Source organism: Pseudoliparis swirei, chromosome 15, assembly GCF_029220125.1.
Source record: "Pseudoliparis swirei isolate HS2019 ecotype Mariana Trench chromosome 15, NWPU_hadal_v1, whole genome shotgun sequence".
NCBI classification, from domain to species: Eukaryota; Metazoa; Chordata; class Actinopteri; order Perciformes; family Liparidae; genus Pseudoliparis; species Pseudoliparis swirei.
The window spans coordinates 10,098,287-10,170,375 of NC_079402.1; the positions used below are offsets into that span (position 1 = coordinate 10,098,287).

At 42.0% G+C, this 72,089-nt stretch overlaps 1 protein-coding gene across 2 annotated transcripts; it reads right to left on the minus strand.

Moving 5' to 3' along the window:
• Positions 1-395: 395 nt before the first annotated feature.
• sfswap (splicing factor SWAP) lies at positions 396-53,246 on the minus strand. Of its 2 annotated transcripts, none has more exons than XM_056432144.1 (19): positions 52,911-53,246; positions 51,183-51,346; positions 48,971-49,102; positions 46,742-46,818; positions 45,441-45,666; positions 45,155-45,255; positions 43,299-43,437; positions 38,866-39,112; positions 38,324-38,476; positions 38,058-38,151; positions 33,776-33,845; positions 29,415-29,518; positions 29,181-29,310; positions 23,949-24,145; positions 18,221-18,720; positions 16,951-17,082; positions 16,413-16,553; positions 6,064-6,136; positions 396-1,021 (listed from the first exon to the last, which is right to left on the minus strand). In XM_056432144.1, the coding sequence occupies exons 1-19, from the start codon at positions 53,105-53,107 to the stop codon at positions 956-958; spliced, it is 2,943 nt and encodes a 980-aa protein (XP_056288119.1). In that variant the 5' UTR covers positions 53,108-53,246; the 3' UTR covers positions 396-955. The 2 variants fall into 2 exon arrangements, with proteins under 2 accessions (XP_056288119.1, XP_056288120.1); XM_056432145.1 differs by having other exon boundaries at positions 51,769-53,003.
• Positions 53,247-72,089: the final 18,843 nt, after the last annotated feature.

Here is a 72,089-nt window from a genome sequence, read left to right on the forward strand (position 1 = left end):
GTGAAGGATAAGACGACTTGGACGTACCGACACTCAGGACGAGGTGGTGGTCCAGGTGCCATGATGAGAAAACTGGGGACGACGAAGGTCACGCAAACTATTTCTGTCCCTGTTTTAACAGCCATGTCGGCTGAAGGATATCAGCGGTCAACAGTTGTGTGTTTGTGGTTTATCAGCAGCGCTGCTGTGACACGAAAGTCAGTACAGTCGATGGAGGTGGAGGTTTGGGGGTGGGACACATCTCTTTAATCTTATCAGTGCATCTCAAATTAAGGACGGTGAAGAGGAGGATTGAAGGACGCCGATGCTTTTGCTTTTAATAGTTTCAGCTGGTAAAAAAAAAAAAGACTTTAAAAAAAAGTAAAATACATTGAAAAAAAGAAGAGAAACAGCCATTAATAAATCATAATTGAAAGTTTATTAACAGTTTGGATTACAAAGTTGTTCTGCATTAAATTCCATCACAGTACAAACCAGGAACTGAAGTCAAAGGCCACGCAGCGGAGCGACAGGGGAGAGAATTAAAAAAGGGCTTCTCAAGCAGACGCGTGAGGTGCTGGAGAGCAAAGACAGCTGGGGGCGGAAATAAAAGGCAAAACAACGGCAGAGAATAGTAGATGAGGGAGGAGAGAATTGAGCTCATCAGAACAACACAGCCCTTCATAGAAGGAGAGAAAACAGACCTTCGGCAGCTTCGCATAACGCTGCAAAGAATAGCTGTCAGTAGAGTTTTAAAACAGGATGCAAAACTACAAATGGATTATTTCCACATTTGCAGTGAGTCTAACCGGCTGCTGCCGGGATGAGGGGCCGAGCTGCGGGCCTCAGGTCAGGACGAGGACATCAAAGAATCAAACTGAATCCGCCAACGCCCAAATCAAGATCAACGAACGAAACTCCAGGCAATCGGAGAATGCGGCTCGCTGATTGGCCGATGTTGTCGGCGCGGCTCTCATTAGGTCGTGGGAGGCTGGAAGGCTTTGGAGGTGGCGAGCATGGCTCGCACTTTGGCCATCAGCTCCTGAAAACAGAGGAGACCAGAAAGAGAGCGATGAGTTTGACGTACATCTCCACACATCGGATAACGGAGTCTTCACACCTCCATGTCGGTGTGAATATCGGGTTTGAGTCGCTCCCTGCTGGTCATGCTGTGGCCGCCGAGTCAACTGCCCATCGTTTAGTTTGATCGCCACTCAAGTGGAAAGGTTAATATGCTGTGGTGGAATAAAAGTAATGTCCATGTGTTTCTTCCCTCCCTCCAGCCATCAGGAATTCTAGAATACCGCTTAAAACATATTTTAAGTGCGGGGGCAGCCTGAACAAATATATGGCGGGTACGACTGGTGGGGTTACACTGAATAAACATAAAGCCCATCGCGAAGAAGAATTCATATAAAGAATGTATAAGATGTTGACCTAAATATTCCTTATATCATCCAACAGTTTATGAAACATAAACACAAGTTTATACTCGAAAACTATTTAATAATATAATATAATATCGCTGAGAAACAACCCAGTCCACACTGGTGTTGTTTTAAAATGCAAAATAGTATTAAAAAAATGAAGAAAAACATGTCGCACAGAAGACAATTCACAGATGTTTTATAATTGCATCATAAAAACTGCGAGCCCAAACTAACGGAACACCTCGCGTTCCCTCTTCGTCTCTCAAGCCGGCCTGGGAGACGTTCTCCACCTCTTTCCTTTGTATCCTTCAACACGCTCGAAGACGACCTCGATGAGATCTCAAAGTAAAAGAAGACGACCTCGGGCAGGTGTCAAAGTCAGTGTGAAACAAAGCATCCGTCAGGTGAGTAAAGAACCGAGAGGAGACGGAGGCAGAAAGACCACGAGGAGGCGGGTGAGAGAGCGGCCGGGCGCCCTGGGGAAGAGGAGGCCATGAGGCAGATGAGGATGAGCTGAATTATTCAACATGTGTTTGTAAAACCCCACAGATGGGGCCCGAGCAGTGAGTGCTTGTGGATGTGTGCATGTTGCAGCAGCATGTTGTCATGAGAGCTCGCGTCTGCCGGATCCGTTGAGATGAAGGAGAACACGGACGTCTCCGCCCGTCGCTCTCCTCGCCTGCTGCTGAAACATCGATCCTCGCCTTCGTCACCTCCAGAGTTGTTGATGCAACGGTTTTCTTTATGGCACATCATCCAAAATAAACTCCAGTATCTCCAGAACTCTGCTGCTCTGCTGCTCACCCCAGGATCACATCGCCCCTGTTCTTCAGAACCGTCACCGGCTCCCCGTCTCATAACGGATCCACCACAAAATCCTTCTCCTCACTCACAAAGCCCTCCACAATCAGGCCCCGCCTCCCTCACCGGCCTGCTCCGCCACCACACTCCATCCCGCCGGCTCCGCTCCTCTGATGCCAACCTCCTGTCCAGCCCTCAGAGGACGGTCACCGGACATGGGGGGGACGGAGCCTTCTCCATTTCTACCCCTCCCTCCGGACCTCTCTCCCCAAACTCATCCGAGACTGCACCGACCTTGCGTTCTCCAAATCACAGATCAAAACCCACCTGTTCACAGCTGCTTTAATGTGTGATCGTGTGCTCTACGTTCTTATTTGATTGTATTACCTTCGCATTGAAAATGCGGAAGGTAATGTTTTGATCGCCGTGTATTTGTATGCGTGCGTGTTATTCGCATAAGTCAAAAAGTATTAAACCGAATCGCATGACATTTGGTGGGATGATTGGTTATTATCCGGGGACCATTTGATTAGATTTTGGGATCGATCGGGTCAAAGGTCAAGGTCATGAAAAGGTCAAAATCTTATTTTTTATCTTCAATTTGTATCCAATTGGCATGCAACTAATGCCAACATGTTCATAACTCAATGCCCAATCTTGTGATATGCAAAGGTATGCGCTCTACCGAGTGCCCGTTCTAGTTGTAATTGGAGTTATTTCTATTGTATAGCTCATAGGATGTTTCAATGATGCGATGTAAAGAGTCTTTGAGTACCTCGAAGAGCAAAGGAAAGAGATGAAGTTCAATGTGTCGTTTTATGCATCGAGACCTGTGAGTGGCGTGCGGGTTTGTTTCCGTGGTTAACGCCGGAGAGTCGCTCTGAGATTCTCCCACACACACACTGGCTCACGGCCAGAGGAGAGAACACGTTCCAAGTGTTGTGTTTTTACACCACTGTTTCCTCTCCATTCACTCTATTGACCTCCAGTCCCAATGCTGCTGGCATCTGGCCTTGACTGCAACACACACACACACGCACACCAGTGGAAATTAGTAACATCTCAGGGTTATGAATCAAAGGTGGCGATCTAACCTGGCATCATTATGTCGGATAGAGTTTAGGTTGTGAGGCGGCTGCCGACATCTCTTTCATCTTGGAATTGATTCACGGCTTTGGACCAATCAAAGTGATGCATTTTGAAATGTGTCTGGAGGAATGTTTCCCCACCTTTCAACAGCAGCCCAAATCAAGCAATTGAAGAGAGCCGTCGTGACTATTTCTCCTAATGAGAACTGATTGAAGTCAAAATTGTCTTGACAACACTTTGGAGCCTTTTTCTTTTTTTTCATTGGACAAAAAAGTGACAGACGTCATACGAGGAAACAAAAATAACTCAAATACGTATTTGATTAAATGAATCTTGTGTACTCTCCTTACCCGCCTGTCATCTGTTCAGCGAGCAGCTTCATGCACATCGTGTTTATGACAAAGAGTCATTGTTATTTTAAACAAGGTGGGCTCAGAATATAAAAGTGCGATGTTACATCTCTGAGTAATACATCTGTACCGCTGTTCCTTTTATCGCGTGCTCCTAACTCCCAAACGAGGAGCTCGATGCTCCACGGATGAGCCGAACACAGAGCCGCCCCGTTCGATGCGGCGCACGCTGTGGGCAACGGGCTGCGTGCGGAGCGCGGAGTGTGATTGCTGCACTTTTAAGGATGGAAGTGTCGATGCCGTCTTTAACTCTCAGCGGGGGGCCGAGGCTTCTGGGAGCCGTTGACGAGCGGCAATACCACATCGCAGGGCTCCCGCGCTCTCAAACACAGGGACCCGGCGTGGCGTGCGACACGGATCACGGCTAATTAGGGTGGACGCCCCGTGGCGTGAGCTTGAACTCCACGAGGGGCCGTGTGGCCTGATTTTAATCGAGTGCCGTTAATGACATTAGCCGGCACAGCTGACGCTTTGCTCCGCGTTACTTTTGGTGCTCGTTTGCCGCTGCTCGTGCACTCGTGGTTGCATCTGTAGGACACAGACACACACACACACACACAGCAGATGTACAATAATTATCTTTTTTGACTAACTAACAGAGTAAAAAAACACCCATGTCTATGTTCCCGACCAAACATGACATCACCACTTTGTACGTTCTTAAACCTGCATAGCGTGAGTTGTTGGCCAATCGGGAGGCAGCGGAATCACCGACATCGTTAGCCTTTAAGTTGATCCGGTGAACATGGGAGCAGAAAGTTGCTTATTCACACATCCAGCAGTTCCAATATTCACGACCCTTTGGCCCCCGCTGTGCTCAGCAGCTCGTTGCTAACTGTGTCTGCGGAGAAAACGGCAACACAGACTCACTTGAAGCCGTCTGAAGCTGCATGTTGAAGTAATCATTCTCTGTAGGAGCAGAAGTGCGAGCGACCTCCTCCAGTTTTGATATTATTTTATTATATAACTGGAACGGGCACTCGGTAGAGCGCATACCTTCGCATATCACAAGATTGGGCATTGCATTATGAACATGTTGGCATTAGTTGCATGCCAATTGGATAAAAATTGACCGTGCTATGGTAAAAAGATGTTGACCTTTTCATGACCTTGACCTTTGACCCGATCGATCCCAAAATCTAATCAAATGGTCCCCGGATAATAACCAATCATCCCACCAAATTTCATGCGATTCGGTTTAATCCTTTTTGAGTTATGCGAGTAACACGCATACAAATAAATAAATACACGACTATCAAAACATAACCTTCCGCATTTTCAATGCGAAGGTAAAAATAGGTGATGGCCGCTTGACAGTCAAATTATTAAAAAACTGAACAGTCTACAGGAGGCAAAACAAATAACTCTTTCTCACAACAATCAAAGGAGGTTGAGGTCGACAAATTCATAGATTTTGGGAGGTGCAGTGCATTTAACTTCACCTCCAGCACCTCAGCAGAAGTGGTAACTCGCTCTTTTTTTTCTCCTGAATTTACAAGCGCTGGAATACGGAGCATTAGTTCGGCCCCCTTCCTCCACAGAGGTGAGCCCCCTCTTCCAAAGAGACCGTGTTGGGGGCCGGTTGGCCACGGTCTCTGCGTTCACACGTCACTCCGCTGGCTACCACTCCTCCCAAGGGCTTGGCTACGCTCCCAGAAGTAGTGAAGAGGGCGGAGGTGCCATTTCAGACGAACTGCTACAGTTGTGCGTCAGAATGTTGAAATGGTGGCGTGTGTGTGATGATGCCAATGTTACTCTGTTAGAGGTAGACAAAATATCGGAAACACCATTCAACCCCGGAAACTACTGTTTGAGAAACCTCCAGCTGATGAGACGGTGAGCTGCACAGAGACTTGAACTCAACTCTAAATTCACTGGATTGATAGAAAATGACTTCAGGTACCAGAAGAGCTAATCTACGAGATGCAGGGGGAGAAATGTGGACCGCGGGACAAAAAACCCACAAAGATTAAACAAACTAGGCTTATAAAAAAATAATTATACACATTTTTTAAAAGTCCCCACTGTGGGACGAATAAAGGAATATCATATCTGTGTATTATATATTTTTTTAAAGCCTAGATTGTTTAATCTTTGTATTTTTTTAATTTGTCCCGCGGTACACATTTCTCCATATGTTGTATACACATTCAGGAGATATAGTAGAATATGTAGATGGTATAAAAAGTGAATTTGAGTAACATTTCCCCTCAAGAAGATCTGAGAGAAAAACAAGGGAGCACTTCCTGCTTTTCCTCTCTGCATGATGGAGAGACGTAACAGCACTCGACTGCTGGTGGGTAGGATGTGAAGTTCAGGAGAGGACAAACTGGGTGGAAAACAAAGAACAATACCTGAGTTATTTTGGACTGAACGGAGGAGACAATGGATGAGGCCACCGTCTTGTCCTTCTCCAGAGAACCACCCCTGTAGGGAGAGAGAGAGAGAGAGAGAGACGGATTGATGGATAGAGATGGGGAGAGAGACAAGAGGGCGAGATGGATAGATAGAGGGAGAGAGAGAGAGAGAGAGAGAGAGATGGATTGATGGATAGATAGAGAGAGAGATGGATAGATAGAGAGAGGGGGAGAGAGAGATGGAGAGAGAGAGAGAAGAGAGAAATGGATAGAGAGAGAGAGAGAGACAAGAGACAGAGATGGATAGATAGAGGGGGAGAGAGAGAGAAGAGAGCGAGAGAGGAGAGACAAAAATCAATCGTGTTACCAGGAGAGATTATACAAAATTCATAATATCTTCTGACATTTCCAAAGTTGGACAGACATCAAGAGCTGCAGAAGGGAGAGGAGAGGGAGAACAACAGAGAGGAGTGACGAGTGATCTGTAAAAATAAACTTTAAAAATCCACCCAGAGCCAACACTACCACAACAATGTTAAACGCAGAGACGTTGATAATGATGCGGACGAGAAGGACACAGTGCCACAATCGCAGGCCTCAGATTCTACGTCTTGGGTCTAAAAGCTCCAAAGTGCCAACGCTTTGAATCTTTCTTTATCTCCTCCACGTTGTCTATGGATGAGATGCAACCAGTGCCAGTGAAACAGCAACTGTAGTCTCTTTAGGAGACACGGTAATGCTGCGTTTTAATATTTCATGGTAATGAGAGTTAGAAAGTTCCTATAGTAACCAGATCAATTACGACTGAGGGCCAAGCTGCTGAGAGGATACTGGAGATATTTACATATTTAGGAATGATTTCAGACACCAACTTGCATCTTAATGAACACTCAAGGGGTACCTCTTTAGAAAGGCAATAATGATTGTTTCTTTAAGAGATCTTAAATAGCTTTGATGTGGAGGAGGGTTTAGTCACTCTAGTGGAAAGTATAAATTCCTAGTATGTCAAATTAGAGAGAAAGAAAAAAAGCTCACAAAAATAGTTCCCACTGCCATTAATAATATCCAGAACCCTGAGAGACAGTCCAGTACCGAGGAGGAAAGCAATATGAATAGTGCAGGACCCTTCACGTCCTTCGTTTATTGAATTAGTAAATCTCCCTTCAGGAAGACGATAACCACAGCAATGGTCCATACGCGGTAATCTTACCAAATACATGACTTTACTAATGCAGTTGTTGTTTTCTATCACGACTAATCACTCTAATAATTGTGCTCTCACAAAAGACAGAAATTGTCTTCAAAATTTAAAACTAACATTTCAAAAAGGCCTTCTGGCCTGAACAAAGTGCATCATGTGGGGATGTTGTCAGAAACAAAGCTTTTTTAAAAGCCTGAAATTAAGGTTTATGAAAAACCGTAGCGCAAACTCTCCTTGCACCAAAACAATCTTTTATGTTTGTAAAAGCAAAAGATATTTCCAGCGTCATGATTCATACATTTTTTGAGGGAAAACAAGTATGGGTTCCACACATCAAATATGTGCACTGCTCAGAAGTAGCTCCAAATCTAACAGCTTGTATTTGGAAACTTTTGGGGGAGACATCTTTCATAACATCCAAAAGCTTCCTTGCAGCTTCTTTAACATTCATATCTCACTCTTACAGAGAAATAAGTTAACCTTGGAGATTTGTTCACCATCATATTGCTTTTGATTTGGCCTCCGAGCATTTCTGTTTTTCGGTCGGTCAGTGTGTGGAAGTGATTTACAAACGCTGAAGCGTGATCACGCTTTTAATACGGTGATAAAGATTTGGATTTAGAATGATTTACTTCACAATGACCCGACAGATGACCTCAATAAAGAGGTCAACAATTTTATTTTATAGCGCTTTCAACATAGGCTGTTCCTTTGCATACAAGATCCAATCTGTTAAGCGTTTTATGGCTTTTCTAAAATACATAAATCTCCAATATTGGGGATTTATTGAACCTCTGTCCCAATGTGATGGTTATTTGTTCAGAATTTGTTTTCTTTTCGGTGTGACACAACAGATATTTAGAAAAAAGCGAAATAATTTCCCTTTCTTTGATGTTCACTTTGTACACTCGTATCATCAACAACACCTTTCACCTAATCTTTACAAACACTTGACCGATTATTATTCCCAAGGATTTGACACTGAACACGACTGAGATTATGCACATGAACTTCTTCAAAGTATTCAAGCGAACATTTCTTGCAGTCACGACACAGTCCCCTCATGTCCTTGCTTTGTTATGGGTTTATGGGAAGAACACATTATTTTGAACCCTGCAAATACATTCTTCTCTAAAATAGCTTGAAGAGATGTTCTGATAAGCTGGAGAGGCAGCACTTAAGAGTTGCATCATTTTATTTTTTATATAATACTTGAATGCCGCAACTGATTATTTGCGTTGCATTGTAGAATACAACATAGAAGGTATTAGCGTTTAAAAAATGTGTAATAATAATAATGGCAGACTTTAAACCACCATCCTTTGAAGCACCAAGCAGCACAAGCGTGCTTCACACAGTGGACAGGAATAAACCGTATTCAACATATCCCAATTATACAATTTTCAAACTGTAATGAGGCTGAAGATGAAGATGCATCAAGGTTAGGGGGTACCCTATTAGAGGGGTATTCAATAAATATTCACATATATATATATATATAATACATAGTATTTATAATCTAATAATAAATACTTGTTCTTCTCTCGTTTCAAGGAAGAAAAAAAATGGATGTATTCAAGAATAAATGACATCACAGAAAGCTGAAATAGAAATTTTAAAATAAAGCACTTATTTTTCCCAAAAAATTATTTAACTGAATTTTCTTTGCCCTGCAGCTTTAAATTCAGTTATTTTAGGTGTGAAGTGATGCCACATAAAAAAATCCACAATATTATATTCATCTAATAAGATACATGTGCAGGGACTCAATGTTTCAGCTCTATTCTATTCAAATTTGTAATTTGTGAAAATGGGCTATACAAGTAAACTGAATTGAATTGAATATTCTCTGTCTACAGCATTGGTGGGCAGTGAATTCATGTGTTGGGATTCTAATCATATTGAGTTCTTAAATCATTTCTATTTTGTGCCGTCACTTTGTATGTGAGAGGGTACGTTTGCCCAAAAGAGTTGTGCTTGCTCTCGTCGTGGAGCTTCACATTGGCGCATGTAATAATCGTCACAGGGGAAGAATCGACATTTCAGAGTCTGTTAAAAGCTCTGCTCTCGCTGTCCAACTTTCTCTTTTTGGAGGTCTCTTAATTGTCATTTTCCTCGCATGGACCGCAAGTTGTTCTTCGACACCATATTGACGGCCGTCCCAAACATTTATTTCTGCACTGAGGAGCGAGGAGGGATCTCTGAGGAGCCACGAGCGAGGATGAAGGTCTGAGACATGAAACACTTTTTACATGCGAGGCTGATCTTTTCATTTTCCCCGAAACATTGAGCCTAATACATTTAGTCCAGTGTTCAAGAGAAAACTAATACTTATTCTGGGTTATTTAATAATGACGTCACAATCAGAATTGATTTAATAAATAAGAGAAATGCATTCCGCCGGTAGAGATCGGTCCTGCGCTTATAAGCAGGAAACAAAACGCAGTATAAATACCACACACTGGATATGAATACACAATGCAGTTTGTTTAACAGGAAACTACAGAGAGAAAACATCTCTCATGTGTCAGTGATGATGACTGTCTTTATTAGTACACGGATCATGTGTGCAGACACAAACTCCTTCAGAAGTCTCTCCAGCTGTTAAATGAGAATCCGCCGTCTCGCTTCAGAGCTAAAGGACGTCTCATTTCTCTCAAAACATATTTCCTAGGAAATATGTTTCCTCTCTCCTCACATTGTTTACTTGCTACTTCCCATGCACCCCTGGTGGGAGGGACTAAGACAGCAAGGAAAAGATGCAAGTGAAGGGAAACAGGAATGCAATCAAGAGACCTGGGATGCACCTTGAGTTGGGAAGTTTATCGTGATACACACATTTGATGGCCGAGTAGCATCACGTTGTGGAATTGACAACGCATGTCGTTAGTCGGTGTGTTTTCCGGAACTCTGAACGAGTGCCGGAAAGGCTAGAAAAGCTGCGCCGGGTAAAATAGAAGCGCTCCGTCAAAATGTAATAATTGTCCATTATCTAGTGGAACAGGACGGTGCGGAGAAGGGCTGCAACTAATGAATATTTTAATAATCGATTAATCTGTCGGTTCTTTTTTCGATTGAACGATGAATCGTATACAAAATAAAATAATTTTCAAACCTTTATTCAAAAATAGAACGGATAACGCTTTACTCGTGTGAGTTTACGACTATTCGCACCTGAGAGAGGGCGGGGCTTATCTCTGTTGCTTTGCTCCGTGGAAACGATTGTCATTCCCGCCATCCACCACGGAAGAACTAACCACTAGTTCTGCTTTATACTTGTTGTGGACATCCCATCAACATCGGAATATCTAACGCCCTCGTGTTGGGGTTCATAACATCACCCGTAGGCGCACACAGCTCGGTGACTTTCACCGACTACGTCTGGATGACTTCCGCTTCCAGCGCTACGTGAGCAGCAGCACAACGCCAGTGTTGACGGGCGGAGCGTCTCAACGCTGATTGGCTTTCGCAAAAGCAGTAATCTGGTCCTTTCTCTACCTCCGCTCCACGCTCAATTGTTTTATTTGTCTACTTAAACACCTCCGCGACTTATTGAGTGGCGTAATAATCACACGACACAACGACTCAATAATGACATTCTTGGCCAACTATTCTAATAATCGTTTTTTATCGATTCGTTGTAGCAGCCCTGGTACAGAGGACACAGCTGTTAGGGCAGTGAGGCAATCACAGGCAGAGTCAGGTCCGCAGGGCTTTTAATCAAACAAACACAAATGGAACTGAAGACGTAGCTCAGTCTCGAGCTCTATCAATTTCCTACACACACCGTCTCAGCCGGGCCGCGAGACAACTTACCGGCTTAACCTTCTTCAGGCAGAAGTTAAGTCGTCTTTTCCCCCTGTGCTCCACTTCCCTCCTTGCCCTTTGTTGGCCTCCCTGACGAGGAGATCACGATCAGGTGCGTCTCTTCTCACACCTGATCCACATGCTTTCCTGATTGAACGAGTGGGTGGAGCCTTCTGGCTGGAATGTAGACTCCAGCCACCACCCTTCCCCTCAGCCTCTTACTATTGTTTTAAGTCCAGGTCCAGATAGAACAACGCCTGGGTTGGGATCGCGGCCCGCCTATTAGTGACCCCTGCCCTACTACATATACAGAGCCAGCTTATCAGAGAGAAATGAGCACAGACATTCCCTTTCGGAAACATTTTTTTTTCACTATTTACAATCTAGCATCTGTGCAGATAAAACCAACAACACTTAAACATTGGCTCTTCCAAGCAGCGCTATCCGCCTATGAGGGGTGTATTTCCAAATCTCTACTGACTTTATCCTCGTCCACTTGGATATCATTTGCCCCTGCCAGCTTTTATGGGTCTGGTCACTGCTCGAACTCTGCTGATGCAAAAGGGGCTTATGCACTCACGCACGGGGGAAGAAACTCAAAGTCCCGACATTATAAGCTCAACGTTATCTATACACTCAGATGTCCACGCAGACCGGTTCTATGTCAGCCAAACCAAACGAGCCCTAAAACTTAGGATTGCAGAATATGAGACTGCTAATCGCGTTCAGAATCGTGAGCACGCAAATGGCATAAAGTGAACAGGTCCGGCCTGAAATTCTGCGGTGGTGAACATATTTCCGTAACCCCAACAGGAGGGGACACCGAAAAATAAACTGTTGTGGATTCGGACACGGAAGCACATGGATTAAACGAGGAAATTAAAGTATCTAGTTTCTATGGATGGTCTGAGACTCGACCCCCTAATACATGGCATATTTCATTTCAATAATATACTTTTCCAATGTGACATCTGACACTGATGCTTTGGAGACCCCAACGGCTTCAGCTCGTTGAGCGCTGCATGATTTAACATGTGAGGTGCTGCGACCCTACGCGACGTGGAGGGCAGCATTTCTGTGTCCGCTAACAAGCAGCTTTCTTCTGCTCTGCGCTAGATTGATGGCGAACACGACCTCATCGCGCTAATCATCACCTCTGATTAACGACCCAAAACTCTGTGCACACGGCTCCATTCTTGGAAGTGTGCTGCTGGATTACGTGCAAATTTGAATAAAAAAGAAAGAATTACACCTAATATTCAGTAACATGTGGTGCCGTTTCACCTGTAAAGTTTGAACGCGGACCTCTGAATCTGTATTTATTGGTGCTCCGCTTGCCTCACCTCAGCCATACGTTTTGTTTGGGAAGGTGGGGAGTGATGTAGCCTCATGTTCATTTTGCAGCGCATAGAGCACAACATCTTTCCCTCTAATATTCCTAAGTTAATGTATGCAGCTTTAATTGTCTCTTTGTTGGAAATATTATAACTAGCAAAGCAATAACCCCGAGACCTCAGAGGGGAATGCGTACGCTGCCGTGAATACCTGTGTGCCTTGCGACCTTGAAGTTGAAAGATGTTGGCTCTCAGCCATTGTCTCACCGGCTTGTTAAGATGTAATGCATAGTTCTATACTGGATATAGAATTCCTTGGACAAACTTCGTTTTACCCACGAGATTTTCATATTTTCAAAGCCAGTATACTTCAGACCGGCAAAATATGTCATCCAACAGGGCTCTGATCACAACGCCACTTTTAGGGAGGGGGAAAACCATCCCACTTCCGTTTAGAGGAAGCTAAAATATGTCTCCAAAGTTCTACTTTCAACAGAATGGTATGAATTTATAACACTTTGATGTGGAGTGTGTCGTTGGTTTCAGCAAGAATACTTCCAAAGACGATGATCTTCAATTTGTTCCCCTGCCATTTCCTTCAAAAGATATAGTAGAAGGGCTTTATGGCTCCAGACCATATGGACCAGACCAGAATTGCATCATCCACAAGACCACGCTCCCTCTTGGGTGACAGAAATATGTATCGATGCCTGTAAAGGCAATATCCGGCCTTGGTGTTCAACTGGCGTGGCATGCCGGCGATAAGCATTTATTTATATATTTTAAGATCCTGGGTTTTGTATTCCCTAAAAAGGGGTGTGATGTCTTGTGAGGTACCCATATATGTGGTCTGATGTATTCAACACATCTTTTGGGATAATGGTGCCGTCTAATGATGGTCCAATACATAGAGATGAAAATTACATATATTGATCATTGTGAAGCAAAATGATGAACATTGCACTCTGCAATAAAGTGTTCAATGGAGGCAGATCTACCACTCAACCCCCCCCCTCCTCTGACGCTAATCAATCTAATATTTTAAAAGCTCCTGATACTCTGGCTTACTTATTTTTTACACTTGTCACTTGTTTTAAAACAAGAATATTTTAAAATGGTCCTAACTATAATGGCTACGTACTTCATGTCATGCTAAAATGTTGAATATAACATAACGTTTGGCTGTTTAGTTAACTCGAGGACAAGCAAGACCGAGGTTACATTTAGGCTTTATTGTTTTTAACCCTTGTGTTGCCTTCGGGTCAATTTGACCCGATTCAATGTTTCACCCTCCTGTCGCCTTCGGGTCAATATGACCCGATTCAATGTTTAACCCTCCTGTTACCTTTATATTTACTAACATATTTTACCCTTGAGGTCAATATGACCCCAGCTATTAAAATCTCCAGAAAATTATTAGAATTTATATTGTTTTCCAAGTTTAAGTGTGAGGTACTTTATGTTTGTTTGTTGACTCCCGAAAGAACACCGACATTAAACATTGAATCGGGTCAAATTGACACGAAGGCGACAGGAGGGTTACATATTGAATCGGGTCAAAATGACCCGAAGGCAACACAAGGGTTAAACATGTTTCACTAGAATGGTTTTAAAGTGAGAACTGTGTGTTTGATGAACATAATGCGATATAGGGGAACAAAGTTTGGCTGCGGTTGCTCGAGCGTAAAATTCCCAAATCTCTTTTTCTCTCTGCGATCGCACAAAATTGTCCTCGGAAGTCAAATTGGGTGAGTTTACTACCACAATAGCCCTTGCACCGCTTCACTTTATATACACTGTATACACTTTGTTTTTTGTTTTAATTACAGTGCATCCGGAAAGTATTCACAGCGCTTCACTTTTTCCACATTTTGTTATGTTACAGCCTTATTCCAAAATGGATTAAATTCATTATTTTCCTCAACATTCTACACACAAAAACCCATAATGACAAAGTGAAAACTGTTTTTTGCTAATTTTTGCAAATCTGTTAAAAATAAAGAACGAAAACATAACATGTACATAAGTATTCACAGCCTTTGCCGTGACACTCAAAATTTAGCTCAGGTGCATCCTGTTTCCACTGATCATCCTTGAGATGTTTGATTGGAGTCCACCTGTGCTAAATTCAGTTGATTGAGAAAGGCACACACCTGTCTATATAAGGTATCACAGTTGTCAGTGCATATCAGAGCATAAACCAAGCCATGAAGTTCAAGGAATTATCTATAGACCTCTGAGACAGAATTGTATCGAGGCACAGATCTGGCGAAGGGTACAGAAAGATTTCTGCAGCATTGAAAGTCCCAATGAGCACAGTGGCCTCCATCATCCGGAAATGGAAGAAGTTTGGAACCACCAGGACTCTTCCTAGAGTTGGCCGCCCAGCCAGACTGAGCGATCGGGGGAGAAGGGCCTTAGTCAGGGAGGTGACCAGGAACCCGATGGTCACTCTGACAGAGCTCCAGCGTTGTTCTATGAAGAGAGGAGAACCTTCCAGAAGGACAACCATCTCTGCAGCACTCCACAAATCAGGCCTGTTTGGTAGAGTGGCCAGACGGAAGCCACTCCTCAGTAAAAAGCACATGACAGCCCGCCTAGAGTTTGCAAAAAAGCACCTGAAGGACTCTCAGACCATGAGAAACTAAATTCTCTGGTCTGATGAAACAAAGATTGAAGTCTTTGGCCTGAATGCCAAGCGTCATGTCTGGAGGGAACCAGGCACTGCTCATCACCTGGCCAATACCATCCCTACAGTGAAGCATGGTGGTGGCAGCATCATGCTGTCTGGATGTTTTTCAGCGGGAGGAACTGGGAGACTAGTCAGGATTGAGGGAAAGATGAATGCAGCAATGTACAGAGACATCCTGGATGAAAACATGCTCCAAAGCGCTCTGGACCTCAGACTGGGGCGACGGTTCATCTTCCAACAGGACAACGACCCGAAGCACACAGCCAAGATAACAAAGGAGTGGCTTCGGGACGACTCTGTGAATGTCCTGGAGTGGCCCAGCCAGAGCCCTGACTTGAACCCCATTGAACATCTCTGGAGAGATCTGAAAATGGCTGTGCACCGACGCTCCCCATCCAACCTGTTGGAACTTGAGAGGTTCTGCAAAGAAGAATGGGAGGAACTGCCCAGAAATAGGTGTGCCACGCTTGTGGAATCATACCCAAGAAGACTTGAGGCTGTAATTGCTGCCAAAGACGCTTCAACAAAGTATTGAGCAAAGGCTGTGAATACTTAAGTACATGTTATGTTTTCGTTCTTTATTTTTAATGAATGTGCAAACATTTGCAAAAAACAGTTTTCACTTTGTCATTATGGGTTTTTGTGTGTAGAATGTTCAGGAAAATAATTAATTTAATCCATTTTGGAATAAGGCTGTAACATAACAACATGTGGAAAAAATGAAGCGCTGTGAATACTTTCCGGATGCACTGTAGAATTAGTTTTTCTCCATTTCCTTTCTTATTTAAACTCTTAATGAAATATGCCCTGCTATTTAATTTAATTTTACTGTAGAAATTGTAAACATGCTTGCTGCTGCAACAAATACATTTCCCTCTGGGGATGAATAAAGAATACCTAATCTAATTTAGCACGGTTGCTTGCAGTTTAAATTAGAGGAAAGAAACAGTTTAATCCATTACTTACACTTTTGCTGTTTTTCTTGTTTTTTAAAGGATAAATGAAAATCCACCACCCTCCAAAGTCTTAGAGCATCGCTCTTACGACAGCCCCAGGGACATGCTCATCATTGTTCATTTCACAACAATAACAGTGAAACCGTGTTTTTAGGAACGAGTAAATGTTCGTCATCATGCTCAGTTAGCCCGTTGACAGGGTGCGTCAGCACCGTTCTGACAGTTTGCTGTCACAACCAACGGCTGCGTTCGGCTCGTTTCACGAGACGGAAGATCCAAGGACTTTAAAAGCAAAATGTAAGTCCTCCCAGAAAGAAAAGAAAGCAGTTGATTGACAGGCGTGTGCAGCGGGTTACCTGAAGGTAGCCCGCTCGGAGGCGGGGCTAGCTGATGGGGACAATACTCTGCCGGGTGAAGAATATGGGGAGAGAGAGGAACCCACAATTTTCATCTGTCCTGAAGCTGACAAGAAGCTCCTTCGTTTCTCATGAGGGGACCTTGGAGACAAACGTGAGAAGCAACTGAAACATTGCAGATTCAAGCAGTGACATCATACGGTACACAATTCATCAAGGGCGTGGAACGCTGTCTGAAAACGGTGCTCGTGTATTCAGCAAAGCTTCGCTTTAAATTCATGCGAGGACAATCTGTCCATCGCAGTTTCCATCTGCGGTCATTTGGGGATTAAGTAACAGACACAATTTACAACATTACTCAATGTAAAACACACACACTCACACACACATTACTGTATCGTTGGAGAGTCATAGCATCTCTCTGCCTTGACAGCTGTGATAATCAATGCTTTCAGTGATGAAGTCAACACAGCTCGATGTGAGAGAGCCATGATTGCCTCTCTCAATGCAGACTCATGACATCGGCTGTTCGGTTTACCTGGATCTCGAGTGTCCCCGGGGCTGTCTGGCGCTGCTGCTGGGATGATAGCGCTCCCGCTCTCTCTCGTCACGTCTCTTCTCGGGTGAGGGGCCCCTCCTGTCCTTTCTCCCCGGGGAGTGCGAGCGGGATCTGGCCAGACAGGAGGACAAAGCGAGTATAAGAGGAGGACAAGCCGTTCAGTTACACAAGACAGAGCCTTTGGCGGACGGGCTGATGCCTTCGAAATGAAGAACACGGATAGATGAGTGTGAAAAGAAGGCAATAAGACAATGACAGAGGTAATGCACAGGAGGAAGGAATAAAGAAAGCTATGTTTTCTTTAAAGGAACTTAAAACCAGGAATAGCCAGAGGATGGTTTGCAGTGATTCCATTAGACGACTGGCCGAGGTGGATGGGGCACAATTCACATTCAGGCAATACCGCCTCTGTGCAGTGCAACTGGGCCCCAGGACAAAAACACATATCACAATTCTGTAAATTACTTTCATATACATCATGGACTAAATATGCAAATAGAGTTTCTCTAAACTAGTCCGAAAAGAAAACAGTATTCAATATTTATGGACTTTATATGAGATTCATGCTCAGATTTCTTTGAAATAGATTAAAGTTCTCCACTGGCTCTTGTGTAGAGACGCAACGGAGGAGGAAATTATACCCCTCAGAACAGCAGGGTTACTGTCAGCTGGGTCGTCAATATTGGCCCATTTGACAGATAAATGGGACACACAAAGCCCAATCTATACCTTTTGATCACCTGACATCAGTCTTCAGTTCATTCCCAATTCTCATGTTCTGTGTGGTCCATGCTGCTCTGTTCACCATGCCTCTGAACAATGGGTGTTCAATCACTTGTTTCTCAGTCTGTCACATTAAATCTCGTATACAGCAGTTGCACCAATCACAGACCTGCTTCTCTAGGTAGGTTTCTATCCAAACAACTCAGTTTTTTTTTTACTCATCCCTGTAATTTGCATACACCGAGAGGTTTAAATCTTTACTGTCCAACACATTCTTTCTGCAGCAAAGCAGCATAAACTAAACCAATAATACAATAACATAATAAAAGTCCTCCCACCGAGGGGCTTGGACTGTAGCGACCAGCAGCGGAGGCAAATGAAGAGCTGGACTGCTACACTGAGCAGACTTTTGGCCAAAAAGACTCATTTATCCTGCTAAATTTAGAAAAGTGACAGTGGTTTGAGTTTTAGAGATTCCCAGCCCCCCCCCCCCCCCCCCCCACTGACAGTTTTGAAGGAGTCTTACCGGGACCTGCGGGATCGCCTGTAGGCACTGGGAAGGGTGTGTTTGCTCTTCGACTTTGACCTTGACCTCGACCTCCTCTTGTGTTTCTTCTTCTTTTTGTCTTTGTCCCTCCCTTTGTGCCTGTCTCGATCTCTAACCCTGTCTCTTTCTCTCTCTTTCTCTTTCTCTCTCTCTCTTTCTCTGTCTCTTTCTCTTTCCCTCTCTCTCTCTCGATCCCGCTCTCGGTCTCTCTCGCGCTCTCTGTCTCTCTCTCGCTCTCTGTCTCGCTCTCGATCTCTCTCTCGCTCTCTCTCTCGCTCTCTGTCTCGGTCTCTGTCTTTGTCTCGATCTCGATCCCGTGCTGCTCCTCTGGAGGTCGAGTGGGAGGAGGAGGAGGACGCAGGCTCCCTGCTGCGATGCGCTCGTCTGTTCTCCGCGGCCGGTCTTTGATCCGGAGGATACGCAGCTGGTGCAGACGACGCTTGAGGAGGGTCAGACAGGATGGAGAGGGCCTCTTGCAGCTAGAAACAAAATGTACGAAGAAGAGGTATTGATTATATTAAACAGCCAGCCTCTCTCTTTATCAATCGGGAAATTGTGTGCCTTCCCAAATGCTTGATCTCTCTATTGAGCAGTATTGATGTAGCTACAACAAAAGAAGGTGGTGGTATAATGTAATAATAAGGATATACACAAAAATGTAATGCATGCACTATAAGGGGCATGAATGGGATCAGAACCAGCTGGCTGAGGCAAAGTCATAGTTCCTTTCTCGCTTAGAAATTATTGCATTCAAAAAAAATAAAACCTTACTCAGCTGATTAAAATGTGTGAGTAACACAACCCAGTGCAGCCCTCTGGCTACACGCTACGTTACAACTGTCAGCTGCAAAGTGCCTCTAATTACTCCAACGTGGGTCTGTCTGCTCGTATGAGATTGACCTGCTGCTGGATTCCCACTGAAAACACGGCTTCAGGCCATCAGTGGATTAAACACGAGACTAAATCCTTCAAGGTCAGATTTTATCTTCCAGGGTTTGGTCTTAAATTTCTCCTGGGGTTACCCATGTTACATATGTATGATCTCATGGTACCTAAAGGCCAATTAGATCGAGAACAAGATCAAATGGCACATTTTATGTGTTAACATTCACATTGGGAGGGACTGCCCAAGTGATAAGTGAGGAATAAGCGTCTTTGAGTTCTATGAAAAGCGCTATAGAAATTGTATGTATTATTATTATTAATATGGAAGACAGCAAGGAAATGTATCTAGGCTCTTTCCAATTAAATCACCCCACCTCTTACCCATCTGCTAAAATTGGTAAGAAATGGGTGGAGCATGGCAAGAGAGACAGGGAGAGACAGAAGGAAGTAGAGAGGGAAATGATGATGATGAAAGAAGATGAAAGTAGGAAGCCAATGTGGTCAAGAGGTACAGGCAGGAAAAAAAGAGAGCGTGCTCACAACAGACGATCAATACGTCCCTATAAACTGGCAAGGAAGAGGAAGAATATGTATTACACATTTCTATTTGCCCACTATCTGGTGCATGGGCTAACGGAGAGATAATGAAATGACGGGAAGCGAAGTTTGGTTTAAAATTAGGGCCGACATATTGGGAAGCTTATCCCAACTCCAGAAGGAGAACACGTCTGCCCTCTCACGAGTCACGACCGCTCTGGCAAGATACGGAAGTCTGCACGGTGAAGGGAGTGACGACACAAAGGCTTCAGTCCATGAAGGGGAGAGGAGAGGAGATGAGGAGACGAAAGGAGGAACACAGGGGGCGGCAATTCATCAATATATAATAAGAATAATATTGACTATTGATAGAATTATAATAATTGCTTTTAATACACTACTAATAAAAATTATATATAAATAAATATTATATAATAAAACAATAACTAGAGCTACAATTTAATAGCCAAGTGACTTGTATGTAGAGTCAGGTTGGCGAGGTGGGACTCGGCTATGTTTCGTATTATTTCAACACAGCACAGGTCTGAATTGAATGCCAGAAGATGAATAAAGAAACTACCCCAGCACAAGCTAAACAATTCACAGAGAGAGTTTAACTTACATTCAAACCACAGTACTACGTATATCACTTAACTATTATCTCCCAGGCTGAGAGAAACTAAAATCCATTTAATGAAAGTGTGCAACACTTTGAAAGATACCCTTCTTTACATGAAGGAAAATCCTCTCAAGTTGAATTAGTCTGTGCACACAAAAACAGCTCAGAGCAGCACTGCCTCTCTTTATTTCATAAACGGCACACACCTCTTTGTTATTCTACGCTTGTGCAGTGTCTGACATGATGACATTAAGAATCGGCTCGGCAACAGAACATCCAACTAATTAATAAGTAAATTGAGGGGAAACATGTGAGCACAACTAGAAGTCATGGCTCATGACCTAAAGCCATTGTGATCTCCTTTAACAGTCGTTCTTTAAAGTGCTTCTTTGGATTAACACATCATTACACATCCTTGCACCATCTGATAGAATAAAAGGCGTAAAAAAAGAAGAAAAGTACTCAAAGTAATTGCTTCAATCTTGTAACGTCAGTGCCCGTGTTGCTTTACCCAGCACAGAATGCCCTCCAATCTCTTTTTAATGCATCCAATGCGAACCAGTCACCAACGGTGATCACCGTAGATAGAACCCCCAAAATACAACAACAACAACAACCTATGAAGACCTTTAAGACATATCGCACTTTGTAGACTGACCACCAACCAACACAAGCTCACACTCTCCAGCTGCCCATACGTGCATCTATACGATCCACGTGTTCTTTAGTAGGCCACGTCCTGGAGGCTAGGAGTTCCTTCAGGGTACACCAGCTCGGATGGACACGCTGCAGACGTCAGAGAACATCTGGAAAAGAGTCACAGAGCTGGCGCAACATTGGCAGCAGCCTGCCAACTGGACCAGCCGGCGACAGGCCAGTTCACAGGAGGAGCTGAAGGGAGCATCCATCAGGTGGACAGGCCATCTACACATCAAATGACCACCGAGTCGTAGTAACGCGAGAGAATTCTTGCCTTTCTTTGTCTGTGTTTAATATAACACAGGTCTTCTACAATATGCATTTGCTATTGCATGCACTTTAAGACAATATGGACATATAATTATTTTGGTTGAACCCTAGTTATATCACATCAAAACAAAATATAACTAGAATGGGCACTCGGTATCACAAGATTGGGCATTGGATTATGAAGATTTTGGCATTAGTTGCATGCCAATTGGATACAAATTGACCGTGGGAAAAAGAAGGTTTTGACCTTTTCATGACCTTGACCTTTGACCCGATTGATCCCAAAATCTAATCAAATGGTCCCCGGATAATATCCAATCATCCGACCAAATTTCATGCGATTCAAGAAGATTTTGACCTTTTCATGACCTTGACCTTTGACCCGATCGATCCCAAAATCTAATCAAATGCTCCCCGGATAATAACCAATCATCCCACCAAATTTCATGCGATTCGGTTTGAAACTTTTTTTGTTATGCGAGGAACACGCATACAAATAAATAAATAAATACACGGCGATCAAAACATAACCTTCTGCATTTTCAATGTGAAGGTAAAAATAATGGTCACTTCACTTGTCACATACAATTTAAAGTCCTCTACCTTCTGTATTGATACATGTTAAGTTTACCAGCTTTCGTACGTGCCCACCCCACAAGAGTGTTGTGCATACAAGTACAACCATACAACAGTAAGGCGTTAAGAAAACGTACACAAACACACTGATTCATATGGGATGAAATCATCAGAAAAAGTAAAGGCATGGCTCCAACGAAGAAGACTAAACAAGCTCACTAGATCCTGGGAAAGTTTCAACCCTCTGCATCAGAGTCAATCTTTTATTTAAAACAGGAAATTATGAGCCAAGGAGGAAAATAAACTCGGCTTCTTTTTGAGAGCCAACAGCTGCGTGGTGATTAATTTATTCAGCATACCAATCCAAACTTTTTGATTGATTGTAATTGCTGTCACAGTCCGGGCTTGAAGCGGCTCCTTCTTTGGAAGCAGTCGGAGCGGAGCTCAGATTCAGCTCGATAACAATACGTGATGCACTTCATCTCCTGTAGAAATGTGACCTTTCAAAGTATGCCGTTTAACAATATATGTGACTGATGAACAGGAACATAATCCCTCAACAACCAGACATTCATCCCATCATTTTTTTGTGTGTGTGTGCAAACTGCCATCAATAGAGCCATACACAGCTCCTCACAGCTGTAGGTTCCTGCAACTTCATTTGTATATAATCAATAATGAACCATCATAGAAAAGAAAACACAATATGCCATCTGGTATCAACAGGCATACACACCGAGGCGGTTTTAGAATGGGTCGAGCACTAAGCTAGCTGGACTAAATGTCATTTTCTATTTACTCAACCTCTTCTATGACCAAAGACTTGACTGCAGTTACAAAAATAAGAGGCTGAAAAGAAAAAGCAGAGCCAGCTCAAAGCCGCTGACCTCAGGTTGTTTATGTCGAGCCAGCGCTGTGGACTTTAACAGTTTGATGAGGCAGGCTCCATTTTACTGACAAATGTCTGCTTCTTTATCCACTGCCACTGGGCCATTAGTGGGTTTCGTGTTGATACCTTGAGTTAGGAAACACCACATATAACAAGCCTAATCTTCGCAAAAAGTTAAGTTGTTTATAATCAAGGTTTTTAGAACAAACTTTGGTTGGAAATAAACAGCTCAGAGTGGCAGGTATTGCACAAATGTGCAGATAGATTATGTTAAGGACCGCGAAGTTTGTGTGCATGTCGGTTCAAAATGTTTGCTCCGACTGGTATGCGCTGTGCTGACATTTTTATGATATTCACATGCTTCTGCATGTTGGAGTGGGCCTGCCAACCTTGACACATACAACTGAATCACCAATGCTGGCTGAAGCGGCAGTTTGAATATGAATGCAAATATGCAATTAATGGACACGGTACTTTTATTTTCTTCTATTTTAATTCTGACGGCAACTTGTTGCAGTTCTCCACTCAAGTGATCTCAGATGGACAGGTGTGACGCCCGGCAGGCATGCACCTCCCTTGACATGACCTTTGGGATTTTAGAGGCCCACAATGATTTAACCCTCGACACTATGTCCCAAACTGCAATCAAACATGAAGCACGTTGCTATTTTCTCAGCATCACATACAGTAGTGCTCTTAAATTGTACTAATGGAAGAATTTTTTTTTTGTTACAACACGTTGCATTGGCCAGGTGTACAACAACTCTTTAAAATACAGAGAAGTGTATACGTATGTCACTCGTTGCATCAGGGGCCAAGACATGTGTATGAAGCCACGCCCTCCCAAGGCTGTGATTCATCAGTTTAAATGGAGTCATCCATGTTATCAACACCTGAATATTGCATCTCGCCTACAGATGAGGTGAGTTTGAAATGATTGCAGGCATGAGGGATTAATAGGGAGCTACAGTCATTGGAATGTCATTAAATGCATGTATTCTCCACAGCACTACGTTGTTTATACTGTGGTAGCTCTGAAGGTGATGCAATATGACACCATGTGCCTGCTTCAACATGTGACGTGGAATGACACTAGGGACTTTCGAAACCAACCACTCGGGGTTGTGCCATAATTTGAGTGAAAATGAGATGATTAAGCTTCTAGTTTCAAAATGATTGGCGCATAAAGCCCGTGGCAAAATGCTGTCAAAGGTCATAAGCCGTTCACCCACCTCAAGCTGTGCAGCAGAGTCCAGCCCAGCCCGCTTGGCCTCAGCCTCCCCGGCGAAAGGGCTGCGAAGGGTCTGGAGGAAGAGCGCTGCCTTCCTCTTCCTCTCCGCCTGCAGCTGTTTCTCCTTGGACTCCTTAGACGCCTGGGCCAGCTTCTCCCGGGCTGCAGCGGCCAGACGGTCCTCCAGTTTCTGCTTGGCTAAAGGGGGGGAGGGGGGTACAAGCAGGTGAGAGATGGTCCTTGTCGGTTTCTACCGCAGTCAGATACTACGATCGTCTGATGAGGGAGGAGAAAATGATTGAGAAGACAGAGAGGCGGTGAAGAGTGATTATGCTCCGGTCCTTCTGACCCCACGTAAATGGTCTTTGGAAGGCAAATAACTCAAACAGAGAGCGAAGAGGGAGGAAAGACAGGGCGAGAGAGAGGAACACATGGATTTTAAGAGCGGAAGAAACAAGAAAATATAGAGACGGGTAGAAAAGTGAACGGCAATAAAGAAAGGATGTTAAAAGTAACCGCACTAAGATGATGTCATTGTCAATGCACAGCAGATGGAAACTCCCTCAAGAGAAAAATGAAAGAGTTCCTGCTTTAAATGTTACGGCCTCTCACTATGTGGCGGGTATTTTCGTGCAATATAAGTTTTATGCCAGAAAAGCAAAGGAGGGAAGGTGTGGCTGGGGAGGAGGAGACAGACATCCGAGTCAAATTGGGGGGCGGAAGAAATTGCATGGTTTTGAAAGATGAGGAAAAGGAGATGAAGTGACACAGGCGAGTGGGGGATAGATAGAAGTGAAGAGAGCGCAAGAATGAGATGAGTCACAGCGAGCAAAAGGATGAGTGAGACACGGAAAAAAAAATGATTGCGGAAAACAAGTTGTTGAAGTTATGCATTCGCCGGGTCTCCTGCCACCTCTTCATGGTTAAACAGAGTAGCTGCCGAGGCCAATCATATTTGAGTAGAGTGGAAATAACAGCCAAGTGGAGCCTAATCGCCCCCGTACGCCAGGCAGTGACACACCTTACCGGCTGGCCAGGCTGAGTCTGACTACTCCATCTATAGACTAATCTCACTCGGTTTATTGTGGAGGGAAATATTTCTTTTTTTTCTCCAGTACACTGCGGAAGAGATTTAGTGATGAACTGATAAAACAAGAAATTAATTAACTCCGATAACGGATTGATCATTCAAGTGAATTATCAAGTAAAATACCCAACATTATCTGGTTCCAGCTTCTCGTTTGTGGAAATTTGCAGGTTTTTGGAATATTGCATAATAACGACAACAAATTAACAAGTTCAGTCAGGAAGCCCATACCCCTCATGGCGACCATGTATCCCTCATATGTCTGCGAATCATTTCTCACACATGCTCTCTCATCATTTACTCGCTGTCGTCGCTCGGCGCCGTCAATCATGACACCAGCTGCGCAGATCAGCTGGTCCACTCCAGCACGGGGAAACGATGACATGGCGAGCCAATCATCTGCTGTCTCTTTCAAATATGACTGTCTCTCTACTGTCAGTTAATTTATGTTGCTGTAACGCATCTCTCCACCTCCCCATCTCCACCCAGTCATTACGGATCCATCAGCTTCATCATTCCATCGGCTCATCAGCACCACCAGGTCTGGACTCCACGGGGGGATCTATCTCGATGCTGATCGGGGAAGTCGGCCCCCAATTACAAATCTCCCCGGAGAGTCCAAGCGCCAAAGACACTGAGACTTCACCATTTCATATCATCTGTTAACAATAAACATGACCCTTTCTTCATCTAACTGGCCTCTCCCTGATTAAAATAAGCAATGGTTCCAAAAGGCAATCGATACATTGACGATTAAACATCCTTAGTTAAAACAGCAATTTAGCAAAAGGAAGGCAGCAAACCCAAATTGTTCATGGTGTTTCAGCCATTCTGGTCTCAACCGACTCCTGAGGTACATATCTGGCTCCCTAGCTCCTAAACACTCCATGTGGCATCCAATGAGAGTCGCTGTGAACCCCTCAATGATCACAGAGACTATTATCACCACTGTAAATATCTATAACCACAGCATATCAAACAACAACCCCGAACACGTCCTCACACTGGTTTAAGATGCACTGGTATTTTCTGTCTTCCCTCACCACTAAGACATATATACACGTGTGCAGCAACTTGAACGATTCATGTACTTCTCCACGGAAACCGCCTTTGTTGTGTGGCTGCTTTCCAGACCATCACTACAGATTAGCGTTCTGCTGTCTGCCACTGATTCTCCTGCTCTGTGATGAGGCGCGGCCCGCTGAGTGACGGCCACTTTGCCACGCAGCACAGCCAATTCAGTCGGCTATTTACTAGGCTTCGCCAGCCTCTCTCTCTGGCCGTCCGTCAGCTCACGGAGTGAACATTACTCTGGGAGATTGTTCTACCGAAACCAAACGGGACCCGTCGGCATGCTTGGGGAGTAACGGAACACATGATCCAGCGGGTAGGACACGAAAACAAGCAACCGCATTCTGTTACAGAAAATACCAAAACATTTAGTCACTAGAACGGGCACTCAGTAGAGCGCATACCTTCGCCGCAGCCACATGTTGGCATTAGTTGCATGCCAATTGGATACAAATTGACCGTGCTATGGTAAAAAGAAGATTTTGACCTTTTCATGACCTTGACCTTTGACCCGATCGATCCCAATATCTAATCAAATGGTGCCCGGATAATAACCAATCATCCCACCAAATTGCATGCGATTCAAAGAAGATTGTGACCTTTTGATGACCTTGACCTTGACCTTTGACCCAATCGATCCAAAAATCTAATCAAATGGTCCCCGGATAATAACCAATCATCCCACCAAATTCCATGCGATTCAGTTTAATACTTTTTGAGTTATGCGAGTAACACGCATACAAATAAATAAATACACGGCGATCAAAACATAACCTTCCGCATTTTCAATACGAAGGTAAAAATAAGGTGTTATTATGCTCTCAGGGAGATTCTATCTATACCCTTTTTCTCCATCCTTCGTGATCGGATGAAACGCTGAAATCTGCATTCTTAAAGACCGACTTAAGAGAGGCCCGCCACCTCAACACGTGTCTCTGCATGAATAAGCAAACCTCAGTACCTAAGTATTGGAAGAAATAGCGATACCTCAAGTACAAAAAACATAAATACAAAAATGGTATATGTATAAATAAACAAAAAATGTCTAACTTTGGCAGAAAACAACATTAAGTAGGACCCCATCACTTATAGCATGTACAACAGGACTGTGGACATTTATTTTCAGGTCCTTTAAGATGCATACAGTACCTACATTACGTTAATCTATTTCACAATAAAGCATTAGTATGCTTAACACAGAGAAAAATACTAAATTCACAAAGATAATATTGGTCATGTAAAGGTCAACCTCAATGTTTTAATAAGAGATCCTCAGAAATCTCTGGCAAAAGATATCCACTCTCGGGAATTCCTTTTTTGTTTTGTTTATTAAGGTATTTCATCTTTCATGGAGGCTGTGAGAGGCGGACATCTCGGCTCCTGCTCAGTGATCCCCTCACACCTTTAGTTTAGAAGGCTCGTGCGACTGATTAACTACAGTCAAATGGATTATTGATAATCATAATTGCAACAGCAGGTTGTCAGTTCTTGTTTCACACGGATGTGTTTTGGAAAATAATTTGATGTTTTAGACGAAGGCGTCCAATTTTATAAATGCTAAAAATGGTGCAATTGCATATTTTGAGGTGTACACAACTTCAACTAGAACGGGCACTCGGTAGAGCGCATACCTTCGCATATCACAAGAGTGGGCATTGAATTATGAACATTTTGGCGTTAGTTGCATGACAATTGGATAAAAATTGACCGTGATATGGTAAAAAGAAGATGTTGACCTTTTCATGACCTTGACCTTTGACCCGATTGATCCCAAAATCTAAGCAAATGGTCCCCGGATAATAACCAATCATCCCACCGAATTTCATGCGATTCGGTTTAATACTTTTTGTGTTATGCGAATAACACGCATACAAATAAATAAATAAATAAATAAATACACGGCGATCAAAACATAACATTCCGCATTTTCAATGCGAAGGTAACAAGATGAAACTAATCAACTTCAAGAGCATCAGCTTCCAGTAAAACAGCCCATTAGTTGTAATTAATAGCCGGTGATACATTGCAATGCATGAATATTTTAGAGATGTGACTCTAAACTTGAAAATAAAAATTGGCAACATGCACGTGACAATGACTATTTTAGATTTTCTCCTCAGTCCCTTATGCAGCAGCTCTCTGTAAAGAAGAAAAAAAGCACGCTGACCAACCAAGCGTGGTCCCAATAGATGAGCCGAGTTAGATGCCATAGGTCCTATAAAAATACCGATCAGAGCCTCTCGCAGGACACAGAATGCTTTTTGTGAGTGAACGCATTCTGACGTAGACGAATGCTTCAAGTGTTTCTGAGTGCAAAGTCACCGATGCATTACTTTAGTTAAGGAAAGACTGAGCAGAGCGAGTGTGCAATACGGTACAGCCACGAGTGAACAAAGGAGAGAGACATAAATAGTGAGAATACATCTCCATTAGACCTCTGGAGAGATATATGCTGTTGTTTTTTGTGCCACACTGCTCATGTCTGACTGCAGGGTACACCCTGTTGAGAGAATATATAATTCAGACTCAACGGATTTATTCATCTCCGCTCTTCTTTTTGTTTTTTCACTCAAATTCCATCCAACCCTCTCAGAAAGTAACAGCATGCCAATGGTGTCACAGAGATGTCTTAGACCTGCGCCGAGTCTATGCTGACACACAGAATTTTAATTCTAGCACGCCCACATTGAATAGCTGAAGGAAACGCAGGAAGAACGACGCCGACGGTTGTCAGGATGCACAAACTGACAGAAGCAGGAAACAGTAAAGATCTAGTTGGATTAAATGTATAACATGTTTAACAAAGTGATTATCACACTCACAATTACATTTGTAGCGACCTAAACTGATTAATAGGAAAGTATAGGTATATTTCATTCTTTTTATTTTTTATATTAAATATATATATATATATATTATTAATTTAATTTTTTTAAATCTCTTTTCTTAGAAAATGAAATTTTATTTGTTTACTATATTTGTGTTTAGAGAGGTACAGTGGCTAAACAGTGAAGGTTCAACATTGTTTTTACTATAATGCTTCTCAATTTCCCAACAGTCTACTAACATTGGTACCTTGTTTTGCCTCCATCTCCTCCAAGCTGAGGGGGGGTCTCTTGTCTTCTGGCGCACTGACTGCAGAAGGATCCTTATCAACCACGTCGGCTCCACCCATCAGTGCCTCCAGCCCCTGCTCCTCCAGCAACTTCAGGCAAAAATGTATGAGAACTTCTTGTTAATGCCAGTTTTCTCACCACACCAAATCAACCCTTGATCGACGCGCGTCGTACAGAGCGAGCTGAAGCAGACCTTGTCCTCGTCAGAGTCGTCGTCCAATCGAAATCTGTTCTTCTCCAGCGGCAGCATATCATTCTCCTTCGCTTTGATGGCAAAACAGATGGGGGCAAAAGAGGCTGTATGGGCACAAAGAGACAGGAGGAGGAGTCAGAAGTGTAGAACTGGTAGACAAGAACATTCTGGAAATCTTTTTGTTTAAAAAAAAATCCATTTAATTAAGAAATTAGTCTTCTTTTTGTCAAAGACAAATTCATGAAACATTCACAAGAACAGGATGGAGAAAGGATAAATGAAGGGAAGGGCAGAGTGAACAAAATGATGGAAATGAAGCAGAAACGAGGAGACAAAGAATATGTTGGGAGTGAAAGTGTTACACAAAACAGACGTACAGAGAGACGGGCAAAACAAATGGGACAAGAGGCATAACACAAGAAAGAAAGACAAACAGACAGACAAACAAACAGACGCTTCGATGGCGTCACATTGGTTTCTACTGTGTGATCAAGTGTAGGCAGTACAGAGGCCACACTGAGCCTCATTCCCTGAAGAGAGAACTTTCAGACTCTTCCGTATCGTCGAAGGCTGGATCATTTACTTGTGTACTGCTCTGTGCAGTTATTCGTTTTCTCCGGCCTGCTCCGTGACCCGTCGCCCCCCGGGAGCCTTAACCCTCCCGTTACCTTCACATTTACTAACATATTTTACCCTCGGGGTCAATTTGACCCCAGCAATTAAAATCTCCAGAAAATTATTAGAATTAATATTGTTTCTCAAGTTTAAGTGTGAGGTACTTTATGTTTGTTTGTTGACGACCTAAATAGCCCTTTAAATATATAAAAAAGTTGATATTTCTTATATGTTTGACACAGTGAAAAACAGCCTGGGGTCAAATTGACCCCAAGGAACACCGACATTAAACATTGAATGGGGTCAAATTGACCCTAAAGGTAACAGGAGGGTTAATGTGCATATATGTGCATGTTTATATGTTTATGTCATTGTGCTAAGCAGACGTTTTCATGGAGGGATTTTCATGGAGGGATTTTCTCAATTATTTAATAATTATTTTCAGCGGTTCTACTTTGTTCTACGGACCGTCTGCTCTTGGACCATCACCCAGACTGCTTAAAGTTTGCCTGCCGCTATTTGGCTTTAATAATATCTATGTGTCTCATGTGTCTCTGCTAGGCCCAAGGTCCTTCACTCCTCACCTCTGGCTTCCTACTAAACCCTGAAGAAGCCCAGAGGTGATCAAGAGGTCTGGACTAGATCTCTAACCTCCCTCCTCCCTCTCTCCTCTAAGGTCTTGAGAAAGTAGTGCATCATCAGTTCGACTTTCTTCTACATCATAATAGTTGATTGAAATTTCAATCAGAATTTGAGACAAAACACGCAAGGAGAGAAAACAAATGAAATTACCTTGGCAACAGATAAATAATGGCAGCAGATAAACTCTCTCTTAGACTGTGTTAGACTTGCACCAGCATGTGACACATCCTTGTGACATTATGCATTCTGTTGCGATGAGAGACAGGAGCAATGATGTTCTGGAGCATTTTTAAATCCTAAAATCAGATGTATTTATCAGATCGATCTCGCTATTGATTTGTAAGATGAAACCGAGAACTCCCAACGTTAATCACGAGGTTCCGCAACGTTGTGCTTGGACCAATTTTATTTTCATTGCTTTGGGCAATTTTATTTGTCTTAAACACTCCATTAACTTGCATATTGTTATGCAGATGACACTATATATATTTATAAAAAACCAGAGAGACAAACTCTAAATTGAGCAAAAAACTCTGCAAAAAACATGGATGACCATAACTTCTTGATACAACATACTCAACCGCACTTTTTAATCGCCCTGAGCAAAAAAGCTCAGACCCATTTAGGAAATTCTATCTATCGATGAGATCTGGCATCTGTCTATTTGTCAGCACCTTCAGGCATGATCAAATTTGTCTGAATGTTGAACTTGAGTTCCTCTTCATTCAAAAGATCTTTCAGGACTCTAATCTTTCGTATATCAGCACATTTCATCAATCAAGAAAACAACTTATTGCAAAAAATATCAAAAAAATTCGTTAAAATTTTTCCATTTCGCTGCAGCTCTATTACTCTCACTTCCACTAAGAAAAGCTATTAAATCCTCCAGTCTCTCTCAGAATCGCCACCTCTGATAAGAGATCATATCACTTTAAACTAAGCACTAGAAACTCAATCCTTCAAACTCCAAAGCTGCTCTGCACTTCCCCATAAATCACAAATCACTTTTAAAATTGTTCCTTAAGCTACAGCCTGCATGCACTACATGTCTTCATCTAGTAAGCCTTGAGCCTACCAAACTAAACTCACTGTTACTGGAGCTTGTCTTAAACTAAGGGTTTTGTAAAGAGTTGGAATCAGCAAAAACAGCTGGAACTCAGGCCTTTAGTTATCAGTCCCTCCTTTTTGGAACAAGCCTTAGTTGGGGCTGAGTCAGGCACTACCTCCTGAGCCTAAATTAGAACTTATAGGCTTATTGTTATCAGAGCTTAAGGATATGCTGCTTCAGGTTTGCCCTGGTCCTTGACTTTAGTTGCTGCTGGTCTCTTTCCTTCCTCCTTGCACTTCTCCTGCTTCTCTCTTTCTCTCTTATTTGCTCTCATTAGATCTCAATTCATCTTCATTTTACATTTTCATAATGTTACATTCATTGACTTGTTACATTACGCTACTATTCATTCCAGCCACAGGTTTTGGGTAAGACACACACAGTACTGTTCTCATCATTGTGTCTTGCGACTATTGAAAGAAAACACCGGCGGTACCAACTCAACCCCTGATTGAGTCCTTTGACCCGTATACGCCCAGCCTTTCCCTCTATCTGCTTTCATTACTCGTCTCTGGGGTCATCGACGCCTGTGATGAATTCCAAACTCTGCCGCCTGATGGGCGTCTGGGTCGATGGAAATCCCTGCTCATGACATCTGCCTGACGGATGCCGAGGCCCATCCTCCCCCTCCCCTACTATCGCCCCCGATGTAGGCTCTCCTCTCCACGCCGTTATGCCTGATGGGCCGTGGAATTGCTGCTCGATCGCGCTGACTGAACTCGCTCTCCCTGAATAGTGAGTCACCAAACAAGGAGGGAGATGTCACCCTGGAGCCGCAGGTGGTACACAATCATCACCATACTCAAGTCACTGATCCAAAGCTGTGGTACTGAGGAGGGGTAACATCAAGTGGGGTACCACCCACTGGGGATTGGTGGGACTGCATGGAGACTGGGAGAAATAGGTACCCCACAACCTAGGATCACCAGATGGTCTGAGGAAGGCAGCAGACAAAGACAAAGCTCTCAGTCAGCGACTTCAGGATGAGAGAGAGTCCACTGCTGAAGATCAACGAGGAGAAGCAGGCAGCCCTTGGCCAGGAGCTGAAGGCAGGCAGAGAGGAGAGGAAGGTGAGCAGCTGCTCTTGAACTGGCGTCTCACCGCAGGCCTTGCCAGCTGCTCAGACCAGGACGCAGGAGTAACACCATCCAGGTGGCAGAAGGACCATCGGAAGGACAACAGACGGACAGGAGCACTGCGACACAGGACAGCCTCAATGACAGGCAGGATCATGAAAGAGACACCACACCAGACAGAACAGTTCACTCCGAGGATTGTGAGGACCCCTGATACGACTCACATAGCTCTTGCAGGCACCCCACAGAGGCACACACACACAGGCACACACAGCACAACTTACTCACAGCCACACACCTGTGCCAGGTGTAACCCACACAACAGCCCTGTACACAGACACACACACACACACACACTCACTTACCTGTGTGTAGTGTGTTGTTTTGTTGCTGTAAACATCTTGAATCTTGATGCTTATTTCATTCACTTCCAGAATCATGTACTCGTTTAAATGCACATATGACTGTGTAATCATCTTGAATCCATTCTCTGCACACATCATCTATTGTTGCCTCCTGTCTCTTATTTTAACTCTAAATCTCTATTGCTGTTGTCCATCCTTCTATAGGATCCTCCTCTGTTGCGTCTATGTGCCTTTTTTAAGTTGCCTCCAGTGTACCTGTTATTTTCCTTTTTGCCCAGTGAATAAACTGAATTGAATTGAATTGAATCTTTGCATAGACATTTCCGGCCTGATAATCACCAAATAAAAATTGCCCACATAAATACCAACAGACTCACAGGCAGCTGTGCTTAATCACCAACATATGAAAGATCCACACACTCACGCGAATCAATATGTCCACGTGTACTCGCATAAACACATATTTATCCAAAGGAATTGCGACTAGTTTACTGAACGAGTGAAATAAAGTGGAGGAAGTGAAAGTAGTACGTATGTCCTGAGCGTTTTTCTGACCTTTTGTCAGCATGGAATCCTGGACCGACGTGTCGGATCGAAGCGCGTCGTCGTCACCATCGTCGACGTACTGGATGAACACGAAGAAAGAAGAGAAAGAGAATTAATGACTGTCCATGTATCTGTATCAGTTTCCTCGTTATATACACCGTTAACGAGTAACAGTGAGCCCACAATTTAGACACACCCTCTAAAGCATTCTGCCGTATCTCCACCAGTAGGATTTTAGCAAGAGAAGATGAGAGTGAGATTCCATAGAAACCTGCTGTTCCTAATGTTAATGTGATGCACTTCCATGCAGCGGTAAAATGTGCACGTTGGTGTTCGGGATGTTTTCAAAAGACACATCCTTGTTATTTTGTTCCTCCCCAAAAAAAAGTGTTTTGGTGTGAATGCTTGTTTGTTGTACATCAGCGGTGGATGCATCTGAAATGTTCGGATGAGTCACTCCTCTGCATCGATTTCAAATTAAACTAAAATGGTTGCCGCGTCTCAGTGATGTAATCACTCGTCTCCCAAATTTCATCCAACATTAAGGTTTGCATCCCTGAAGTTGGCTCCCTGTTGCCGTGCAGGAGAAGCCGACAGCAACAGTGGGGGAAACAAACCTCCTGGTCTGTGGCCTCGTGGACATCGTTAAGCACATCGCTATAGCGCAACGGAGCGGAAGAGAAGAGGTCAGAACACCAGTGACACGAGCAAATGACTCTTCAGAGTCGAGCCAATCTTCTAGGATTAAAGAATTGATTTCATACCATCAATGGAGAGTAATGGAAAATCAGAAAAGAAGCAGACAATGAAAATGATTAACTTGTGAACAGCAGCAGTCTCTAAAGAAAGGTCCACATGTGGCCTTTCTTCATTCTTCTTTCAGGTTGGACCCAAAGATCTCTCCTTCACTCACACGTCAACATGAAAAGCACACCACTTGCTGCACCGCCATTGGTCTTTCACAAACTGTGAACTTTTTGGCCACATCGCTTTCAACACCTCGCACTGGCTCTCTAAAATCCCACCGTATAGTCTTTCAAAAATATTTGCACAAGAGCTACATTGAGTGGACGGGTTATAGAACCGCAAACCCTCCGTGGCGACGTCTGACCGAGTTCCACCGAGCATAGAGGTTAAAGTGGTGATGAAGCCACGGCCTCATGAGGTACGTCTTACCCCGTTTGAAGGATGCTTCAAAGGCAACTTTCTAAGCGCAGATGTTACGCAACAGAGCTTTCAAAAGTCAGAGCACTTTTCCAAGACCCCAGAGAATAGAAGTGCTAAAAAAAACAACTCAAAAGTAAACACTAAATCAAAGTTCACAGGAGAAGAAGCAGCAAGAAAGTCACTCTGAACCGTTCTAGAGAAACCTCGCCAGCTGGAGTCAGCAGGAATGTTCTTGTGCTCACATACATATCCAAAACAATTAGTGGGAAGCTTAATAGAAAATAGATTAAATAATAATGTGTCATTGTTAGTTTGTTCATACAGAATAAGTAAATTCCTTGCAAAAGTAAAGCTTTCACATTATGGTCCGACAAAAGTGGAACATTCTATATACATTGTGTGTTAAATTGACTTATAATCGGACATGATGGGATGAAAACTGCTCCGCTGTGGCCAAATTAAATTGCCCCGTTGAGACTTCATTTGAAAGCCTCGAGTAACCAAACCCGTCTCTCTTTGAGTTCACGTTAACTTCATTATTTATCTTTAAATTGGCTGGAACACCATCCCATTTTGAAGCTTCCACATTGGCCACAAACGCACTCAAACCCACGTAGGTTCTGCTGAATGCTCAGCAAACAAAAAGACGAGGCGCTCCCGGAACATCAAAGACTTTCTCTGCAGACGTCTGAGCCGATCTCTCCAAACGGGAAGCAAACACATCTTCTGGTGATTTGGACCATTTACAAAATGCTTCTTTTTAGATATTTTTATATTTCGCCATTACAAAAGTGCCCTACATCGAAGATTGTGAAGATTATATTGACAGCAGCAGCAGCAGCAGCAGCAGGAGGAGGTGCTGCTGCTGCTGCTGCTTTACGCTTCGACTGACTTTAGCTCTTTCTCCCTTTTTCATTAACTATGAAAATATAAATAATAGCGCAGACAGAGCAGCGATATCTGCATCCCATTACCCACGGGGCATATCACAACACGCCGGGCAGGTTTCCTGATAGAAAAGCTGAGCAGCTGCTGGTTCGGGGCAGCCTGAGCTGTGTCATAAGGGCCACACTCGCCTGCAATCTAAGAAAAGCTAATGGATTCCATTCATCAGAAGACAAATTGCTCCTTACAAAACATTTTCACTTTCCACCTCTCTCACTCTCACACAAAGCACTAGACTAGAGACACATTGAATGTATGAGAGTATACAGTACATAAGGTATTTGTAGATATGTGGGATACATCTGTTAATTCATCGAGCCACCTAGTTATAGGCCACAATCATTTATAATTAAACAATAATTGTCAGAGAGGGATGAGGGCTTGATGTGGCTCACTGTCTGATTCTTGTTAGGAAAAGGTTTGCCCTCAGAAAGTTAACTGCAAATGATTCAAAGGAGAGGTTTTCTTAAATGATATGCAACAGCCATAATTGTATAACTATGAATCACTATTTATTTTGGGTGTATAATAAGATGTAGAAAAGCCTTGAAACCGCTCGGATAGCCGCTGAATGCACGACACTAGCCATGGTCCATTCATCTCCAACAGTGTCATGACATCAGATTCTTAAAGGGACCGTGACAGAAAAGCAGACGGTGCTTTGGAGGACTCGAGATCATTTTTCCTCTCATTTTGTGAAGGAGTTTTCATCGCTTATCAATATATATATAAAATGTATGACTTGTCCTTGCATCTGTCTACGCAAGTTACATTAGTGGAATCTGTTTTTTTAATATAAAACCAGTCAAGCCATTATTTAGTGAAGCTTACATCATTTGAGGCTTTATCATATTAGCAGACTGAGTCAAATCAAGTGGATATCATCCAGAGTACTTTTATAATAAAAAGCCCTCTTTGTGTTGCTATTCTTCTATCACTCACCATTAAAAAAAACAACTTAGATCTATAGTTCAAGAAGCTGGCAGGCATGTGTGATATCCTCTATTAGAGAAATTACTAGTATATAAATTAACAATCGTCTCACGGCTAAATATTTAATAAATTCCAAAAAAGGTGCTGAAATCCACCAGAAGGGGAGAGGAAAAACCACAACGCACGATTTCAGAGAGAAAACCATATTTCAGCTCATGCCAGGATGATGAACAGCATGAACATGAACTCTGGGGCAGCTTAAAGCTGAGGGGAATGCACCAATCATCCCTGGCCTGACTACAGGGGATTTGTTGGAAATAAGGACTAGTTATATTGCATATAAAGTGTGTGCCACTGGGGAGCTAGGCTGACCAGCAGAGCCAGTGAGAGGGCTGCGTGTCACACTGTCATTTAGGTTCTGCTGCCCCGCGAGGTGTCCACGCAGCAATCGACTGCAGCTCTGGACAAATGAAGCAACAACAAGTCAAATGTCTAATCAGTTCAAAACAAATTGGTTTCGATAGTGGTGCAGCAATCTGCTTTGTTTCAAGTTGGACTAATTGGAATTACTTCACTGGCAGAATGTTGAGCTATAAAAGTCGTGATGGTAGAAAGAGGGACCGTAAGGGGGGGGGGCAATTAATCTCTTCAATATTTTAGCTCAGGATAGCGCTAACTTCAGCATAGCAGTGCCTCTCTAATTTCAAGGTTGACTGTCAGTGCGGTGAATGCTGAGACAACCTTTTCTCACGTCGGCAAATGCTGTTAAACTTAATTACATACAGGTGTGTGGAGAACAGTGAGCTCGCTGACAGGAGACAAATGGGAGAACAGTGTTCCTCCTTGGCGTGAAGGTCATCCGTGGGTTTGCGTCTGCTCATACCGAGCATCGACGGAGCAACAGAATGTCATGAAGAAATGAGTAGGACAAAAAATAGGATGAAAAAGACGAAATATTATGTCGGGTCAGGAATAAAGATATGAAGAATATATCTCTCTCGGAAAGTGAGGGTATCCTTAATTGTGCATAAACTATTCGGGTTACATTCTTTACTCGACGTTTTACAACCCAGCTCGAAATCCTACTGATTTCATACATGCTTGTTGGTCCTCCAACTATTTTGGAATCTGATTCTACAACACAGATATCATTTAATGTCATCATCTCTTCATGCACATGTTTACTTGCTTGATTGATAGAAGACTTGTTACACACATATATATATATAAATATGGCTTATATTACCTCTGAAAAGCTTCTTCCTTCCTTCTGCAAGAAGTAATTCTTCTTAAACTCATAATAGGTGTTGTACTGATTCCAAGTCTGCAGAAAGTCAAACCTACAGGAGACAGAGGGAAGAACACACACTGTATAAGATAAACACTCGTAAAAGATAAGCCAGAGGATGATGAAGAGGCTCTGCAATATCTGAAAAGAAAGTTACTGATAAGGGTCCCTAAAGACCAGGATGTGACCGGAGCAACAGATGTATTTCTGGTAAGGACACTCACCGCGGATCGTTCTTGGCTCGGACACTGGCCTCAAACTTAAAACCGTTCCTCGCGACGTACTCGGCCAGCTTGTCTATGACTGGCTGGGTGTCAGGCGGTGGGGGGATGATGGCTGCTGATGCCGGTGTGGAAACTTGAGCTTCGGGTTTCGAGCTGTTTTGGGGGGAAATTCAAGATGTTTCAGCCATTAACACAGGTGTAATCTGTATGTGTGTATTTACTCTATTACATTACAGTGTTTCATTCTAGTGAGATCTCTTACCTTGTGTTTTGAGCACATAATGCAAATTAGTTTTTTTCAGTCAAATATATTGACTAAGATCATTGGAAACTAGTTTTCTGTCTTGATCAGATTATTCAATAAAATTATTGTTTTGATACACAGTATGTTTAAAAAAAAAAAAAAAAATGTAATGGTAATTGATTTTTGACCAAGCAAAATACCAGGAACCCTACCAATTCAATGACATCTACAACTGTCAGAAGAGATAGTATCATCCATGTGAGATTGGCATCACACAAGGAAGTCCATTAGTTCCTACCTGGTTTCTGGTACAACAGCAGGAGCAGCAGGAGGGGCAGCGCTGGCGACCTGAGAGGGGGCCGCCGCTGCCGGTGCCATGGCAATAGTATCATTAGGCAAGGAATCAGAAGACGTAGGGGGAGCCATGACAGCTGCGGGCATACTGTTATAGTAGGAGCTGGCATCGATCCCTGGGGGAGGCGGAGCCAAGCAGAACGTTCCATCAGGAAGCATGTAGTACCCGTAGGAAATTGCAGCTGCATTTGCTGTAAAGACACGAGGGGGACAGCATTACATGAATGTCCTTCCAGAAATGCTTTAATTGTGCCTGACGCACAAAGCATGAAAGGGATTGTGTGTGCACGGTTGTATGGGTGGGGGTGATGATTTACTAATTCATTCCGGAGGATGGTTATGGCAATCTTTTTATTCATTTGTAGCCATTTCAACCTCAGTGAAGAAGATCAACAGGTCATGGTAAAGTAAAAATAAGAACATGTGGCGTGTTGTCGCTGTGTTGACAGTACATTCCACGGCAAAGATATCGCCCTCCATGATGGAGCCAGGAGATATAAGGTTGAGCTCACACCATGGTTTCTCTCTCCTTACTGTAAATATAAAAGTGAGCTATGCGTGGTGTTTAGTGTACACTGGGACACAACCTGCAAATGTGACATGAAACTAAATGACACAAATGTATCAAACTAAGCCGATTAGCACACGTTCTACTGCAGGAGCTTGCTTTAAGATTGCATATTCCAAAGAGGGGAGGCAACATGTGAGCAGCTTCAAATTTGCCAGAGGACTGCAGCCCATCTGTGTGGTTAGGTATGTGGTAGGAGTGTGTTACGCAACGTTGATGGTCTGTCTGTTGCTATGCATACGTTGTTATGTTGTGTTTAATCCGTCTGTCGCAGTCATTAATGTATATCAGCGGTGGGCCGAGACCATAAATCAAGATGTGACCTAAAGGTTCATCTGGCCTATCAGTGGGTTTGTGTTACAAAGTTTCACCATTGAAAAGCGGAGGAGGAAGAGGAGCGGTGAAATACAGGGTCAAGGACAACAACAAAAAATAGTCGGCGTCAAAATGGAGAAAGAAAATAGTGTGATATTAACCCTCCTGTTACCTTAGGGTCAATTTGACCCCATTCAATGTTTAACCCTCCTGTTACCTTTATATTTGCTGACATATTTTACCCTCGGGGTCAATTTGACCCCAGCAATTAAAACCTCCAGAAAATTATTAGAATTAATATTGCTTTCCAAGTTTAAGTGTGAGGTACTTAAACAGGAGGGTTAAGACTTCAATGACACATCCAATTTTCTCTTGTAATGAAAATAGAAAACCACAGCAGGAGCTTGACTTGTTACAGTTGAGATAAAAGGGCATTTAGTTGAATGGTTTGTCAGACGGATCGATGGACGATCAAATCGCTAGATGTATGTCATCGATTGACTTTATTGCTGAAGTTAGTTAGTTTCTTTGAAGCTGCTTTTATTAGGATCAGAGTGAGTAATTACATACAGTAAATTAAGAAAGAATATCCAGTGCAAAAAAGATAATGGAGTAACTTCATTAACATCATAAGTGGCAAGACCAAATTGCTCAAAGGACAAGAGAAAGCTTTCTCATCGGACCAACACACCGACGTGGTTGGGCACATTAGCTGACCCCATTTGAGCAACAATGCATAATAATGGCATTAAGCAGCGAGGTCATCTACAACCAATCTACTAATATCAACAGCAAAGAGCAGGTTAAAGCTCAAAGGATATCCAGACAACCGTCTCAGGGATGAATACATTCAGTAATGGACAAGTTGAAACTCACGGGCCAGCAGGGGCCAATGGCCAGAGGTACAATTAAGCAACCATTTTGGGGGAGGATGGAGTTCTAAGTGAAATAAGTACTTAAGCATAAGTGTGATGAATAATGTGGAGTGTGTGTGTGTGTGTGTGTGTGTGTGAAGGGGGGGATGTGAGTCATCATGGATGCGTACGCGTATGACTTTCAATACAGCATGTCCACGAGCCAGGCAGTCTTTTGAATTTAAGAGAAGTGCTATTTTCTACAGGAGTTTAAAATGATGCAATTCAACAAGTTCTGCGTCATCGCGGCTCACTATTGCCATGCGCAGGTAGTTGTGGTGCTAGTGCTTATAACTTACGCTGTGACGTTCAGGAACATGTTAAACTAGAACGGGCACTCGGTAGAGCGCATACCTTCGCATATCACAAGATTGGGCATTGAATTATGAACATTTTGGCATTAGCTGCATGCCAATTGGATACAAATTGACCGCACTATGGTAAAAAGAAGATGTTGACCTTTTCATGACCTTGACCATGACCTTTGACCCGATCGATCCCAAAATCTAATCAAATGGTCCCCAGATAATAACCAATCATCCCACCAAATTTCACGCGATTCGGTTTAATACTTTTTTACTTTTGCGAGTAACACGCATACAAATAAATAAATCAATAAATAAATACACGGCGATCAAAACATAACCTTCCGCATTTTCAATGCGAAGGTAATAAGGCCAAGAGAACATTGAGGGCATCAAAAAGACCTGCTTTGTGATTTTGAATAGACATTTAAAACCAATCACTGTATTTAGTGAGTTCAAGAAGTGACTCTTAGACTTAAGCATTTTGGATTGGATTGGATTCAATGTATTGTCATTGCACAGAGGACAGAGGCAACGCCATGTATTCTCTGCATTTAACCCATCCTTTAGTCCTTCAGGAGCAGTGGGCTGCAGTGAGGCACGTATTCAGGATTCAGAGTGCAGATTGTATTTGCTGCAAGATTTAGCCTTTCTGGGCCCAGGTAATGATTGAATAAAATCCCACATTAACGCCCCAATACCTTTAGGAAAGACATAGAAACCCCCTTATTGTCAATATACAGAGGGAAGCCATACATCCTCTGCATGCCCTTGATCTCTAGTTTGTGGTTGGACAGTTTCATGATGACCTAGAGGTCACAACAGGTCACTTTATAAAGGGAGGTCAGGTTTAAAGAAATAGTCTCCCTCCAAGGAAAGGGCTACTATGTGGACGAACATCATCACACATCACACAGCTTTCCAGACACTCAATCTGTGCATTTCCTCGACTGGGACCCAGGTACAATGAAAACATTTAACTTACAATGCATGTGGGACTATGGTGAGCATGCTCACATTTTTTTAAATACCTAAATATTCCTTTGATGTAATTTACACAATTTCCAACACAAAATTAGATTAGTTAAAATCAGTAATTTGTTGTGCTTTGGTGGAGATGCGGTATCACTTGATACCTCCTACCACAAGAACAAACCTCAAATGTACAGAGTTTAATTACTGCTTGGAATTACTACTCATTATGTATCTCATACAGGTAATAATTTGTCATTTAAAAAACAATTAACGGCCCACCTCGGGGCATCAACCACTTGACATTAACTACTTGAAATTTTCCATCCCTTTGGTAGTCATCGGATCTTTCTTTGTATAAATTACTGATGTGCTGCACAATACACATCCTAGGCCTCGACTGCACTTTCTTTATTTTTTAATTATCATTCATTTTGTTTTATTTTTTAACTGTTTGTTTTGCATGTTTGTATGTATTACATTCTGTCCTTTCTGTGGACCCCAGGAAGATGAGCGGCCGCCAAGGCATCATCTAACGATTCAGTTAATAAACTAAACTAAACTCTGGTGCTTATGTGATTAAACCTGATTACAAACTGGCTAATAGTCTCATCAAAATATTGCACACCCAGAGCATGCACCAATTGAAGTCTGATCTGACCCAGGGCCCAGGTGGATGAGAAAGTGTTGACCCGAGAGATGGTTTAGGTCAGGTCCTCTGGCTTTCGGAGCCCCGGAGCCCCTCTCAGTCTCAGCTCAATACTACTTTGCTGAAAGGTGCTTAGAACGCCTTCGTATCAATAACAGACTATGGTCGGCATTAATTGGTGGGGAGCTATATTGACCAACCAGCAGTGGCAGAACGCTTTATGCAGAACCAACTAACTTTGAGTGGAGGCCCGCGGAAACGGCATCCTCAGTGGATCTGTATGCAAACGGGTGAGGATCCAGACCGGCTGGGATGATGTTTTTAAAGCATTTCTCATATTACCTAATCAGAATGGGAGTGAGTGCCAACGGGCAGAAGTCACTTACACTGGAAACTGCCTTTTCGGTGCCCTTTGGCATAAGCCTTTTTCCCATTTAAAAATCAAACAACACAGCTCTGATGGTTTATAGTGGGACTTATTTGCTTTGATGGAACTGGCATTGATGCAATATTGGAATACAGTCCCATCACCGTAATCGCCCTTCCCTCTTTCATTATATTCCTTGTTGCAGTGCATGTGAATGACATCATCCGGCAAGAAGTTAACATCGACCAAAGCTGTTGCCTAGCAATGCGATTGCGGTCCATACTCACGGTCAGCTGGTGTGCTGGAGACAGCTGGGTCTGTCACTTCTTCTGCTTTGGTTTCCAGTGTCGCCGTGCCGTTCCTTTCCAGGCGGGCTTTTCGTACGAGTGCTGCCAGAGGATGGTCTGGGTCCATTACTTTAAGAGGCTGCACAAGAAGAAAGCCGGTTTGTTATAGAGAACAGCATCACACCACGGTGTTCTTTTTTTTCTGTAAATGAATACGAAAGCCATTGAGATCACACCGTGTGCGTATTGTAGGAGAGATGGGAGCATTTAGAGTGATATCATAATACACACACTAAATATTCAAAGCTTTGAAGTCAGAAACCATGAAATGCAGTGTCATATTTAAGCATTAGATACAGAATTTAATAGTTATCCCCGTACAAAATGAAGCCTGAGAAGGACATTGGAGTGGCTGATGAGAAGTGGAAAGCAACTGCCTGACAGCTTCCTCTTAAAAGGAGCTCATTGTGTTTTTAAAAACATAACATGCTTCCATGCTTCTTCCGTCAGACTAATGACTGGGCTGACAAGAGAACTAACAACATGAAGACAGGGAAACAGAAAATAGTTACCTTCGCATTGAAAATGCGGAAGGTTATGTTTTGATCGCTGTGTATTTATTTATTGATTTATTTATTTATTTGTATGCGTGTTATTCGCGTAACAAAAAAAGTTTAAAACCGAATCGCATGAAATTTGGTGGGATGATTGGTTATTATCCGGGGACCATTTGATTAGATTTTGGGATCGATCGGGTCAAAGGTCAAGGTCATGAAAAGGTCAAAATCTTCTTTTTACCATAGCTCGGTCAAATATCCAATTGGCATGCAACTAATGCCAAAATGTTCATAATTCAATGCCCAATCTTGTGATATGCGAAGGTATGCGCTCTACCGAGTGCCCGTTCTAGTTATTAACAGTTATTGTCTGTATATATGAAATTCAGTTACTGTAGACTCTGCACTGTTTTGTATATCACTTCAGGGTAAAGGATTATCTTGTCTTATCTTAAGAGAATGCAGCAACAGACATGGGCTGTACCAACAGAAATGTTATTCTCATGGGAGGCAGCAGTCGTCGACAAGTTATAATTGCAGCAAACTTGTGACAGATTAAAAAATATTTCTCTTTGAGATAAGCAGTCAAAGAACACCAATGAAAAACACTTCTTCACTTTGTAAGCCACAGATCTAGAGGTGGGCATCTCACGATTTGATTCAGAGGTGCGATTATAAAACGATAATCAATTCATCTTGATGCATCTAAATTGCAGATACATAATCATTTTGTTCTGGATGCAACATGTGTGATCTGGAGGGTCACATGTAACGAGAAACAAAAGGAAAATAAATAAAATTGGTTCTGTAGCAGCATCCTCGTGGTAAAAACACAGAATTCAGCAGGAGTCATCTGAAATTTCAGATTATTCAGTCATACTCGTTCAAGAGAAAATAGCGAGTAGATCCCTTGTAAAGACAATGAGAATAGATGCGAATGACGCAGAATTTGCCTCAAAGTTTCAATATTTCAACTGTGGAGAACAATTTGCCCGACGTTGAGTTGTGAAAGCCAATCAGAGTTGAGACGCTCCGCCCGTCATCACTGACATCGTGCCGTTGGTGAATCTAACTGGCTGCTGCTGCTCTAGTAGCGCTGGAAAAGGAAGTCATCCAGACGTAGTCGGTGAAAGTCACCGAGCTGTGTGCGCCTACGGGGGATGTTATGAACCCCAACACGAGGGCGTTAGATGTTCCAATGTCCATTGTCTTTGACAGGACTGCATCACAGTATAAAGGAGCGACTGTGTCCAACAGGTAAAGCTCCACACCGAGTGGCCAACACTCTATTTGTTTTACCTTCATCAGCTCCTCCAGGCGCGAGCACCTTTTCGGGGCAAACAGGCTGGGATGGAGGTAATTCCCATCCCCGTCCTCATCTGAATCATCAGAGTGGGATTCTACAGCGAGAAAGCAAAATAAAGTGTCATGAATCTATGCATGAACAAATGTTTAACATCATAATTAATGCAGAGCGTCTTACTGCATCATCGTGTTTCTGTTTGATTGCTCATTTACAACAGATGTGATATTTCTGAGTTAATTACAGGACATGATAATTCTCGACAGCGACTGTGGAACTCACCCTGCGACTGCTCTTGCTTCTTGGCGGTGACAAACTTGTATCGCCCTTCCTTCATGGCCCGCAGGATGTGTTTGTAATACGGGTTCAGGTAATGGTCAAAACGAAGGAAGTCAAACTGGGAGTTGCCGGACTGCTTCGCTTTCAGCACTATTTCAAACTGGGCCCCCTGCTGGGATACAAAGTTGGCTGTCCTCTCGATGATGTTATTGGTCTTGATTGTTGCCGGCTACAAAGAAAGTTTTTTTAAAAAATTTAAAAAAAGAGCATATATGTTTTAAACGGAACATATCTGATTCATAACGATTAAAAATAAGTTTTCAATGTGCAACATTTTTTAAATATTTCTTATCGAAATTCCATTACAATAATCATATTTTAGGGGAATATTGTATCAACAATCAACGGTTTCTGCATACTTGTTCGTCAGATTCTGGCCAAAGAGCTCGGACACTTTGTCAGTCCCTTGCTTTCTCCTCATACTGCCTGGCATTCTCTGCTATCTATAACTCACAATCTAAGGAGTAGACACTTTATTATTATAAATGAAGATATTATTATATTATATGCATCTAATGTACAGCAGTGATGTTGTGCTCTGTATGTATGCACAAGTGTGTATTGATCGTCTCCTACCCAGCATGCTATATACACAATATGCACACAGTCCGTGCAACCATTTAAACTTGTTTTTCTTCTCATGCATAGCAAAGCAGCTGAAGGGTCACTGAGGGCTTTAGTGGCGGATTGGCTTCGTCCAGAGGGAACAATGTCTCACACTAAAACACCAGATAGAACAGCAGCAATGCATTTTACATTTGTATTCTTTGTTGTTTTTTGCCTGTTGTTATGATTGGATATTATATCAATATAAAACATTGCCTTTATGTATATTTCTTCATTTGGCAAATATGTGCCGTTTTGAAGCAAAAAAGAATGATGACACACACCTCTCATTTTATGAGGAAAGAGAAGGAGGCGCTATATCACATCGCAAATGCTTGAATGGCTATTGATTAGACTGTCATCTAATGATGTGTCAGGATCTGGGGTGGCTTTCTACCTCTAACTATTTCTGGTGTAAACTCTGTACGCCCAACAGTTCTACAGATTCAGAGAGAGGTCACAGACATATCTACATCCTTTTAGACCTCCTGATCCTGACCCTCATGACAATTATCAGACCAATTTGTTCGGCTCGTACTTCAGGTGGATACCCACTGTTCATATGCATGCTTATATGTCGTGTATAAATACACGCGCACAACAGGGCATTCACATCAGTAAGGATATTTAACACTCACCAGTTCCACATCAGGAGGGATAGCGAGTCCCGGGGGAGCGACAAACGGTTCCTCACTCTCCTCGGGCTCTGCATCTTCTATGCATGTGAAGAGTTAGCGGGGCAAAAAGAAAGAGATGAATTTGCAATTCGTAATGCCAAGTAAATAGACCCTGCTGGATATCTATCCAGTTGAGCAGTAATTTGAGATTAATTATGAATGTCGAAAACATTTGAAAAGTGGATGAACCACATGCTATCCATTATTCAAATATATCACAGAAGTATGACACTCTTCATCTTCTATTCTTAACCTTCACCTGCCTGCCCTCCATAAAAGTATACAGGTTCGGTGGAAACTAGATTATTATTATAATGTTGCACTAAACATAGCATTTATGGGAAAAATAATCCAGCCATCCCATCATTCCTGCAGATTTCAATAGGCTTGTCGTTTGAGGCGTGACGTGGGTACAGTTTTAAAATCAGCTTTTGGCAGGGCCTGAAAGCCAATCAGTTTCCACGTGATGACATCATCTTATTTCACGTTTCCACTCCAATTTTGTGATAAGATAATAGCCCTTCAAACAGTGTCCCTATTTTGAAAGAAGATATGCTCTTCATCGCCCCTATAGTTATATGGGATTATTATTATCATCATCATGGTTATTAGTGGTTTAACGGATCATTAAACTCACGAGTCAGATCAGAGTGACGGATCAGGTCAGATAGGATCAGCACAAAGAAAGAAATAAAGCAAATAGAACTTTGAGAGATCCTATTCGTGTGCTGCCCATAGCAATTGAAGATCATTGATAATCAATTTGAGATACAAATCCCTTTGTTGTTCTACAAGGATCCAGACAATTTATTTTTTGCCACTGTACCGAAAATCTTAAACCACTCTGAAGTCAGTGTAAACCATCAACAATTCTAAATCTTATTTTTTTTACCTTGTTAGAGTAAATTATAAGGATTTCTCTTCTTATAAAAACACACAATTCAAAAAGATGAGGTATATTTATTGATTAAAACAAATCAAGTCAATAGTAGTTTAAATGATGTATTTTACGAAGCTTAGAGCTAGTAGGACGTTAAACAGGTCATAACTCTCATGTCCAGTTATGTTGTTGTGAAAGCATCATCTTCAAGATTCTCATCAACACTGCATTTCTTATGAGATTAAACATATTTGGACCGTGAGGGTGTGTGTGTCTGTGTGTGTGTGGGGTGGGGGGGGGGGGGCATTACAACACTAGTTGACAAGCTTGTATTTGGCTGCTAATTCTGGCATATTATGTAAACTTCAGTGGTCATCACACATTACTATCTCATCAACATCAAACTCCCTTTGATGCTACAAAGCATTGTAGCGGGGGATATATTCATGATTTTGTATTTGTGACAATGTCGTGGACAATAAAGAAGGAACTCAAAACGGGACAACAAACTGCAGCAAGGATTCAACTGAAACCAGCTCAAAAAGCTAATTCCCAGTGTGACATGGCCTTTATTTACTTATTCCCAAAGGGCAAATTCTGCTCGCAATTCCTGCTGGCAGATGTAGTCGTACTCTGGAATGGCTCTCCAATCTCCCCAGAGAACGGCATTTAGTCTGCATAACTGTCAGGCCACTGACTGAGGCAAAGTGCTTCTGGCTATCACTACATCAAATATTAAAAGTTGCAAGTGTGTGTGTGTGTGTGTGTGTCAAGTCAGATATGAATGGACGACAACCAGAGCCGACGGTGGAGGTCACAGGTGATTAGCTGTCTAAATGTCAAACCTCCTACCACTCTTGGCGAAAAATGTCAAAACAACTGGAAGGCCTCAATAAAGCGTTGTTACAAAGAGTTAGAGTTGGATTTTATGATATCATTCTGTAATATTGAATAAAGTATAAATATATTTGACATGTTCACTGTGTCAGCTGCAGGCAAAATATTGACTCCAGCGGCGCCCTCGAGGTCGCATATTTGCAAACGATCGCATGGATTTAAATAGTTTAAAAATAAGAAAAGAAAAAAAGAAGACATGAATAAGAAATGGATTTGACAGAACCTGCTGTTCATCACAGCAAAAACCTGAAGATAAAAGTCAAGCAGCTAAAAACGTTGGCACAGATCACACCACAGGGTTTTGAAAACTAGATATTCATGGTATACAGTCTTGTGATTACATTGAACAGCCAATAACTTTTTGTTTTGTTTCCAAAGAACTATTCCGTGAGTTATCTCTGCAGTGCTCTCACCACATTCCCTGTTGGCCTCGTCCTCCACGGTGGGCTGAGAGGGATCGTAGTAGTCAGCACTGTATTTGAAGGCCACTGCAGTGTAGGTGCCTTCATCGGCCAGCGCCTCACTCAGACGTTTGTACTCCTCCTCTGAGGAAAACAAGAAAACACACAACGAAGAAACATTTACAACACGGGTGATGAGGATATTTTGAATCCGATAGCAGAAATAGACAGTCTTTATTTTGATGCAGCACTAGATAACTCAAAGACATCTACACCATAACATCCATATGTTAGGAAGAATATATTACAGTATGTATTGTGTTATTATGTATAATACTTATTAAGTTGGTACCAAATGTTTGATGCGTATCTTATGGCGTTTTCAAGCCTCCAGTTTGCTTTGTGTGGCCTGAATCAGAGGATGAGTTGTTAAACGCAGGGCACTTTCCTCTTGGTTTGGTATCTTTTCATTCAGAAGAGGAAAAGCAGCATTGCTAAAAGCCAAAGAGGAAGAAGGGACTGAAGAAGGTTGCATTTCCCCAAATATTAATAAGGCGACCTACTGCGTTGCTAGCCAACTCAGACCCCGGTTTATTCTGGCCAGCTGCTAACAACTGTTGATTTCCCTGGACAAATAGACATGGTTGTTTGGACCGAGACACTCACCCTTTCCTATTGAAATTCATGACCAACTATATCTTATCAAAGAAGCGAGGGCAAAATTGCCAGAAAAGATCTGAATATTTCTAATGCTTTCCTCCTGCTGTCCCTTCAGTGGACAGATGGATAATAGCGTTAGTAAATGGGGTCAGACCTCCCAATTCAAGGGCAAACTAGCCTGGGATGAATATTCTGCAGTGAGTGTGTGTGTGTGTGTGTGTGTGACACAAATCACTAGCCGACTCATTCGGTCCTGTCAGTTTGGGCATGACACACTATATTTCACATGAATCTGTGGCTTATCAATTCAATTACAGTCATTAAGTCAGAAGGGTGCGTTGTCATCAAACAGCCTGTTTCATTATAATGTGAACCGACTGAGATGCAAGTCTCCAAAGATTGAAAGTGATTTCCAGGGAATAATAGCTGTTGAGCTCAGCATATAAGCCTTCATTTGTAGGGAGATGACAAACTGGAAGTGCCATAAAGGGGGCTAGGAAACATGATTATTGGAAGCCTAGATTGAAGCATATACGAAATGTTAAGAGTTGCCACAAGTGTGTCTGCACAGACAGGCTTGTTAAATTGGTATTAATCTATTTTAAAATGTTAATAGAGGACACTGAGATTAAAGATTTTTGGGACACGAATGCACTGACTGACTCCCTGAAAGTGACCATTTTATCTTCCAATGGGATTTAATATCGTCAAGCATCGAGACAATTTGTAAGCATCATAACATCATCTGTACACATGACATCTCTTGCTTCTGTCCATCCTGGAGAGGGATCCTCCTCTGTTGCTCTCCTGAAGGTTTCTTCCCTTTTTTCCCCGTGAAAGGGTTTTTTCTATTTCTTGGGAATGTTTCCTGAACCGATGTGAGGTCCTGGGACAGGGATGTCGGATGTGTACAGATTGTAAAGAAATCTGAGGCAAATTCGTAATTTGTAACATTGGACTATACAAAATAAACTAAATTGAATTGAATTATGTAAGTAAGAAAATAGCAGCCAATATTTCCGATCATATAAAACTGCAACAACACAGAGATTTGTTGCAGCAATGTATAAAGTTCCGTTGAATGGTAAATGAAAAGTATGAATACATATTTTCATATAAGTATATGTATGTATATGTATGTATTTGGAATATATTGCCCACAGTAAATGACAAATGGTTAATTTTAAGAAGACATGACCTATTTAAGTCACACTTACCTGCCTTTGAAGTTCTAATTTTAGTACGACAAGTTACAGAGCCATGGCACGCATGTGGGTAATGAAGTTATCTCACATTGTGTTTAAAATACATGTAATTACATTTGGTCTGCACTTTGCTGTGGCTTAAAAAGTTGTCCTAACACTCGCTCTGATAGGGTGAATGATCATAACGAGATGATTGATGGACCCACAAAAATTCTAACAGGCCCTTATCAAACAACGACGACTAACTCAGGAAACAAAGGCAGATATATACATCAATATCATCAAGCGGGACCCATTGGGAGCAGATTGACATCGATGTGTACCATAAGTGGACTTGTCAGAACTAGCACCCCACCCACCTTGTCTGGCCTCCTCTTCCAGCAGGTCGGTGTGCAGAGCCAGGTACCTCTCCTCGTCGCACAGCGCCTCAATCCTGGCCTCTTCCTCCGACAGCTGGTAGGATGTATTCCATGACCCGCTGTCATACTCGGAGAGGTCATGTAAGTGACCACGCCCATCGTATCTGTCGGATGATAATAAGGATTAGAGAGACGGAAGTCGACAAAGATTTGAATACACAATTTGGACCTACTTACCGAGGGAGGGGGGCCAAACACATTAACAATGCTCTACCTCTGTAAGCCTATCTTGAAGGAATATACTTGTAAAATACTTAAAGTGAAAATGTATCAAAATAGTCAATATAATAATGCACTGTTTAAGTCCTTGGGCTTAATTGTCGATAGTGCTCTTAAGATACCTAGCAAGCTCACTGCTGCGAAGTGTTACAAACAAACAACCCTACATCAAAAGAAAAGCAAACAAAAAAGAAACAAAGCAACTCGCCTCTTACCTCACAGGGTTCAATTCCCCCCTGTATCACACATCAATAGGTCTACATCTGCAAAAAGAGTTACATTCACACAAACCCGAGCACATAAATACCTATCCGCAAGAACCCAAATGGACGACATTTTCCAGGGTTCGTCCCTCTACGGCACTTCTCAGTTGCAGTTTCTTCACGAAGACAAAGAAATGGGGTGTTGTGGTTGGCATTCAGGGTTTGGCCGGACCCCTTAGCCTACCTTGCTGGGGGAAAACTGGGTTATGTGATAAAGACACGCATACAAAGGCTGTACAAATGAAACACAAGTTGGGCCACCGCAGATCAAGGTGATTCAAAAATAATAAATGCACTATTTTCAGGTTTGAGTAAGTCAGTATGTGCTCTGCATGAAAGTAACACTAAAACATGACTGCAGCGCATGCAGCCACAGTTTTGTGGCAATTCTTAAAAGCACCCATTAAACGTGTTTTAGTCAGTCGAACCCCATCAATTCACATCGGCATTGTGATATTTTGAATCACCTTAACTGCTGTAACTTTAGTCTTGGTTAGAATTTGCTCTGGCCTCGTGGACTGTGGCACATACTCCACTTTGTGCACACTGAGCCGTCTGCAAAAGTCAATTCGAAAAGGACAAAGAGAAGTAAACATCGTCTGCGTTGCACTTCATTACGACTGCTATTGCATTGCACTAAGAAGGAGGCAAAACGTTCTGGGAGGAAAATCTCCCCAACATGCCAAGATGCAAAGCCCACCACAAGCTAACATGTGTAGTCTTAGTTATGGAATTTAAATATCTCGATTGTGTCTCTAAAATAGACGCCATTGCCAGTGTATGAGGCACACAGCACAAACTAATGCAGCAGGACACATTTAAATAAAGTTAGTTGTATTTCTGTTTTAAAAGTTAATCAATTGTTTTGTGCATCAATGTTGTCCTGGACTGCAGCGGATCTAGCTGGTGTGACGGATACATTGGCAACTGAGGAACTGCATAACCTTCTCGATAGTTTAGCATCATGGCTACTGTCAGCAAAGACTATCAGGAGTTTGCATCTTCACAATCAGTTCAGTACATCCAAAAAAAACAAGTGCACGGACAAAGAAAGGAAACATTCGTCGCCAGTTGCAGGTATTCCCGAGTCCCGCAAGACAAACTCCAAGTTGTCCCTTGAGTGCTGAGGCCAACTGTAAGGATAAATGGTTAGCATAATGGTTCGGTCTAAGTTTGTTCAACCGACCTATCAATCATGATGTTCTTGTCCCCCATCCATGGGATGAGATGTTTTCCATGTTCATGGTAAAGCGCCCTTTCTTCGTCTGGAAACAGTTTGCAGGCATATCCGAACACCAAGAGGTCGGCGTATTTGTCACTGTCACTCACATCCTTCTTCACCGGTTTGTTGTGGTCCTTCTTTGCCGCTCCGCGACGATACATATCCCAATTGCTCACGAAAACCAAACGACGAGCGAAATAAAATAGTTATAACAGTATTGTGACGGGTTTTTAATCAGCAAATAGCTTGCATGTGGTCCAAATGTTACGATAATCCGAAATGTTGTAGCCCAAAACTAGATTCTACGTGCCGTCTGTCGCCATGTTGGAAAGGAAGCAAATGCACTTTCGTTTCCAGTCCGCACTTTACGACCATTTTTCAACGTTGTTAAAATATTCAATAATGAGAAATAATTATATTTAAAAATAGATTTCAATTATATTTGGCCGTCCGTTTTATTTTTAAAGCAAATGTTTTTTCTATGAGTCGTAATGTCGCCAGTGAAGTGGTTTTACAGTTGTCGAATGTGCTCGTGGTGAATTGACTGAAACCTTTCAACCCAACATTACCTCTCCACGAGGAGCGTCAAGGGTCAACCACACATCGTAATAGTCAGGCTGTCTAATCACAGTGCGTAATATCTACCCTTTTTTATTAATTGCAAGTCTATTTTCCTTTATTGTAAATCACTTTTTACCGCATTAATTGTATAAAGGTGTTATACAAATAAACCTAGTGTATCATTATTATAATTATTATGATTATGATTAGTATGCATGTTGTAACAGTTTAGTAACAATCATGTACTCTTCATTACTGCTGATCATATTGCGATTGCTTATTTGTTTTAGTTTTTTCATTTGACTAGTGTTAGCATTAGCATAATTAGCAACTTTTTGTACAGTATATTTGTGAGATGTGATAGATATAGATGGATGGATAGATAGATTGATAGATAGATATAAAGATAGATAGATGGTGGTAATGGAAATGTAAGGTCATTAACAGTGCAGGTATTGCAAATATAAGGTAATTAAAAAGGAAAAACTGTGCAAGACTAATAATTATAATGGGTATTATAAAATGCTAACTAAAAATATAAACAAATATGCATGCGGCTATAACAAAGCCAGTCACTTACAGCCCCGCAAAAGGTGATACAAAAGTAAAAGCAGTATGGACAACAATGAATACTGTAAACATTTACAATTATATATACACACACACACACACACACACACATATATATATATATATATATATATATATATATATATATATATATATATAGTATGCAGGTAAGCATTCAATGAATCACTTTTGGGATTTTCACACAGCCCTTCTCTTGGGAAGTAAACAGTGGGTCGAGTGCATGTTGGGCCTGGGTCTAAAGAGATGGAGCAGGAGCCAGTCTGAGTTACTTGTATGTGGCTTAAGCCATCTTGGACACACTCTACAGGTCAGCTACCAGCTCTCCTCTGACGTGGTCTGCAATTTGTAATTTGTAATTTGGTTGTGTCCCTGATTTGTACTAAACCATTGAGTTTTATTTCCAGTTATATTTTTAAATGTGTAAACTAACATCTGTAAGTGGGAAACATGTGAAGCCTTCCCAGTTCTGTTTATGTCCTCTCAAACATGCGACTGCACCAATAATCTCTTTATCAAATCTGGCAGGGCAGATGGTAGATTTGAAGCATTCACCGTTGATTGTTTTCTTTGATGAATGCAATTCAGCCAAACATATTTGGGAATAAATAGCACACCAGAGGAGACTTGTGTGGACCTGTCTCTCAATGTAATTTTAATGGACTTACTGTTGAGAATTGTTCCCTTTATATTCCAAACCCGTTTTTCATCAGCAACAGCTCCTCCCGTGGGAAGACGTTCACTATCTGACCCACACAGCCGTGCAGAGGAGCGAGGGAGGAGAGGTCGGAATAAGTGCTCACATGTATAACAATCACACTTAATACAGGTGAGTGCAGGAATGTAGTGCATAGGCTATTGCATTTCCAAACAACTAAAGGATAGTTATAATTGAGTAAGAGTAAAGTGAATTATAATCGTTAAAATGTAAATCAAACAATATGATTTAAAAAACTTGCCCTTGCAAAAAAAGCACACACACACACTCATACACAAATTATTTCATTGACTATTCATTTATTTCACTTTCCATTCAGGTTTGTTGTCTTCGACTCAAGGTGAACACACATCAGTCGTCTAAACAGAGTGGCAATTTGGCTTAGCTTGCAACCAGAGCATACAGCAGCATACTAAGCTGTCATAATTCAAAGTGAAGCAATTTGGCTCCACCATAAGGACTCATATTCGTTTTTGCAACGCTTCATATCATCCTTGAAGAAGTCGCTCTCCTGAATTGTGCCTTTTTCTCTTCTATGTTAGACACATTTCCACATCAGCGTGTGTTAAAATAAGGAACATTGTGGCAGGGAGTGCACTTTATGAATTTGTTTCTAGTTTAGAAAACCACTTCAGAACACAAAGTCATGATAACCTTGAAAACATCACGCAAATAATTTTGTAATAAAAACAAAAACAAAAAAGTAATAAGGGTTTAAGATATTAGTGTATTCTGATGTATGTGTGTGTGTGTGTGTGTGAGAAACACTCAGATTAACATACTATAATTAGTTGTATGAAAGCTCACAAACCATTGTTCTATTTAATGTCAAATCGTTCATCACACAAAACCCGACGAGCTCATCATTTCCAATGCAGTATACACCTGAACCGGTATACCTCAGTCACGTACAGCAGATTGTCTTTGTAGTCCTCACCACAAAGCTTTTATCTCTCTGCTCTATTATTTACAATCCTTCACTGCGTTTTGTTAAAAAGGGCCCATATAGGTTAAGAGTTATACTTTTGCGAAAGCAGAGGGTGAAACAAGTCGGACAAAAAGTGAGAGTGCTTAAAAGTGTTCAGACTAAGGGTTGTCATGCTGCAGTGGAGTCAGTGATGTGTCTTGTACAAATAAATATTTCATCTTCGTGTAGTTATTGTCACGGGGTTATTTTTTTAAAACACACATACATCTTTCCACGCGAAAATAATAAAATGTTATTGCTGCCACACCACCGTGTCTGCAGTGGGTCAATGTTGGTACTTCTTATGTGCTTCCATGCTCTATTAATATCAAACATTATTTTCTGCAGTTATCTTATTTGGCACACTCATAAATATACATATGCAAGTGTGCTCAGTTATCACAGCTTCAGAAGCCATGTCTTACAAACTTGGCCTAATTATCACTGGTGACGCATACGTCTTTTGAACTCATCAGGGCTGGTATGTCGGCCATGCTGGGCTTCCTTCATGGGAATGTTAATAACCCATTCTTAATCACTACGGGGTCATAAATACCTGGATGAGTCGTAGTCACAGGTGGCCAAGGAGCCAACCAGGAGGTCGAGACTGCCATGTGGAAGCTCGGGGGGGCAGATGTTCAGCTTATTAACACAAAGCCCGCCTCCACTTCAATGAGGCTAATTTATTCTTCTCTCCTTCTGTCTCCCTCTTTCCTTGAGCTTGCATTACAACATGTAGATGTGTGAAGATGTCAGCAGAAGTAAACAGTTAAACAAAACGTTGAGTCATTTTGCTTGAGGAGGGATTCACATTTTTGTGATATTTTGATTGCATTTTATTGTCGTAGTGTAAATCCACTAATTCAAAACAAGTGGACTGTGTTGATCGCTGTACCCCTGCAGGGAACGCGTTTGCAAAGGTTTCAGCGATATACAACATTGTCTGCCTGCCAAACTATACTTACAAGGTCCTATATTTACATATGTGTTTTTCATTTATTGGCAGGAAGAGCACACATTAATACACAATGCTGGAAATGTCCAGACTTTGTCACTTTAACATTTGATATGAAATTAAAATGTATTGAAATTCTGTATCAACATGCATATCAGTAATACATAGATTATTATAGTTGGTAGACATATATATTATGTAGTATACATATCATAAAAGACAATATTATACTGCATTTTCAGGAATTATTTGTTTATTTTCTGAAATGCTTGGTTGTAATATTTGTGTATATATCTATATTACACATACACAGCCATGTGGCTTTTGTTAGATCAGTCGGTAAATAATATGTACTGCATTTCCTCCAAAGCCGATGCGTTAACGCGCAGTAGATTACAACATGAACTCTTGGTAAATGTAACACAATATATTTGTGAAGGCTTTTAACAAGTCCTTCACTCCATTGTGTTTCGTTGAACCCCGTGGTGCCGCTCAAAGGGAGTTTACGCACTGAGATTTCAGGATTCAGCCAGGTTTCTCTTTTTTATAGTTAGTCTACAGAGCCTCGTTGTATCAAGGCTTTGCAGTGAGTCCACGTTGAGAAGTGGGAATTAAAAAAAAGCCTTTTATCCATTATTTTTACAGGTCTTGATATTCCTCATGTATTCCAGTCGAAGGTACCTGCAATGTCCAATTGATATTATTCTTCCATCTGTATACAATATTTCTCACAATAAAGAAACACATGGGTCAGACACAGATTCATTATTCTCAACGTTATATTAATATCATTTATTATGAAACATCATTGCTGTCACATTAATTGTCATTTAAATAGGTCTTTATACATGATTTGATTTGTGCATTTAGAGGAAAAGGTTACTTGCTATTATGTAAATACTAAATGTGGCGGAATTTATCTAAACAATGGTATTAATGTCTCCAGAGCAACATTTTACAACCTGATGCCTCACTCATCAGACTGCCGCAACAACATGAAGAAACTTTGGAAGCTCTGAGTCTATTCTCTGATCTTGCTGAGTCGTCCTCTGAGAGGATTAACGTGTCGCATTAGATAGTTTTGCGTCTGTTGAGAATAATATAAATCTTCCGGCCCGCCACACTGTACGACACCATGAATGAAAAATGCAAATCGCTCCACATTTAGACACTTTGTTGTTTTCTTGTTGTGCTTGACAGAAGAAAGAAAAATCTACAGCCTCGGATAAAAAGGGTGACGATGAAAATGGAATTATGTGTTTATTAAAGACATTCTTATAACTAAGCATGGGTTGTTTTACCGTTACGAGGACCTTATCAAACGTGCTGAAACCTGCTTCATGTGATGTCACACACCGTGAAAAGACCAGACGAGCCTCGTGTGCTTTTCACAACAAGGGTTGTGCAATCAATCCGGACGGTCCCTTCTGTGAGTGACAGGTCGGACAGGACATGAGGAAACAAGGACAAATGTATCGGTGCCGCAGCTGTCACTTTTATTTAGGAGCAAGATGAGTCAAGTTGAATTGTACTGCGGAGGCAAGTGGATTTATTGGGATTAGTCAGAGGCTTAATGGGACCCCTTGGGCTCGTATCATCATCTCACAGAGCCAATCCTTCCAGGTGAGGTTAGACAAAGTATGACATTATTTTTTAAATATGCATGGCCCTCTCAAATGAGGCCCCGTTAATCCATCAGGATTGTTTGTGCGAATCGGCTGTTTGTCTGCTTTGTTCACAATACCTGGGTGATTCATGACGTGATTAAGCCTACCTAAGACAGGTTTGAGCTTTTATTAGCCATCGAGATCTGCCATAAAGGTGTTTATGGTTTGTCTTAAAGTTATTCAAGGTGTACATAAACACACACAGAAATCCCAGCAAGTGTACGTGGGCACGGACACAAACTCACACATAATGAGAAGATGAAAAATGAGAACGATGAAAACGCTCGCCGAAAGGGTAAATCAATATCCTGCTCCTTAGTTCCGTGTGTTTTTCTGTTGATATAGTAAACATAATCCTCCTTGTACTCATACCATATACATATTATGCATATTTATCATTTCAGCAGAATAGCAGGCAGTCTGTCTGCAGCTGTGAAAATGACACAGGTTTCCAGTAATGAGGAATGGGTGGATGTTTAATATATTCTCTGTCATCCCTGTTGTGATGAGGTTCATGTGGCTTTTTTTATTTTCCAATTTATTTTTCACAGTCTCTTATCAGACTGTTCCTACACTGGAAAAATGTTTCAACTCTCAGTGTCTTTGTCTCTTTGCTCCAAGTTTTTTGTCTTTCATCTCCAACTTCCCAACAGCTCAAAGCAGAGCTTATAATTCAAATTGTTTTTAGTTCATAAATTGCTAAATGTACAGACGCCTTGGGTTCTCGGTCCTGCTCTTCCTCAGTGAATAATCAGGTAGGCACAATTGTTGTGACCTCAAGCTCCAAGAATCCAAGAATCCTTTGTATTTTTTTATATTACCATTATATATTTGCACTTCAATACATTTATGGATCTTAAATAATGCTTGTAATGTTTGTCCCACAATGTCATATTTCTTCAGTAGAGTGAAATAACTGCTGCACTTTGAATACCTGGCTCTGGCTCATCAGGCATCATCCAGTCTTCACACAGTCAAAGTCAATCAGATACGTCAACTTAATCCAGATTGGTTTCTTCGAAAATTATACTAGACAGCGGATCTTAAACATGAACGTCAGAGTTTTTTGGGGGGACTGATCAAAATGTATTATTGTATCAACTATTTAGAGGTACAATTTAAAAAAAAATCAATGGGCGCCTTCTTTCAGTAAATTGACCTTTTCTTGTGGCCTTTCCCATGAATAATTGAAATGCTGTGTGACAGCAGCTCTTTGCGGGATTAAATTAGTGCGAAGTGAAGCCCATGTTATCCTAACCACTGTCTCAGAATATAGAGACGCTTCCATGAAGCCCAGACTTGGCATTTCATTTGCTGAGCTACAGGTCCAAGAAATGTAATCACAGGAAGTATCTGTAGGCACCGAGGAGACCAAACACCTTCGCTGGCTCTGGTCATTTTGGCTTATATCCAAATACTATCACGGATAACAAACCAGTTAATAACCAACAAGATGGTGAAAATGAAATATGTTGCCATGCTTGTGCTTTAAGGAGCTTCTGCATCTGGTGTTATTGTTGTTATTTTTTCAACAGTAATGTGCCATGCATTAGGTTATAATGTTTGTTTGTGGATGTGGCTGTGGGAGTTTCTCTGGTCTTAAGTATTCTTATGATAATATTATCCAGGTTTTTAGGTAATAACTTTCAAGTCTGCTGAAAAATGAAACACAGACCGAAAGTTAATTGAACCGTTATTTACCAGAAAATCCCATTGAGATACAAAAACCAGTCAATCGTGGGGTATTTTTTTTCTCTCCTACAAAAACATATTTTCAAAGCAGAAAGAGAGCAAGAAAGGGAACAAAACGTCCTGCATGCGCTGCTTCTGCCAAAACGGATTTAATGAAAATAGAAAAACGTCCGAGAAGTAAATAGATGGAGAGAGACAGACGGAGGGAATTCAAAAGTTAATCACCAGACTGGGACAGCCAGCAGACAGACCCTGGCAAAAACGATGAGCCTTTTTTTCGTGAGCAAATGATGAAGAGGATACTTTACTGACCTGGCTGTGGTCAGCACCGCAAAGGGCTCATTCTTTATGTTGGCCTGGCTGGAGTCTAATGGAACGGCAGCCTGGCAGCCTCTGGGGGAGAGAGCACTGGAGGGCAGAGCGGTGACATATTTCAAATACTGGACATCACTGAGGATGATTCAATCATTGACTTTACGTCTTAATCAACATATTTAAGTAGAGGCAAAGATAGAAATCACAGCCTCCTGACTCGCTCTGCTGGTCTTTGGTTGACAACATTACTGCAGAGTAAATAAAGCAGGAGCCGAACTGGCTTAAAAGGCCGTCTCTCTATTACTGTGGAGACACATCACGGTTGTTCTTTGCTGTACCTTCACTGGCTCCCGATAACAGGTCCAACGCATTAAAGCCCCTGCATACTATTGACATTTTCTTAATTAGGCTTAAACTCCGACTGACGCGTCCCTATAAGAGAGACGATATCTGCCAATCTGCTGTATGTGTGTGTGCTCTTCTGACATGGTTTGAATTGGGTGAGTCCTTGAAAAAAGACGTATGTCAATTTATGAGTTGAACATCTGTGTCAATTCCTATCCCATTTTTTGCCATTTTCTGTCACTATTTTTACTAAATATATCTCCAGACATATTCAAATGTTTAAACAACTCGGAGATAAAGGCGGCGATTCATAGGATACAAGCTTTGTAAGTTATCAATTATCAAGCCTGGAGTTCATGTTTCTTCCAAATAAACTATTTTGCAGTAAACAGAGCGAATACAGACAAGGTTCCTTCTGCCATGGGTACAAAAATAAAATTAATTGGGCCCTCAATACAAAAGAGCATTGCACTGTTTCTAAGGACACACAAAGACGGGAAGAAACAGCGTCCTCCACAAACAACTCTAGATAGCTAGGCAACCTGTTGAAAGTGTCACGGTAAATGATTAAAATGTCTCGCACCCGCACTCTATTCCACTGTTTGTGTAACGCACTCAGTATATGGTGTGTCTGCACAGCTGCTGCGGTTGGGAATATGTTGCTGCAAAATTAATTTTCCACTTTGGGTTGACTCCCTGTGACAAGACTGAGAGCTTTTTTTGCACCCGATTGTAAACGTTCCTCAAAGGCAGCCATTGAATGGCTATATTGTGCCTTTGCAAATCATATATGAGAAGTAATGAGGTAGCTTCTCAGAGCCAAACTATTTAAAGACAATTATTCTTTGTCCAGTGAGTTCTTATTCCACTCCACTTCTTTTTGTTTTCATCCTAGGGAGCAAATTAGAGCTTGGTGTCTCTCAATAATCTTTATTAACAATGTGTTGTATTCCTAGTCTCCAGTCTGTTTAGAAAACATAATGTGTTACCCAAGATCATGCCTTCAATTGGTTGCTGTAATGTGTTGTTCCCCAAGATGGATCTGAAACGGGGACCGCAGATTGATCTATCCTCATTCATTCACTTGTTTGTCCATCAATCACGTGCCTTAAAACGATCTCTGATTGGATGTAGATTCATCGAGGGGATTCGGCTGGCCCTTACACTGATTCACAGAGCAGACGAATACTCAAACAATCTCTTTTGTTTTTACAAAGCTATTCTTTCGTATTTTGTTGACCCGCTAACAGTCTTCTTTTCCTCTGCCTTTGTTGGCTCATTGCTGTGTTTCTCGACTTGACTTCCACCTGCAGATCAGTGGATGATGGTCATACCTCGCTGATGCGATTGGCGGGACTGTCTCCCGTGTAAGTACAGCTTGTACACCAGACGCTGATCCAATGTGTGAATAGAGATCAACAACTAGTGACACAGCATTGCTTGAGGAATTAAAGCTTTGTGATGCATCATCTGGTCGACTTGTTCGTTAAGTATGAACACAATGTGTTGAGGTTAGAACTGTTGAATGACTGTCATCAAAACGTCTCACCTTTGAATATCAGCAACAGACTGCCACATCTTGATAATCCCGTAGCTGCAAGACGTTGTGCACGTTTCTTAACTACATGCAGTGGAACCACGTTTGACTGTTTGTTTGCGTCGCTGTTTTATGAAAGTCGTGAAATACTTTTTCGCTTCAGTTCAATCAACTCAGAAATTCCCCGATTTTCCTTTTTCCTTCTATTTTTCATTCCACAGCAGTTTGAAAGTATTGATCACTTAGATTGGTGCAGGATGCTGCAAGACCTGCCAGAAATGAGTAGATGATTTCACCACAGTTCATCTGCGCTGGAGCGGTTAGAAGGAGGAGACGTGAGGAGGGGAGAAAGCTAAAGCTTGTAGCATCCTTCTTCCTCTCCCTGAGGCTTCGTCTGGGCCCCCAGGCAACAGAGGCAACACCTGCTCAGGGCTACAGGAGATGGAGGGAGCAGCTATTTCCTTGCATCATCTATTTCTTACTGTAAGGATTATAAGATTAACATCATGCTACTTGCTGTCTATCTACACTTGAAAAGTACTTCACCAATTAGCACAGAATTTGCATTTTGGACATTCTAATGAGTAACTAAACCAGTGGTTCTCAAACTCCTCTAGTGGGACAAAGTGGTACTACAGGTGGGGCGCAGAAAGACCTTTCTTGAGAACTTCACATATTGCACAAGTTCAAAGTACACGCACATGAAACTAAGTCATTTATAAATACATGTTGAAATGCCTGTACCTTCGTGTACATGTTTACGTTACGCCGTTAACAGGTTAATTGCAGCCACAATAAGCTATTTCTTTGCCAGTGTGCCTTTTTGCACATAACTTTATTTGTATTGTTCTAACAAAGTGATTGTTGCGGATTTGGTTTACTTGAAAGTGATGCAATTTTCTTTATTCTATTATTTGAAAAAGCATAGATGGAGGAGTCACAAAAAGTTATTCCAATAATAAGTCAGCATAGACCATTTTGTTGGGGCGGTGGGGCATGAACATTTGTCTTCCTCCAAATGGGGCGTGACAGGAAATGTTTGAGAACCACAGGACTAAACTATCCTATTTCTATTCGTTAGTTATCATTTATTAGGACCTATATTTTAGTTTCACTGTGATGAAGTGTTGGAGGTGAAGTATGCACATCTAATGAGTGAGCAAACGGTGGAAATATTGTGATCACTGCTGCCTGCCGGGAGTCAGTCAGTCAGCAAATGCTGAGCCGAAAATAAGCAGCAATAGCGAAATGGATCACGATAAAGTACGGGCTGCTTTGTAAATTTTGTAATTTGTCAAAATGACACTGAGAAAACAAGACTATATTCAAGACCTAATAGGTCTGAGTCCTGATAGATGGTCCAGAGAGAACATGTTTCCAACCATGTTTTATGGCTGATCATTTTGACAGTTCTTCTGTCTCAAGCTCCAGACTGTAGCAAAGATCTTCTAATGTTGTTTTCCGGTGTTTTTTCCACTGTCATTTGTCTAACAACATGAAGACATATACTGCATGGGAACAGATATGAAAACATTGGTCTCTGGTACTGTATTTCGCCCCACACAGAAGCTGATATATGAGTCAGCTTGTTCCTTCTGGTGTCAATAATGCATTTTTGGAAGGAACACCTCTCATTACTGGAGATGGAGAGCAGAATTTCAATTTGTTTTGATGGTGTAATTAAGACTCATCAATCTTGACACGCATTATGGAAATGTGATATAGGTGTTATCTAGCTATTTACTATTTCTGTGGAAGGAAACGTCTAACAATACAACACAGTTGTATGATGTACTGTGTTCATGACTGTCTATCTTACAGCTTGGCTGCTATCATGAAACATTTATGAGTTCATATATGCCAACACATACAAACCAACTCATCCGTTGTTAAGATAGATACAAACTGCTGAAGATATATACTACACTACAGACATGAGAGAATATGTGACACATATCTGCCTAGCAACAGATATTATATCTGATTATAATTAAAATAAGCTTGTTTATATTACTTAAAAAATTAAAAAGGAGCCTGTAACCATGCTGAAGAGTACACATATAACATTTAACATTCTCAACCACATGTTCATTCCAATATATTTCAAAGTATTATGAACAGAAGTGATTATTTTGTTAAAAGGCACTTATCACTTGTGTTTGATGCCAAAAAGACACGTTTGGCAAGTCCCATTCCCAGATTCTAGTCTTTCTCTCTCTGACAATTCTTCCATATATGTCTTTCTTTATCACTTTGTGGTCTGTCATTTTTTCTCCATGAACCCTCATTACCTTCGCATTGAAAATGCCGGAAGGTTATGTTTTGATCGCCGTGTATTTCTTTATTTATTTATTTATTTATTTGTATGCGTGTTATTCGCAAATCTCAAAAAGTATTGAACCGAATCGCATGAAATTTGGTGGGATGATTGTTTATTATCCGGGGACCAGTTGATTAGATTTTGGGATCGATCGGGTCAAAGGTCAAAGGTCATGAACAGGTCAAAATCTTTCGCAGAACTCAAAAGTATTGAACCGAATCGCATGAAATTTGGTGGGATGATTGTTTATTATCCGGGGACCAGTTGATTAGATTTTGGGATCGATCGGGTCAAAGGTCAAAGGTCATGAACAGGTCAAAATCTTTCGCAGAACTCAAAAAGTATTAAACCGAATCGCATGAAATTTGGTGGGATGATTGTTTATTATCCGGGGACCAGTTGATTAGATTTTGGGATCGATCGGGTCAAAGGTCAAAGGTCATGAACAGGTCAAAATCTTTCGCAGAACTCAAAAAGTATTGAACCGAATCGCATGAAATTTGGTGGGATGATTGTTTATTATCCGGGGACCAGTTGACTAGATTTTGGGATCGATCGGGTCAAAGGTCAAGGTCAAAGGTCATGAACAGGTCAAAATGTTCTTGAATCGCATGAAATTTGGTGGGATGATTGGTTATTATCCGGGGACCATTTGATTATATTTTGGGATCAATCGGGTCAAGGTCAAGGTCATGGAAAGGTCAAACTCTTTTTTTACCATAGCACGATACATTTTTGTCCAATTGGCATGCAACTAATGCCAAAATGTTCATAATTCAATGCCCAATCTTGTGATATGCGAAGGTATGCGCTCTACCGAGTGGCCATTCTAGTTCCCTCTGTTTTTATCCTTGTGTCTTCTCTGCCACTTCATTTTCTTTCTCTCGTTGTGTGTGTGTTCTGTATCTCAGCAACCGTCAGAGTGTTTAGAGAAGAAACTGTGGGATGGCCTTTGTTACATTAGTAGGGGTCGGCTCATGGGGAGAGTGGTTGTCTTGTAACCACAAGGTACCCAGTTCAAATCCCCGCTCTCCCCATAATAGTTGCATGTTGAAGTGTCCTTGAGCAAGACACTGAAGCCCCAGTTGCTTCACTGCAGCCCACTGCTCCTTAATAACTAGGAATGGGTCAAGTGCAGAGAAGAATTTCCCCATGGGGATAAATAAAAGTGTAAATGTAATTTATATTATTTAACATAAGGTGGTATACACTATGTTTGTGTACAAGTGTCAAACACACAGAGGAATCGGCAGTTTTTATTTGTATATATTAATGTGTAAAGAAAGGTCACGGACAAGGAGAGTTTCATAAGCTTGCACAACCATGTTTTATGAAAAGACCGATCCACATCAGATGTACCATGTTGTTGATAAGCTGAGTCATTTTAATTGTCTAAGACCCACAATATAAAGAAATAGAGAGAGTGAGCAGTGAACTTTGCACACTGTAGTGGTTTTGCTGCTCTCTGCCACTCATGAGCTACAGTAGTACATGTAATTACATTTGAACAGCAAGCTCTTCGATGTCTCGAACAGGAAATCTGTGACCAGAGAGAACAAACCACATCATCAAATGTGGGTGGAATGAAAGTACAGTCACTCGAATCCCATGTCGGGCTTTTATATAAAACACCGTATTTCACCTTTGCAAATTGTGAATTATTATGGACATAATTAAATATCCTTGCCACACAGTGTGACTCACTTAAGAGCTTTTGTTAAGCTACACATTAAGTGTTTTATTACCACCAGCAAAAATAGTTTAACAATTAGATCACGTTGTAGAAATGCCTTTTGTTAATGATTTTGGGGGATTTTTATTTATTTCTCACAGGATTTGAAAACACATCCATAACAATGTTAAAGACTGTTCTTCTCCGCTGTATGGATACTTATCTCAATAACGTGACATTTTGATGAATGCTAAAGCTTTCACATTCTGATGCTCGGATAATGTGTCAATCCATGATTTGTGAATAAGTGACAAATGAGAAGACACCCTGCTGAAGGTAGCTTCTGACCTGAAATATGGTCTATATCTATACTGCCTGTGGAGCTCAGCATACTTGTGCCTGATCTATTAACTGCAGCAGCTGGGATCAATTGTGTCAATCAATACATGTAGACTCCATAGGGATGGTGTCCTCATAGCAACGCTAACGGACACCATCGTCTCCACGGTAAAAGTTAGGGTCTTTCCTAACCAAAAGCCGTGGGTTGATAGATCCATCCGTGAAGCTGTGAACGCCCGTACTGCTGCCTATAACTCCGGTCTTGTATCCGGCAACATGGACGAGTACAAGGCAGCGGTCTATGGACTGAGGAGGGCGGTGAAGGAGGCCAAGAGGAGGTACCGAGACAGAGTGGAATCACAGATGGAGCAGCGCGACACCAGGCGCCTATGGCAGGGGCTACGGACTATCACAAACTACCAGAGCAGACCCGCGCAATGGTGAGTGCCGACGCATCCCTAGCGGACGACCTGAACTCATTTTATGCACGGTTTGAGGCTAGCAACAACAGCGCTAGCTCGCCGCTAACAACAACACCGTTAAGCGTAGCCGAGGTGAGTTCTACCGCTGGGGATGAACACACACTCTCTGTGACCGAGCACAGTGTGAGGAGGGCTCTGTTGAGGGTGAACACCAGGAAAGCTGCAGGTCCAGATGGCATATCTGGGCGAGTACTGAAGACCTGTGCTAACCAGCTAGCTCCAGTGTTCACCACAATATTCAACCTCTCCTGGCTGAGTCCGTGGTCCCCGCCTGCTTCAAGAGATCCACTATTGTCCCTGTGCCCAAGAATGCTTCTCCAGCATGTATGAATGACTACCGACCGGTGGCCCTCACCTCGGTGGTCATGAAATGCTTTGAGAGGCTGATAAAGGACTACATCTGCGCCTTCCTCCCTTCCTCCATGGACCCGCTGCAGTTTGCTTATCGCCCAAACAGATCCACGGATGATGCTGTCTCCCAGGTACTGCACACCACACTCTCTCATCTGGACAGCCAGAGGGGGCTATGTGAGACTGCTGTACATTGATCATAGTTCAGCTGGCAGCGCCATCGTCTCCCCCAGACTGGCCGACACGCTGATTGAGCTGGGACTGAACACCCCTGTGTGCTTGGATCCTGGACTTCCTGACCGCCAGGCCACAGGTGGTCAGGGTGGGCAGACACACCTCCAAATCCCTCACCCTGAACACAGGATCCCCCAGGGTTGCGTCCTCAGCCCCCTACTGTACTCCCTGTACACACATGACTGTGTGGCCAGGTTCAGCTCCAACACCATCATCAAGTTTGCGGATGACACAGTGGTGGTGGACCTGATCTCCGACAACGACGAGAAGGCCTACCTGGAGGAAGTTGCTGATCTGTCACTCTGGTGCCAGGACAACAGCCTCATCATGAATGTCACCAAAACTAAGGAGCTGATTGTGGACTTTAGGAGGGTACAACAACAGAGGACGTACTCACCACTGGGGATTAACGGGACTACTGTGGAGAGGGTGAGCGGTATAAATACCTGGGAGTCCACATCACCGAGGATCTGACATGGTCAACAAACACAGACACTCTGGTGAGAAAGGCAAGGCAGCGCTCTACCACCTCAGGCAGCTGAGGAAATTTAAAGTTTCCCAGAGGATCCTTCAGTCCTTCTACTCTGGAGCTGTAGAGAGCGTCCTGACAGGAAGCATCACAGCCTGGTTTGGCAACTGCTCCGCTCAGGACAGGAAGGCTCTGCAGAGAGTAGTGCGTTCGGCTGAGCGCACTATTGGAACTACACTGCCCACCCTGCAGGACTTGTACACCAGGAGGTGCAGAACCAGAGCCGGCAGGATCATGAAGGATCCTCACCACCCCAACAACAGACTGTTTCAGCTGCTGCGGTCAGGCAGGCGCCTCCGTAGTCACGCTGCAAGAACAGAGAGACTGAGACGGAGTTTCTTTCCTCAGGCCATCAGGATTGTGAACTCCGACCTCACCAGGACCCCCACATAGACCCACACAACTGCCCCTCTTAGGCACACACACACACACACACACACTTACTGTAAATATTGTGTTGTTTTTTATTTGTAAATAGTGTGTACTTGTTGCCCTTGCACATTCCTGCTGAGCATTGCCACTTTCATTTCACTGCACACCCTGTGTGTGTATGTGACAAATAAAACATCTTGAATCTTGAATCTTGAAGCCATTACTATTGGTTATCATCCTCAGGTCTCAGGTAAGACAAATGATGGTTGTCAGCTGATAAACAGGTCTGACTTCAAGACTTCAAGCCACAGTGCAAAATAATGAGAACCTCGTTAAAACAAACACGACGAACTCTGCTGGTGTTCTGCTAATGAGAGGGCACACGTGATGCATTATCAAATACCAGCCCTCCCAAAACAATCAAAACCCACTGCTTGTGTCTCTACTCTTCCAGAGCATCAAATTAATGAGCACAGTTGCAACAAGCAGCAACACATCATTGTTTATCCACAACATTACATTCGACACTTTGGGTGAATGTTAAACTTAATTGTGACAGCGAAATATGTGGTGTGTTATTACCGGATTTTCTTTTAATCAAGGGTTCTGGATATCTTACTGTCTCATGAATACAAAATGGGGAGATGACTGCTTTTTTCATGTGTGCAAAAATCAAGCTTAAAACAATGAACGGCAGCTAAAAAAAAAGCTGTTATTGATTGTGCACTCGTCTGTGCTAAAAACGAACGAATAAACGGAGGCCTGGGGAAGTGTGTACAGCTTGTGTGTTTTGCAGGGTTGGAGGTAGAGTCGTCGGCTGCTTTATATTTTCTAGCTGTTCTGTCGTCCTTGTAAATCCATGTTGATTATAGACGCTCATCAGTGCCGGAACATGTATTTTAAAAACATCTGAGAGTCGAAGAACAATGCAAACTTGTATAAATGGATGCCTGGTATGGTGAAAGAACTGGATCAGACTGGTTCTTTACCTTCGCATTGAAAATGCGGAAGGTTATGTTTTGATCGCCGTGTATTTATTTATTTATTTGTATGCGTGTTATTCGCATAACAAAAAAAGTTTTAAACCGAATCGCATGAAATTTGGTGGGATGGTTGGTTATTATCCGGGGACCATTTGATTAGATTTTGGGATCAATCGGGTCAAAGGTCAAGGTCATGGAAAGGTCAACATCTTCTTTTGACCATAGCACGGTCAATTTTTATCCAATTGACATGCAACGAATGCCAAAATGTTCATAATTCAATGCCCAATCTTGTGATATGCGAAGGTATGCGCTCTACCGAGTGCCCATTCTAGTTTTTTAAATGAACTGATGCTGTATTGTCAATGACATCACAGGGGGCGGGTAACGTGTTTCTGACTGGCTGACAGGTGTCAGTCTAAACATATCAGGATACATTTGAACATATTACATACAAACATTGCTTACATATTCCTATATATTATGATTATATTTCAAAACAGCTTCTCCTTTTGATCTCCATTAATAAAAGGTGAGCTTCTCATGTATGCTCACAGATACATTACTATATATTCATGTGACTTGCAGCCTCGTGTAAAATAACACTGCTAACTATACACGTTGCACTACCTCTAAACCCCTTAACCCCCTTTGCACAACTTCTAAATCCCATAACCCCTACCAATCTATGCTTGATGGGGAAATGTATACAGCTCCCCATCATTGTGATTGGAAAATTTGAGAAAAGCATAGGCATGAGTGTGAGATGCTGCTTGAGAGTACCACCCGCTGGGCTCATCTCCCCAGGAAGCCAGAAAACAGAATAAGCATCTAATTTATTATGGTATTAAAGCAGAACCCCCTCCGGGAGATGGCTCAGAGTCAGAGGTGTGCCCTAGAGAGCCGCAAATACAGCCAGTTCTAAAGAAATAAAGACTTACAGGAGAATCAGAATCAGATTTAATAACTAGAAGTAGTGGTATTACTCACGAAGGAAATACAAGAATATGGATTATCACATGTGTAACATAAATAATAATGTGCTACAAAGGAAGTGACATAAATCCTACAAGTCAAACAGAAGTATATTCAAAGGCAGGGTTGGTAAACTTCTTCAAATTTTTGTATTATTTTTGTTGAGATTTTCATTACGTCTTGACAGTAATCAATGAATCAAATGGTTCTCACAAAAAAGGGAAATAAATATGGCTGTAGCCGAGCTGTAATAAGGATATCCAATCATTTCATTCTGCAAAATGTAATGATTGGACCGGCTACCTGCCTGCATGCACATATTCCGGCTATGCACTCGCTGGTCTTCACCACATTCTCCACAAGCTGCTAGCTTGACAGCTGTGAGTATTAACAATAGACATGTTTGATGTGTACGTTTATGTAACTATTGATAATTCCCAGGGCGTGGCTTTGGTGAGATCCCTGAAGGGACGGGATGTCGGTCTTGCGATCTTGAAGACTTTCTTGCTTGGTTTAGTAACTTTTGGATCTAGTGCTGCAAATTATTTGAATTGTAAAAGAGTTGGCAACATTGTGCTTTTTTCTGTTGTATTTAAAACAAAATATTTAATGGAAGTTTGTAAATTCACATGAAATACAGATGATACCAAAATCACAATTTAATTTTCAACTCCTCAAAATATAAAACGTGAAAGCAACGGCTGTTACGAAACAGGTGGTTCTCGAGACTGAACACAAACGAACAAGAGTAAACAAGCTTACTGGTTTATATTTTTGGAAACGTGAGTTTCTCAAAATTACCAAGCCTGTCTTCAAAATAATTAAGCTATAAAAAATAAAATGCTATAATTTGTTCTCACTCAAAAAAAAAAGTGTTATTATTTCTCACAGCAGTATTCATGTGTTATCTTATCATCTGTTACATATGCCATCTGTGTGACATTGTGACATCTAAATACTGGTGTTTTCACATGGAACCCAAAGTGGGGCGGCAACTCAACAAAAGCTTCTCTACTATCTGGAGAAGGTGGACATAGTCATATAATAACTGACAACACACAAGTGTAAATAATAGAAAAAGAGAAGTCTATGCCAGCACTTCTTTTTGTTTAACCCCAAGATTCAATTAAATTCAGTTTATTTGGCATAGCCCATAGATTGTAATGCCGAACAAAGTATTCAGTATCGCTTTAACTGCAAGCTCTTGGTTGTGTTGTCATAAGCTGTTACATATAGTCCAGAGTGTTTGTTTACAGCTTGGAACATACCGTGCAGTTTGTTTGTAGGGATATAAAATGCTTTTGAAAAGAGACCCGGACATATGGCTGAATCATTATTTCCCCTTCTAATCTTTTATGTTTCAGTCCAACAGTAATTGCAGTAAAAACAGTTATTGTCCAATAGTTTTGATACAAGCAGTCCAATTATTGTGTCATCCTTATTTATTATTAAAAGACTGAGTTGTCACTTTTCTTCTGCAATATATCCAGAAGTGTTTGATGAGTCCACGTTGGATGTCACATGCCTTCTTTATTCTCTGT

Bases quoted from the DNA above. Each gene is read 5' to 3' on its own strand.
- sfswap (XM_056432144.1), bottom strand. From the start codon at position 53,107: ATGTATCGTCGCGGAGCGGCAAAGAAGGACCACAACAAACCGGTGAAG. The intron at 16,554-16,950 runs GTAAACCGAACA...TTTGTCTCCAAG, and splicing joins CGGGGACACTCGAGATCCAG to GTCCCCTCATGAGAAACGAA. The intron at 6,137-16,412 runs GTAACCCGCTGC...CTCTCCCTACAG, and splicing joins TCCGAGCGGGCTACCTTCAG to GGGTGGTTCTCTGGAGAAGG.